We start from the raw sequence: 72,089 nt of genomic DNA, 5'->3' as shown, positions 1-72,089 counted from the left end.
TTTATGGAATTTTTGTGTCTGAGTCCACATGTGTTTCTGTGCTGTTTCTTAGGTTCTTTTTTCCATTTGTTTGTTTTATCCACTTCTGCTTGGTTTTTATCTTATTTTATTAATTTTTAGATGTCTGTTTTCTAATGAGAGAAAGGAAGGATGTGGATTTCAGTGAGTCAGGAGATGGGGAGGAGGTGAGAGGATTTGGAGAAGGGGAAATTAATTAATTAAGAATTTAAAAAGATAAGCCATTCATAGTTAGCCTGTACTAGGCACTTGTGGCATATTCCTTTAATCTTAACATTCAGGAGGTAGAGGCAGGGAATCTCTGAGTTCGAGACCAGCCTGGTCTACAGAGCAAGTTCCAAAGCAGCCAGGGCAATGCAGAGAAACCTTGCCTCAAATAAACAAGAAAGTTAGCCAATCACTAGGAACAGTGGTCTACACCTGTCATCCCAGGTACCAGTGAGGCTGAGGCAGGAGGACCAAATTCCAAAGCCTGCCTAGCTTATGAAGTAAGTCCAAACCTAGCCTGGGCAACTCAGAGAAACTCTGCCCCAAACTGAAAATTGCTATAAAGAACTGGAAATGTAGATCAACAAGAAGAGTGACTGTCTATCCTCGGGAAGGTGCTGGGTTCAATTGTCAAATCATAAATAAAATTTGTCAAAAAATATAAATAAATAAATAGATAGATAGATAGATAGATAGATAGATAGATAGATAGATAGATAGATAGATAGATACATACATACATACATACATACATACATACATACATACATACATACAGGGCTGGAGAGATGGCTCAGTTGTTAGGAGCACTGCCTGCTCTTCCGAGGTCCTAAGTTCAATTCCCAGCAACCACATGGTGGCTCACAACCATCTGGAAAGGGATCTGATGCCCTCTTCTGGTGTGTCTGAAGAGAGTGACAGTGTCCTCACATACATAAAATAGTGACTACATCTTTAAAAATAAATCAAAAGAAAGAAACAAGAATTTTGAAAGTTATAAAGGTCTAAGGGACCTCATCAAAGGGGAACATGTTCATTCTGGAAATATCCAAGGACGGATAGGAAAGGGAGAAAACTCCAATTTAAAAACTAATGGCTAAGAAGATGCTATCTAGCATTTAAAGCAGTTCTGGTTAGTTTTATATTTAAAATCATATTTTATTTGTTTGTATATGGGGGGCATGTGCAGAAGTCAAAGAACAACCTGTAGGAGTTAGTTATCTCCTCCCAGGATGTGATTGCTGGGTATTAAACCAGGTGGTCAGGCTTCTTAGGAAGCCCCTTTACCTGCTGAGACATTGCTGGACCATGATTGTTAGTTTTTCATGATTGACTAAATACAATGTAGAATTAACTGGGAATCAAGTCATAGTGAAAGATCATCTAGATTTAAGCTGGTATAAGGGAATGTTGATGGGAGATTATCGTAACTATTTGCCTACTGTGGGAGGCACCATTCCCTAGGCAGGCCATCTTGAAACTGTGTAAGAGTGGGAAATGTGAACTGAGCACTCACATGGGTGTACACACTACACTTTGTTACTGATTATAGATGTAATAGGATCAACCTTCTCAGTATCTTGCTGCTGCGACTTTCCTGCTTCAAGGTACTGGAATCTGGAACTGTGTACTAAAATAAGCCTTTGCTCCCTGAATTACTATCAGGGTATTTTATCACAGTAACTTGAAAAGAAAATAAGAAAAAAATTTGAGAGAAATTCTGACATGCAGGAACTTGGGTGAATCAGGAGAATGTCTGCTGAATGAGACAATGACAGAGGCCAAGTTCTAGCAGTCCTGTATGATTCATTAATATGGAATATATAATATAAACAATCACCCAAGTACAGAGCTGGAGGGTACAAGGTAAGAGGTTGCTGTTGAAACAGAATAACTCTTCGGTTTCGTAAGATGGCTGATTCACAGTGCGTTATGCTTGCAATAGTCTTACAGAGGGCAGGATTAAGCTTAATTTCCCTATTGTCACAAAATAATGAAAAGAAATGAGAGCAAACACGTGAACTTTGAGTTCTCATCAACAATCATACTTAAACTACCCTTGACTCTTCACAGAAAGGCTCTTTCCTCCAACATGGGAAAGCCCAGAACATAATCAAGAGTGGAATTAGACTATAATTTGGTAACCCTTTTCAGAATCCTGGGAATTTTTAAAGCATTGAATAGATTTATTACACAGAACTTAAAAATGATTTCTGTCATAGTCGCCGTAGCATGTCCATTGAGCTGGTTCACAAGGTCATCGACGAGAGGTCGTCTGCTCCTCTCTGAAACACATACTGCTGGAGGCTGGGGATACCCACAACCTGCTTCCTGCCTCTGCAAGCCACTGTGAACCCTGACTGGCTGTCCCCGATCCCGGGCTCCATGCTGTACTTACACAATAGCTGCAGAATCGCGTTTAAGAAGCAAGCACGGGCTAATGCCGTTACGAGAGAGGAGCGGTGTGGATATGAATATCTATCCTGTAAATGTGCACAGCTGGAACTCAACCTGAAGAGATCCTTTATTTCCAAAATAAAGGAGGACTTTTCTTTATCGCGAAGTGTCTATTAAAGTTATGGCCAAGTATAAGAATGAGCAAGCTAGAGTATGTCATTTCCCTCTTACATGTATATGGTTACAATAACACAGAATAAATATCCTATGGACCAAATATATATATATATGTATATGTGTATATATATGTATATATATATACACACACACACATACACACACATACACACACACATACACACATACACACACAGACACACACACACATACACACACATACACACACACACATACACACACACATACACACACATACACACACACATACACACACATACACACACACATACACACACATACACACACATACACACACATACACACACACATACACACACACACATACACACACACACACACACACACACATTCAATGTGATGTGATAGGGCAAAATTTTCAATGTGTTATCATTTAAATAGGATAACAAACGTTTTCTTCTCCAAAGGCAAACTAGTAAGACCTTATAACTTAAATGTCCACAGCTTGCAGCTAATACCATATCTCGTTTTTTATTAATGGTTCTAGCTAATCTTTAAGGGCTGATTTTTCTGCCTGAACCATAGTAAAGAACTTAAAACATATACCAAGTTTTTCCAACCCAGTGGTAAACATGTGGTGATTATTAAGTAGAGTGTTCTTAAAATGTTTACTTTTGAACGATTACAGATACACAGGATTTGCAGGGGTGGCTCAGATAGGGCCCTTATGTCTCTCAGCTTAGCTCCCTCCTTCAGTGATTATAGTTCAATATCAAAAGAAGGAAACTGGCATGGGTATCCCACAGATTCACAAAAGTCACCCACATATGAAACTAATATGTTACCACAAAGATTTTCCTGTAGCTGCTGTGTTGTGACCCACGTCTGCTTCCTTGCCCTAGCAGTCTTAGTTCTGGCAAACTCCAGCATCGATATAGCCTTGTCATCTTGAGAACCTCATGTAAATGCAGTCTTGCCCTCAGAGATGCACTTTCAATATGCTCGATGTCGAATAAGACGTGTGTATTAGTAACCTGCTCCCTTCCATTGGGAAGCACATGCCATGGGTCTATTAGTCAGGTTTCTAATAAACACCAGACATAACCTAGAGAGAAATGGTTCATTTTTCCAGGTAGTTTCAAACACTTTAGTCTGTGAGTAACTGGTCCTGCCACCTTGGGCCTGTGGCTAAACAATACAACACACCAAGAAGCACATGATAAAACTATTCCTAAAACTCTCCTTCACTTCCCAAGAGAGCCAACCTAGTGGGGGTTAAGCCCTTTAACACATGAGCCTTTGGGGGAACATTTAAATGTTAAACTATGGCAATATACTGAACACAAGTTGTTTATATAGTCACCTATTTTTTAAGACAGTTTATTTGGGGTCTACAAACAGTCCTGAAAAGCTCTAGAGGAGGCCTATTATTTCCGTTCTCTGAAACAAATGCTGGGAAGAAGATTTCTTGATCATCTAGTGTATTTGTTATCTTAAGAACCAGCCATGCCTCCGTCCACCGTGTCCCCTATGTTCCTACAAGTAATGTACAAGAGACCTGGTTTCAGGGCACCCCCCCCCCGTCAGTATTTGTTATTTCAGTATCTATTATTTGCTTCTTTTTCTGTTACATATTGAGGTTGCGATTGTTGTGATTAATTTGTTTTTCAAGGGGAAGGAAGGAAGATGCCAAACTCCACGGTGAGCTGAGGTGAAGTAGCTTACATTGAAATCACACAGATCAACCTACCAATCAATCAATCAATCAATCATCAAGGATAAGTCTGGCTCTCTTGAAGCCTGGCCAGAGCACTGGCCTAAGCTAAACTTGGCCAAGATCACCCACCACGAAGCCACTTTTATAAACTCATGTGATTTACTAGATATAGTATGCACAGTACAGAGTGTCCACTGTTTTATGCTCGTTAGGCTAGCAGAGTTGCAGCTCACTGCTGGTGCTCACTGTGGGGCAAGCATAGCACACCGTGTACAAGTAGCCCCAGAGGAATTAAAAGTAAGCTTTCAAATGAAGGTAACTAGTTTGGGCATGGCCCGTAAAACAAAAAAACAAATCTTTACCTCAGAAGTTTAACACAGCGGGAAAGCATTTGTCTCCACACGTGAGGTTGATCAATTCATGCATCTCGAGTGGGGACCCCCTGGAGTGGTGCAGCTTTTCTGTTATTTTGTTTGCCTGGCACATGGTAGACAGTCTGCATGGTAGCTGAAAGGCTCCTTTCAGCTAAACTGCTAATCTATCTGTAAGGGTCGTGTACAGGCAACTGAGGAAAGCCGGAAGTAGAAGAGATGCTCTCCCCCAGGGAAGTGACAAACAGTGAGCCCTGAAAACATACAAGTACCAGTATATAGACTGAAGTGGTTATATTTAGGAAGATGTATTATACATATATACATAAGATTAACAGTAAAAAGAAGGCCATGGATTTGAAGGAGGGTGAGAAGGGGTGTAAGGGAGGTTTGGAGGGAGGAAAGGGAAGGGAGAAATGGTATAACTATATTATAATCTCAAAAAAGGTTAAAAATGATAAGAGAGTCATTCGTACTGTTTCTTTATTGTCCTTTACAGCAGGGTTACTTATTTAGTTTTTGAGTCATATTTGTCTTCCTTTTCAGCCTTACTGGTACCTTGCCAATTTTTATTTATCTTTATTTTAAAAATGGATTTTTATGGCATTGATTTTCTGTGGCCTGTGTTTTCAGCCTCATTGATTTCTCCCCTTGTCTTCATTATCTGTTTTCTTCTGCCGGTGGAGACCGCCATGCATTCTGCGGTCATGCCCGTAACTAGCTGGGAAAGGAAAACCAATTGTGTTGGACTATCTCAGTCTTTTCTGCTTTCTTTAAACTACGGCTGACCTGAGGCTCTGTTGTTTGCCTTTGCCAACTCAAGAATTTACAGCCACACGTGTCTCTCGTGATGTGACTCTTGAACAATACCACTTGTTCTTATATAATTTCATTTAGTTTCTTTCTGTCAAATGTATTTTGAAATTTCCCTCTAAAGTTTCTCCTTAGGTTACACTTTATTGCGTGCACCCGTGCATACGTGCACAGGCGAACACACATACATCAGCTTCTGTGTGCACATGTGTGCATGCTCGCCTGTGTGTGTGTGTGTGTGTGTGTGTGTGTGTGTGTGTGTGTTATCCACATGTAGGGGTTTCCTATAATCTCCCCCTTGTTTCTTTTTTGTTATTGGGGCTGTTGTTTGTTTGTTTGTTTGTTTGTTTTAGTCTTGCTCAGTAGCTCAGGATAACCTCAAACTTGCAGCGATACCCCTCTCCTCTGGAGCTGCCGGGGTTACAGGCTGAGACCCCAAAGCCTCCCACTGATGTTCAACTTGTTCTCTCAGTGATAGAGAGATGGGTGCTGCAGTTTTTTTTTTTTTTGTTTTTTTTTTTTTATGGAAACTGTAGCTCTGCCTTTCAGGTCTATCAGTGACTGCTGTGGGTCTCCTGGTATGCCTTACGACGTGTTCATTTGGCATGAATCTTCTTGGTGTGTCGATTTCTTTTTACCCTTGCCTAATGTTTCCCGTCTCCGGTAATTTTCTTCCCCTGACATCCAGTCGATGTAACATCAATGCAGCCTTTCCGGCTTCCTTTCAGGTTAAGTCTTTTGTGTGACTTGTAACTCCAGGCCTTTGCTCTCAGCTTCTCATAAGCAGATAGTTGGGTACTTGTGTATCTCCAATGTCTGTTATCGATGTGGAAGTTACTGAGATTTGTAGTACTATTAATATTAGTAAAGCCCCAAACTGCTAGCTTGTCTCGCGTCTTCCATTTCTTCTCGCCGTTACTGCTTTCCCCTGTATCCCAGGGGTAACTAGAGCATCGTCTAGAGTTTTCATTGATAATTTTGTTTGGCATTCTTATTACTGTCTCCCCCACACCCTCTTTTATCTCACCCCATACCCCAATCCCAAACACTAATCGTTTCATTGAATCAGTAATGATTTGCCACAGGCCTTTAAACAGCTGTCTTAATGGGCACTCTAAGGGTTTTGTAGATCATTACACAATGTCACATGGTTCAGATTTACTACTGTTGACATTTTACCAGCTGAATGAATTATGGGAATTCTGCCTTCTTTATGTCCTTTTTTATTCCACTGGTATAAACACTGTCTCCTTTACACTTATATTACATTGACAAGCAGTGCAGTTCTGTAGTTTGGGCTTTTCCAGTCCAGCACAACAGAAAGATCAAAATGCTGGTTTTATCTGCCCTCATGCACTGTTGTTCCAAAATTCCTCATTACTCCTTTTCTATTCACAGGACTTTCTTTGATATTTTTCCAGGTTAGCCTACCAATGTCAAAGGTGCTCAGTTGTCCCTCGTTAAATTTCAGTTGTTTTTCCTGTGAAGCTGGAGACTTTAGACGGTAGGCAAGTGGCCCACCACTGAGCTTCATCCCTGCTGTTCTCCACTTAAAAGGTCCTGATGGTCATTACATTGCTTAAGGATCATTTTGGACATACAGAATTCTGATAGGTAGCATCAGCCTGATTGTAACATTGTGTTACTTCTGCGAGTATGTCATGATTTCTTAACACAAATCTGCCGTTGTTCAACTTGTCCTTTCCGGTGTAGATACCAGAGAACATCTGTCAGTCATTGTCTTTGTGCTAAAGACATGGCTCAGTGGTGGACAGTGCCTGCTGCTCTTCTGCAAGACGGGAGTTCCGGTCTCACATGCCTGAGACAGCTCACACGCATGTGCAACTCTGGCTCTAGGGAATTCAATGTCCTCTTCTAGCCTCTGCAGAACATGCGTGCACATGCATATACAGGCTACATACATAAAATATTTGAAAGATTATGTTGTTTGATTGACTTTGATAACCATGTATGCTGCTGTAAATTTCACTTATTGTTTGAGGTTTCCTCAGTTTTGTGACTATGTCAGTATACACCATTGCCAAATCTGTTCAATTTACAGTGTTAAAAGTTTGCCTTAGTTCTGATTTGGGGAACAGGGTCTCCCTGGTAGTCGAGACTGGCTTCAAACTCAGTCTTCTACTCCACCCTCCTGACAGCTGGATTGGTCATATGCCTCAACAACCAGTTCGAGACTCTATCTTAGTAGTAACATTTGATTAAAGCGAGAATCATTTACTTTTTGTTTTCTGAGGCCTAACACTATCAGCTGCAATTACCAAGAATACAGTAAAAACATGGCTGTTCTGTCTACAAGTTGACCACAAGCCATTAGTCTTAAAAGCAATCACAAAATACAATTGCTCTCTTCTGTAAATTGGCCTCACATTGTAGGGAAGACAAACACTTACTTTGTTAGCTATTAGCCATGGTACTTTCATGAAGATGGGAATCAAATATAACATGTAATCTACTAATCTAGTGCCTTGCTTAAATAACGTATCTTTTCCTGGGATTATTAAATTCATCAATCTGCCCTATTTGAGATCTCTTTTTATAACATTAGACATTTTCATAGAGGTTTTTTCCAAATATTTAGTTTTTTAAAACCCAAATCATTTTGCAACCATTTTTTGCTGAATCAGTCTAAATTGGTAACAAGAAGCTGAAAGGAAATTACCCAGGAAAACAAGCAAACTAATCTGCATACCAGTTTCATTTTAAATGCTCTATAAAAAACACAAATCATGGTCATAGCTGTAATTTAAACTTTCAAAACATATTTTAGTGTTTTGAAAATTGCTTTCTGGCTGACTTTCAATTTAATGTTAAAACAGACTCAGCTAAGACTTTTTCGTGTGTTGGGCTTGAGGACAATACTTTATTTAACAAAACCTAAGTTTTGGTTAACGCACACACAGGAATAAAAACCAGTGGTTTCTCTGGCCTGGACACCACCTTTAAACTTTAAAAAAAAAAAAAAAAAAAAAAAAAAAAAAAAAAAAAAAAAAAACTGGGTAGCAGTGTCACAGGCCTTTAATTCCAGCACTCAGAATGCAGAGGCAGATGGCTCTCTATGGGTTTGAGGATAGCCTGGTATACTAAGGAGTTCCAGGACAGCCAGAGAAATCCTGTCTCAAAAAAGAAAGAATGCAGAAAGAGAAAGACGAAAAAGAGAAAGGGAAGACTTGCGCCCAAGCGGTGGCTTAGTGGCCAGGACTGCTCACTGTTCCCGGGGAGATTAGAACTCAGTCTTCAGCACCCACACAGACAGCTCACCACTCCCTGACCTCCAGCTCCAAGAAATCCTATGGCCTCTTCTGGCCCCCACAGGCCCCACACGAACACACAACATACAAAAGGAAAGAACTCTTTTCAAAATGAAAAACTTGAAAATACATTTCCTAATACTTAAAGCTTTAACCCACAGGGTACATTTTATTTAGCTTAATTGTACATTAAATCTTTACGCAACATGGATATTTCTCCGGTGTTCCTATATTAATGCTTTTGTGCTATTTACATAATACAGAAAGTCAGGGGTAAGAATCTAAACACACATGTAAAAGAAACACAACCTTAAAAAATATAATCAATGGTCCTTGACTTACATAGAACTAAACGTTTGTGCTTAAATATCTCTTTTAAAAGGTAGAAAGGATAAGCAGCTATTCTTTTTGCAGCATTAAATAGCATTATCATTAATTGTATATGCAAGAAATGTAGTATCTTCATGATTATCAAATAAACTTTAGAAAAATAATTTGCGATAATGTTCTGAAATAAAATTATATAAGTAATTCTTCTTGAAAATCCCTTAAACACGACAGACAAAATATATATTTTATATATATGCAATTATATATGTGAATATATGCAATATATATGCAATTTAATCATCACACACACACACACACACACACACACACACACACACACACACCTACTACACAATGAATCAGAAGATACACAACTCCAAGGAGCTGGCCAGTTCATCCACGCAGCTGCAAAAGCAGAATGTTCTTCGACGGCTTCTCTTATGTCCTGTGCATTGAAATCCCGAATGCCAGCAAAACCTGTCATCCAAAGACACTTAAAAGTCATAAAACTTTAAGCTGAGCAAATGATGTCATTATAGGTACTTCGCCGTGGTGGCTCGCACCTGATGTTTACTGAAAACACTGATTTCTCTGCATTACCTGCAGTCAGCTATTTCCATGAGAGTTCATTTTTGTCAGTCGCTCCAGCTCGCTGCCGCATTGGGATAGCACCCACAGAGCAGCCAGCTCCTCCCCCCAGGCTAAATGTGAGACCAGAGACCCCGCTTTCCACGTGTCAGTGAAGTTAAATACAGCGTCTCCTTTCATTTTCAGTGTGTGGATCATAAATGTTATAGTCATTCTCACTACTGACAAATCAAGCCAGAAAAAAAAAAAAAAAAACTTCCTAAATTATGTGTTGATTCCCCAGCACTGGCGTGAGGACACAGGAACGGTGAGGCGTGGGTCTCCCCAACTACAGTAAGATTATGGATCTTGTGCTATGACTGACCACCTAAAAGAATCAAACTAAAAGGAAAAGGATAATGGGTAATATTCTCATTTCCTAGGAAGTATCCGTTTAGCAGTTCAGAGCAGCTGAACAAGGTAGGTCACGTCAGCTGGGGCTGAATGTGGATTTCAGTTCTGACCATGTGCATCAGGGCAGCATGGACAGTTTTAATGTCTTTAAGCCAGTTTGTACATTGATAAAAAAGAGAGAACTGTCTTTATGACCTGAGATAAACCGAGAATTAAACAAAACATGTCAAAGCATGTTTTACAATGAGTGCCTAGCAAGTGCCACATTCAATGAGTAAATTCCTCATCGTTAATGGGGAACTTGATTGATTAGCAGAACGTGTCACTGACCATCTAGATTCAGAACAAATAAAAAAGGGGCACATGATTTCAGTTTTCTATGACAGACTAAGTACCTAAATATGTACAACTTAAAATTCCAAAGAAATCAAGTCTTATTTTCACCCACTCAGTAAAAATTTTTCTCAGAGATTACCACAAGCAGGCACTGTGCCATTCGATTAATACTGAAACACATACTTGAACTCACTCAAGAGCTGAACCACTGAAAAGGAATTCCCTAATTTTTTGTGTAAATTTACTCAATTAGAAAGATTCATTTTGAGGAGGAGGAGGAGGGGATAGGGTGCTTATGGACAGGAAACCAGGAAAGGGAACGACATTTGAAATGTAAATAAATATCCAATAAAAAGAAAAAAAAAGCAAGATTCATTTTCGGGGCTGGAGAGATGGCTCAGTGGTTGAGAGCATTGGCTGCTCCTCTGGGGGGCGGGGGTCCTGGGTTCAATTCTCAGTGACCACATGGTGGCTCACGGCCATCTGTGACGGGATCCGATGCCTTCTTCTAGTGTGTCTGAAGACAGCAACAATGTACTCACATACATAAAATAAATAAGTAATCTTTAAAAAAAAAAGATGCACTTTCATATGGGGGGAAGTTTAGTAGCAAATAATTTGGGGGGAAAATTAAGTGCCTTAAAGATGAGGGCCAGAAGCACATAGGTAGAAATGACAGGGTATCTTCTTCTTTTGATCAATTTGATAAGAAGTATGTTCAGGATGATCAAAATTTAGTAAAACTTTTTGTAACATGCTGCTTTTAATGTTAAATTCTGAAGTAAATTCTGAGGTACTATACAAGACTTGGGGAGATAGAAAGATATGTTACTGACACAAATGCCAGATCTCAACTGTCCCATACAAAGAAATATAATCTCTAAAATCCTGTAGAATTAGAGCCTATTTGTTACCTTATTAAATAAAGGTAAAAATTAGGTTTATGCGTGACTGACTTTAAAGGTAATAGGAACGAAAACCCACCAGAATACGTGTGATGTACCCGGTACAACACCTGAAGGACTTACACAACCTGTTTTTCTATATTTTATTTGCAACTTTAATCGTCATCATTAAAATTAGTTTTCTAAAAATAAGTATAAGTGATTCTTAGAAATTTAAACTCCACACCACTCCAAATACACATTACACGACACTTATAACACAGAACCAAAAGTCAGAATCAAGGAAGGAGACGAACCACAAAGAAACATGGAGTTATGTGAGCACATGAGCTGCTACCTGCCCCACTGAGAAAGATAATTTCCTCTAAGCCCTAACACGCTGAAGGTACCCTTGAGTGAGCAGGATGGGGAAAGCCTCGGAGACAGATTCTAGGCTACTTCAAGACACTGGAAGGCGACCAGTGACGAGGTGAAGTGCAGTTCTAAGAAATGGCAAAAAGAAGCTGGGCTTGGCCTGCCCTGACCATCAATGTGAATCCTTGTGTTTAAGGAAAAATGACCGAGAAGCACCATGAAAAATGGAGAAATGCACGAGGCCAAGGCAGGGAAACCTACACCACACTCTTACAGCTGGAGAAGGCGAGGTGAGACAGGCTCTGAGGATTAATGAAAGATTAAGAGTCAGAGAAACAGGTATCCCTGGCCAACAAAACAAGGAAGAAAAAGGCTTAAACAATTTTAGGTTTGAGCCGGAAGGACTAGCTAGCTAGGGATAAGCAGATGGCCAAAGGGAACATATTTTCATGTAAACCAAATTGAAGATTATTGTAGCATCATTAAGTCTAAACATTATGCTGAAATCCCATCTATTGGAAAGATTAACAGAATCTCCCAGATGTCTACTTTATTAACTCAGGAGTTTTCCTGCTTCAGCCTTTAATTTACATTTGGTCCTTAGATAATTCTCTCTTCATTTCCATGAAGCTAGTTAATAGATGTTCCCAGAAGTGCTCCAGAGAGACTCTGAAGGGTTAAAAATGATCTTCAATATTTGAGAATGTTTTCTACTTCAAGTTACTGAGATAACTTATCTTCTTTAGAGTAATAAACAGCACACATGCCCATTAACACTTCAGTGTCTTACAGAAGTGTTACAGATGATTCTACCTCTGGGTAACAGATTTTTTTCTGAGGAAAATGATTTCAACTTAAATAGTGGTGGCAAAGGGAAAAGATGAATCCTTCAAGAAAAGTTACTTCTTTGGGTTCTGCTCATGTATCCAACCACAGTTACGCTGTCTTGAGTGGACTACTCCTTGGATTCAAAATGTTTACGCTATTTATACTGGTGGCCATGAGATCATCAAGATGGGCATGTCAAATTAGCCTTGAATGAAGGCAAAGCAAATGTGTGGCTGATGCAACTAAAGGGGGAAACGGTGCTAACTACCACCAGCAGGTATGTTGTTCAATAAAAATCCACACATGCAGTTATCATAATCTTATGAGAAAATACTGAATTTTGTTTCAACAGAACTGTAAGCAGCTGTCCTAACTATTTCCTATGTATTATTCTTGCTAATAAATATTGGTAAACATTAGGTGAGCAAGGTGTCAACATAATTTTCCCCACCAGAAATCTTACACTTTTCATAGCTAATGCAAAAGGTATACATACATTTCTATAGTTTCCATTTTTAAACCAGTGGACTCTTTTTACATCTAATCAATGAATCACCAAGAACCATGGATTTTTTTTTTACTATCACCCCAAGTTGGTCTCCCTTTGCAGCCCTGTTTCTCCCTGAGGCAGTGTGTCACAAAACCCAGCAGCACACGGGACACCTTATCCAACCATCCAAGGCACTCACTACATTTTCTTTCATTTATAGCCACTGACAGTTTTCCATGTCTATTACGAGCTGAACTGACTTTGTTCTCCTGAGTTCATAAAATATCTCAGATACGTTTTTGAAGTTAAGTCTAAGGCATTTCCAGCAACCTAAAAACAGTACAATGGTACTCATGCATATTAGCCAAGGGAATTATTACCAGAAAACACCAATAATGCATTTTTACACACTTAGCCAGTTAAGGTACCAGAAAACGATGGCAAATGAAGGTAGCCAGAAACCATGAATCACAGAGACATGCAGGGAGCGGTACTGTGCTGTGACCACATGGATCTGAAGACTAATGACGTCCAAACAAGGACAATGTCCTACTTAAGGCTGAGAAGCACTTTGGCTTGGGGTAGAGAGAGTACTAAGGACAGCAATAAAGATGAGAAGCTCTGGTGTTGTATGACCACAGCACAAGCATTTGATTTAACTCCCTTAGTTTGCAGCATTATTTATGGACCAAAAGCACATCTTTGTGTCAAGACTGCAGTGTGACCCCCGATATTGAAAGCACAGTTTCCACTTCCCAGGGATAACACACTCAACACAGGATACACTTCACATGAGAACTGTTACAAATACTTCTATAGGTAATGGGTACGGTTGAGGCAAACACTTTTAACACAACTGGCAAACACTTTCTCTTTAATAAATTCTTTGGTAATAAACAGATCTTTAGCAATATTTACTTTGTGGGTTATTAACTGATTTTGCTGGTGTCTGCCCTGTCCCCCTGATCTCCCAGAGAGGGTAAACTTTATTATCTAGGTTACAGCTCACAGAACACAGCTGAAACAATGTACCTTGCTTTAATGAAAAGCAATTACACAATGAAAATACATCTTTAGGTAGGAGATGGTCTATATTGTTTACGAAACTACTCCTGGGCACAGTGAGGGCATCTTTGTCTTCGGAAAAATCTAAAACTCGGATGTTCTCCAATGAATGCTGAAATTCAAACTCCAGTGCTGTACGTCTTCCCAAGGCAAAATGTTCTTTTTGGATTCACTGATCCCCAGAGTCCTGAGTTAAAGAAAGCAAAATGAAAGAGTTAATGCCATGGTAATCTACTATAACTCACTATCACTGCAGCAAAGCAGAGGAGGCCTGCCAACTATGGGCAAAGCAAGTTCAAACAATGACGAACTAAGACAATTACAAATCAATTAAGGACATTAAGCTCTGGTGGGTGACGTCATCGCATCAACTATAGGGACATGTGTGGAAATAAAATAGAAAAATACACTTTGAGATGGGAATTTAAAAATTACATGAAACTTTTGAAGAAAACTAGCCCAAGGGAGAAAATGTATATTTATATAAAGATCCTGAAGCAACACTGGGTATGATGGTTCAAGCACGTCATCTCTGTATTCAGGAGGCTGGGACAGGGGCTGGAGAGATGGCTCAGTGGTTAAGGGCACTGACTGCTCTTCCAGAGGTCCTGAGTTCAATTCTCAGCAACCAGATGGTGGCTCACAACCATCTATAATGTTGAGACAGGATTATTAACATCTATTTTCTGGTAGAAAAGGATACTATTATTTTTTTAAAGATTTATTTATTTATTTTATGTCTATGAATACACTGTAGCTGCCTTCATGAATACCAAAAGAGGGCATTGGATCCCATTACAGATGGTTGTGAGCCATCACGTGTATGCTGGGAATTGAACTTGGGACCCCTAGAAGAACAGTTAGAGCTCTTAACTGCTGAGCCATCTCTCTAGCCCCAGATATCACTATTTTTGTATTAGTCTATATTTTCTCCTAAAACTGTGCAAATAAATTTATTCAAGCACACAATGAACTGGGCCTTTTATGAATCTGAAAAAAGTAAGGTTTAATCTATTAAAAATCACCTTTTACTATCCTGTAGAAGTAATTTACTTACCGTTTTTCTGTACCGGGGGACATTGTTTTCTATTCCATTGCTATCATCTGATTTCCTGTGTCAAAAAAAAAAAAAAAAAAAAAAAAAAAAAAGAAAAGGAAACACCAGATGTTCACAATGCATAAAATTAAGGCAGGGTAGTAAGCACATCACAGCTGAACTTTAAGTCTTAAATCTTCCTAATTTCTTAAAGTAATAAAAAGTGTGACAGCCATCCATGTAGGTAAGGATAATTATACTATGCCCTGTAATGTCAGTTCTTCTGCCTCACCCCCACCATGCCCAGCGTCTCTGACCACTCCTGCGTAGTCACTAGGGCCAGGGGGCTGCATCCGAACTGCTATGACAGTGGACTACCAGTCCCATGCAATTTAATTTTTACTTCCACAGCTTGCCCTACTTACTGCTTCTCTCCAGCATCTTGAGAAGCAATATCAACAGGACTCAAACTATAACAGAAAGAGTGAGGTTGCCTTTTATTTTAAATTTGGAATCCGATACATCATGTGGTCCATCCCTAATTTCATTACAGCCATCACTGAAAATGTCTTTTAGGTATAAATTAGCAAGGGTATTTTAAGCTCAATTAGATCAATCCTTGCTGTGATTCATTTTAGATACTCTAGAATTTAGTTAGGAACTAATTTTTTATCACAGGAAACATTTTCATGTTATATATCTGTATATTTGTCAGTCACTATGTGTTTTGGTATGCATTGTCCTTTTTAATTTCTTGTTAAAAAGGACTTAAAAATAAAAATACAATATCAAAACCAATAGAATGTTGTAGGTTGCTATGTAGGTGTTAGGAATTAAACACATGCCATCTGGAAGAGCATCAAATGTTCTTAACCACTGAGCCATCCCTCTACCCTCAAGAATATTATCATCTTATGCCAAGAAGTGGTTGCTGACAGGAGCCTGATACAGCTATCTTCTTGGAGGCTCTGTCAGAGCCTGACAATTACAGAAGCAAATGCTCACAGTCAACCATTGGACCAAGCACAGGGTCCCTAATGAAGGAGTTAGAGAAAGGACTGAAGGAGCTGCAGGGGTTTGCAACCCATAGGAAAAACAATATCAACCACCCAGACCCCCCCAGAGCTCCCAGGGACTAAACCACCAACCAATGAGTACACATGGAGGGACCCATGGCTCCAGCTGCATATGTAGCAGAGGATGGCCTTGTTGGTCATCAGTGGGAAGAGAATCCCTTGGTTCTGTGAAATCTGGATGCCCCAGTGTAGGAGAATGTCAGGGTGTGGAGGAGTGGGAGGAGTCATTGGGGAGCACCCTCATAGAAGCAGGGGTGAGGAGGATGGGATAGGGGGTTTCCAGAGGGGAAACAAGGAAAGGGGATAAGATTTGAAATGTAAATAAATAAAATACCCAATAAAAAAAAGAAATCTTTACAAAAAAAATACACTGCAATAGATAATTGCTACATCTAGTAAAAATTAGAATTAGATTAACTAGACCATACAAAAAGGTTTTCATCAGTGATCAAAAACACAACCAAGGTAAAGAACCACTTAAGAATTAATACTCATTTCTGATTATTGTGCACAAAAGTCTGTCCTAACCACTTATACACAGAACTTAACAAGTGTATATAGTAGTAGCACTATGAAAACATTTGCACAAACAAAACCAGAAGTACAAAACCAGAAGTGATGAGGGTGGATTCTGATTACCAATTTCATCGCACGGATGTATACAGAAAACAGCATGCATATCAGCATCCTCTTTTGTTTTGTTTCCAACTGTGAACATTTTACTTAATTTCATATTTATCTGCATTTTACAAAAGTGAAAAAAATAAAAAAACAATACTTACAACTGTTCGATTTGTTCAAATTCTTTCCCATCATCTGTACGACAACAAACAGAAAAGATATGGCCATTAAGGACTCCGTGCTACTTTTCCAGGTTCAGTTCAACCTCCTCCTAACAACACTTTCCCAGGGAAAGACCAGACGCTCCTTCAGTAGCTATGGCTTCCTCTGCTCCCTCTTAACAGGATGCCAGACCTTACCTCAATCTCTGGTCAAGAGCTGTTCGGCACCCTAGGATTTTTTTTTCTCAAAACTGTGATGTCATTGAAGTTTTCTTTTAAAGAATTATTTATTTTATGTATATGTGTATACTGTCACTGTCTTCAGACAAATCAGAAAAAGACATCAGACCCCATTACAGAGGGTTGAGAGCCACCATGTGGTTGCTGGGAATTGAACTCAGGACCTCTGGAAGAGCAGTCAGTGCTCTAAATGTATGAGACATCTCTCCACCCTGCCACTGAAATTTTTTTTTTTAAAAAAACTGTATAAAAATCAAAAAATAAATATAGAATAAGGGACAATTTTTCTCAAGGTTCCTCATCCAATAGCCCAGCACATAAGGGTTTCAAACAACAGGAAAGAACCCTGACTTCTGTAGGAATCTAGAAGGTTGATGAAGTCGTTTTTAAATAGAGATGGAGACACAGCTTAGTCATAAAGCACTTGTTGTAGAAGAACGAGGCTCGATGATCACTACCCAGACCCCTCATGAAAAGCCAGATGTGCTAATGCACATTTGTAATGTCAATGCGGGGACAGGGAAACAAGAGGGCACATGGAACTCAGAGGCCTGCCACTCCGGCCTAATGGGTTAGGAAAGGCCGTCTGCCAAAATAAAGTAGACAGCGTTCCTAAAAATGACACTCAAGTTTGCGCTCTGACCTCCAATACACACGCATACACAAGCACTGACACACACACACGCAATCACCCTGACACAAATGGTCAAAATAAATTATTTAAGTTAAAAAAAAAAAACCCAACCATTTGACACCATTGATACTAAGCAACCAGGGCTGTTTGTTTGTTTTATTTTGTTTTTTTTTTTTATCTAAATCCCCATGTCAACACACATTCCCTCACTGGTGTTTAGTGGCAGCAAGAGAAGAAAGATGATTTTAACTATGACACTCTTCGAGAAGAACATCACCACGACTGTTACAACCACAAATACTGGTCCAAGTAGGAAACACGTTACAAACCATTTTTAGTTACTTTGAGTGTATGCGTGCATGTGTCTGTGTCTGTGCACGTCAACCTGTGTCAATGCAGGTATTGCAGGATCAATGCTTAGGCACGGAGGTCACAGCCTGACTTCAGGTGTCTGTCCGTCCTTGACTTCCACCTTGACAGGATCTTCCTGCTCTTTTCTGCTACTGTGTATGTGAGGCTGGCTAGCCTAAAATTCCAGAGATCTGCCTTCACCTCTGTCCTTTACCTAGGAGCGCTGAGACTATAGAGGCTCGCACTATAAACTCTGGAGACTTCAGTGCAGGTTCTTAGACTTCTTAAACCAATGCTTCTACCCAGCCATCTTTCCAGCTTCTCCCCAGAACTTGTAGTGTGCAGAGCATAATATGCATCATAATTAAGTGATTATCGTACCTGGGTCATTCTTTTTCTTCTGCGTGTACACTTCACAAAGCAGGATGATGGCCACTAAGAGGATGACTTCAGCAATTATGGCAAGGAATGGCTTGAGAGGCACCATGAAACTCAGCACAACCAGCTTAATGTGTTCCTCACTCTCCCCTAACGGGAAGGCTGCCCGGCACCAGTAGGATCCTCCATCTTCCTCCAAAAGGTGCTTTACCTTGAGCTTTGTTTCGTTAGCATAGGAACCATTTATATCAAACTTATCATTCACGTGAACATCGATGGGAACCTAAGGCAAAGAGACATTAAACCCCTTACATAATGCAAAAAGAGATACGTGTCCCATGTGATCTTATTCTGAGCAAGGCTGAAAAGATGGAGACAAGGAAACCACTTACCAGAAAGGGGCATATGAAAATGTATGAGACATTCTATAAAACAGAGCTTTAACGTCACCGGGGCGTTGGTATTCCAGCAGCAAGCAAAGGGGGGAAAGTCTATTCAGCTAGACAAGTGTATGTCTAGGTCACCATTAGTAACTATTAGGTGAGAATTCAAGGCAGAAAATCAGGTCCAGTCATCTTGGGTTTTCATTCTCATGTATGACTAGCTCTCCACAAAGACAGACAGGTACAAAAGGAACAATGCTCCTCTAAAGACAGTGTTCTGGCCATTCCTCTGAAGATTAATCTAGCCTGACAGCACTAGTTCCCTACACTGACGGCCAGGAGCAGCTCCAGTGGCCAGCTCTCTGTGATGTCTTAGACCCCAGTTCCCCCCTTTCATGCCCCAGTTTCTTCCTCTCCCAGGTAGACTAGCTTCTGAGATCTACTGGGTTTTCCTCAGGCTCACACACTCACACTTAGAAGCCGTTATACTTAGTCTATTTAAATTAAATTTTATTCTCAGGACACTTGATGCCTTTACTCCTCAATCACTGGCCTGAGATGTTCAATTAAGTGCTAATCTGCACATAAATGTTCTCAGAGGTTATCCAAGGAAGAATTCTCTGCACATGTATTTGGGAAGAGGAATAAAGATCGTTGCCCATCTCTATGTAGACAGGCAGCATGGACTGATAATAGGACAAAAACCACCATATGAATCAGAGACAATAAATCAGCAGACTGAAGTTTAAGAAAAAGTTCAGAGCTAATTCTGACACCGATGATGACTTTCATTTTGAAATGGTACTTGAATTAAAATGTTGACCTGCGACCCCTTCCCTGGCCCTGTCTCATCCAGGCTCAATGCCAAAGTAAGAGGATAATGATTCCTACAGAAAAGCACAAGGATGCCCAGAAGGACATTCTATGACGTTAATATAAGTTGACTCAGGCTCCAGTTTGTCTGCTATCACGTCTGCATGAATTTATTAGGCTATGTATTCCAAAGACCACAGCTGATGCTTGGTTTTACATTTATATGTCATTTCCAGCTACCTGCCCTAATCAGCCATAAGACAAAAGGCAGAGGACTCCTTGTTTAAACTGCCTCCAGCCATTTTCCTGGAGCTTTAAAGTATTATCATTATCACAGAAGCAGACATGCTCCTTCCCCGGCCTTTCTTCCAAAGCATCCAGTTTCTTTCAGACGAAATTAACACCTCATTACAAGATCTGTTGCTTCATGTGCTCCATATAGAATTACAGATTTTCTTCAATGGGATTTTAATTTGAATACTCATTAGCACCAAGGAATGATAAGAGTACCCCTAGAATACCATGTCCCAAGTTTCAAGCTCTTTGAGGCAATCTGAGTGAGGAAGTGGATAATTTATTCACTGGACACTCTTGTTTTCTTCCCAACAGCTCTATAAGGTCAATTGTCTTAGATGTATAAAGCTTTGAAATGCACCATCCCACTCCTTCCCCCAATGCCTAAAGCACCCCATAGGGCCAATGACCCAAAAAAACCCAAGACCTAAGTTTAAGTGACCAAATTTACCTTTGTTTTTTTTGTTTTGTTTTTGTTTTTGTTTGTTTTTTTGTTTGTTCGTTTGTTTTGTTTTTTTTTGCTCAAATGGTTGTCAAATGGTGAAACGTGTCGGATATTTCAGGAGACAAGCTGGAAAGGGAGTCTGGCATTTTGTTTTTTGTGTCCCTAGTTACTGGCAAAAAGTGAGGCTTTTTTATTAAACTTATTTCTAGCCTTGTCAACTACAAATACTTTGGCTGTGCCTTGTTACAGAGTCTGAGGTATCATCAAACTCTCTATACATGGTTTGAAAACACAACGATCATCCCGCTTCACCTTCCCACAGGTCTTGGATTACAGGCATCTGTCCCTACACCAGGCAACGAGTCTCTCCTTTGTTTATTTCTAATTTTGTTTTGTAGCAGAGCCTTGCTATTCAGCCTTGGTTAGTCTGGTTTTAAATGGTCCCGTTTCTTTGGTCCAGGTTAAACACAAAGCAATCTTCCTGTCTCAGTTTCCTCAGTACTGGGATTACATGCACAAGCCATCATGCCTATCCTGAAAATAAATTTTAATTATATTTCGACGAATTTTCTTTTAAAGAATAAATTGCAAAATCTAAAAAAAAAAAAAAAAAGAGTTGAATATGGCCCAATAAAGCATTAAAAGTGTCTTCACACATATAATATAGTACCCTGAGAACACCCAATGACAATTCCATTTATTACCTTGGTCACTTGGTAATTACCAGTTATAATAGAAATATTAGTTTTCCTAGGAATTTTAAGCCAGTTATAATCTTATTTATGAACTAAAAGTTTTCTTGTTTTGTTTTCTTCAAATCAGAGAAAGATCTTTTGTGTTTACATGTGTGTATACCTGTGTGAGTGGGTGTGTGAGCATGCTTTTATGTGTGGTGTATGTGGAAGCCACAGATAAGCATCCAGTGCCTTCCACAATTGCACTGCACTTGGTTTTTGGGAGAGTCTCTCATTAAATCTTGATTTCACTAGCAATACTCGACTGTGAGGCCAGCAAGCCTCTGGGATCATCCTGATCATCCTGTCTCCCACCTCTCTAACACTTGGATTACTAGTGTGCCTCACTTTCTATATGGGTACAGGGGATCCAAACTCTGGTCCTCCAGCTTGAAGGGCAAGCACTTTCACCAACTGAATCGTCTTCCTAGCCCCAGGAAATACCATCTTACCTGTGCAGTTCCATTACTCATGTACCAAGTCCAATTTAAAGGAAGACAATTTTGACATTCACACTTCAGCACAGTAGAATCCCCCACGTAAGTGATCAAAGGCTTGTTTTTCCCATGAACTTTGGGTACTAAGAAAAAAATTAGGAAAAAAATGTGTATTATTGAAATGGTTTAAGCAAAAGAAATGTACTAGACTTGCAGACATTTCCCCACTTCTTTTCTCCCTAATGTATTGTTCTCTTTGCGCAATTCTGACTATACATAAAATAAAACCAACTTGTAGTCTTTAGGAGACATCAGCAGTAGTGGTTAATAGTCCTGGATGGATGACTGCAATAGACAACTGGAAGGGAAGCCTCCAGTGATTAAAACTCTAACCATTCCACGTTTGCAACAAACTATTAACTATTAAATTGTTGAGCAAAAAAAAAAAAAAAGTGTCCTCCTCTTAAGGCTGTTCTTTCTTCCCACTGACTGAGATACTGGAAGTTTCTTCAGAGCTTTACCCTTACGAGGCATGAATAAAAAGGCAACATTTTCAGGCGAGAAAACAGTCTTAATTGGTGCAGATTTGTAAAGAGCCAGCAGAGTCAAAAAAGGTGGTGACACAAAGGGACAAAGGAAAGTAGAGGGGGAACAGGGATGTGGCTCCATGGAGAGTGCAGGCCCAGGGTGCAGAGCCCTGCACTGTCAAGGGAAAATTAGAGCACAGAAAACGAGAGAGCTAAAAAGAGTTACAGCATGATTTCAAAAGAACATACACTGACGCTAACTATGGTAAGTCTCTTAGTCAGGAAAGTTTGAAGTATACACAATTAGTAACAATGATGAGGAACCCAAAGTCGGAAAAATGAAAATTTAAATACCTGAACAGTCTGCTTAGAGAAACTCTAACACATCAACAGAAGTACTCACTGGAAAGCCACAAGGCAAAATTTGCCCTGTCTGGAGATGGATCAATAATGATACCTTTGTTTTCTTTCTTTTTTCTAATTTTACTAATTTAAAGATTTTTTAAAAATTTGTATGTTCTGCTTACTAAGTTAACAAGCAAAGGAAAATAGATAAAAACTACTGTAGTATCTAAAGGTTATATTATGGGGTCAAAATTTACTTTCAAGTGCAGAGATTAAGAAGATTTTCTACTTCTACAGCAAGGACGGACTCTAGATAAAATATGTGCTGTCCAGGGGTTCTTGAATTTTCTACTGAGCCTATTCATGATGCATGAATTGTAAAGATGGGAATCAGAAAAAATAAAACAGTAACTATTGGAAAAGAAATTATACTGTTAATAACCAAAAAAGGACCAAAACTAGGGTTTCTTTGGTGGCTTCTGTCCTTAGGTGAGCATGGCCCCAGTGTCAGAGATAGAAAAAGGTTCTATCTGTAACTGTTTAAAGTGAAGCCAAGTCACTGGGCTTGATCTACTTATACAGATCATCCTTGTTCTCTTCAGGATGATCAATGGCGTGTGGTGGGGCCCTGTCATCAGGAAAGAGAGGCACAGGAGACGAGGACACCACTAACTCAGACATAAATACTTCACTAATTAAATGATGACAGATGGGGCAATCTCTACATCAGTGGCTGTGATACGTTGAAAGTGTCTTCCACAGTCTCTGACCTTTGAATACGTGGTCCCTGTTGGTGACTGTTTAGGGAGGTTTAGGGTGTGGCCTTGCTCAACACAGTGTTCAGCGGATTTTGACAGCATAAAAACGTGTGGCCCTTGAGTTTGATTTTCCTGCCTCCGGCTTGAGTTTTAAGATGTGAGCGCACAGCTTCTGCTCGGGCCACCATACTTCCCTTCTATGATGGACTCTTAAACCTCTGGAGCCGTCAGCCCAAATAAACTCTTTGCTCTCTAAGTTGCCTTGGGGATAGTGCTTTAACTCCAGTGGCAGAAAGTAACCTGAGATGCTGGTTCTCATACTCTGTAACCACAGATGCATGGTTTGATTAAACTAGTCATTACAGACAGTTTTAAAGAAACCAAGGATATGAACCACCAATCAGGCAGCACAGTCGAGACAGGCACTTTGTGACATCACTAGGGGACATGATTAGAGGTGAGCATATATGAATAGATTAAGGTGCTTGGATTCCGATCATCCCACCCAGAAGAAACTGGTAGGCCAACCCTACAGGAAGAGCTTAGCATTCCTTTTCCTAACTCACACGCCAAACTGACTGACACCTGCTAAGCAGAAGTTCCTAAGGATTATCTCTAAGATCAGGTCTAAGTGTTGGAAGGAGTCAGCACCTTTCTAACAATGCCGTGCACATAAGAGTTCCAGCCGGGGTTTTACCGGAAGTCCCACACCCGCGGATCCCGGCCCGCAGCAGCTCTCTGCTCCCAGACCCCATGAGAGAGAGAGAGACCCAACCGCCTGGTCAGGTGGGCACTCCTGAGGCGACAGAGCGGAAGAGACCACCAACACTGCTCACCCCTGCCCACATCCCTGGCCCAAGAGGAAACTGTATAAGGCCTCTGGGCTCCCGTGGGGGAGGGCCCAGGAGCGGCAAGACCCCTGCCTGAGACACCGCCAGAACCTGAGGGAAACAGACCGGATAAACAGTTCTCTGCACCCAAATCCCGTGGGAGGGAGAGCTGAACCTTCAGAGAGGCAGACAAGCCTGGGAAACCAGAAGAGACTGCTCTCTGTACATACATCTCGGACGCCAGAGGAAAACACCAAAGGCCATCTGGAACCCTGGTGCACTGAAGCTCCCGGAAGAGGCGGCACAGGTCTTCCTGGTTGCTGTCCCTGCAGAGAGCCCCTGGGCAGCACCCCACGAGCGAACTTGAGCCTCGGGACCACAGGTAAGACCAACTTTTCTGCTGCAAGAAAGCTGCCTGGTGAACTCAAGACACAGGCCCACAGGAACAGCTGAAGACCTGTAGAGAAGAAAAACTACACGCCCGAAAGCAGAACACTCTGTCCCCATAACTGACTGAAAGAGAGGGAAACAGGTCTATAGCACTCCTGACACACAGGCTTATAGGACAGTCTAGCCACTGTCAGAAATAGCAGAACAAAGTAACACTAGAGATAATCTGATGGCGAGAGGCAAGCACAGGAACCCAAGCAACAGAAACCAAGACTACATGGCGCCATCGGAGCCCAATTCTCCCATCAAAACAAACATGGAATATCCAAACACACCAGAAAAGCAAGATCTAGTTTCAAAATCATTTTTGATCATAATGCGGGAGGACTTCAAGAAAGACGTGAAGAACTCCCTTAGAGAACAAGTAGAAGCCTACAGAGACGAATCGCAAATATGCCTGAAAGAATTCCAGGAAAACATAAATAAAGAAGTAGAAGCCCATACAGAGGAGACGAAAAAATCCCTGAAAGAATTCCAGGAAAACACAATCAAACAGTTGAAGGAATTAAAAATGGAAATAGAAGCAATCAAGAAAGAACACATGGAAACAACCCTGGATATAGAAAACCAAAAGAAGAGACAAGGAGCTGTAGATACAAGCTTCACCAACAGAATACAAGACATGGAAGAGAGAATCTCAGGAGCAGAAGTTTCCATAGAAATCATTGACTCAACTGTCAAAGATAATATAAAGCGGAAAAAGCTTCTGGTCCAAAACATACAGTAAATCCAGGACTCAATGAGAAGATCAAACCTAAGGATAATAGGTATAGAAGAGAGTGAAGACTCCCAGCTCAAAGGACCAGTAAATATCTTCAACAAAATCATAGAAGAAAACTTCCCTAACCTAAAAAAAGAGATACCCATAGACATACAAGAAGCCTACAGAACTCCAAATAGATTGGACCAGAAAAGAAACACCTCCTGTCACATAATAGTCAAAACACCAAACGCACAAAATAAAGAAAGAATATTAAAAGCAGTAAGGGAAAAAGGTCAAGTAATATATAAAGGCAGACCTATCAGAATCACACCAGACTTCTCGCCAGAAACTATGAAGGCCAGAAGATCCTGGACTGATGTCATACAGACCCTAAGAGAACACAAATGCCAGCCCAGGTTACTGTATCCAGCAAAACTCTCAATTAACATTGATGGAGAAACCAAGATATTCCATGACAAAACCAAATTTACACAATATCGTTCTACAAATCCAGCACTACAAAGGATAATAAATGGTAAAGCCCAACATAAGGAGGCAAGCTATACCCTAGAAGAAGCAAGAAACTAATCGTCTTGGCAACAAAACAAAGAGAATGAAAGCACACAAACATAACCTCACTTCCAAATATGAATATAATGGGAAGCAATAATCACTATTCCTTAATATCTCTCAATATCAATGGCCTCAACTCCCCAATAAAAAGACATAGATTAACAAACTGGATACGCAACGAGGACCCTGCATTCTGCTGCCTACAGGAAACACACCTCAGAGACAAAGACAGACACTACCTCAGAGTGAAAGGCTGGAAAACAACTTTCCAAGCAAATGGTCAGAAGAAGCAAGCTGGAGTAGCCATTCTAATATCAAATAAAATCAATTTCCAACTAAAAGTCATCAAAAAAGATAAGGAAGGACACTTCATATTCATCAAAGGAAAAATCCACCAAGATGAACTCTCAATCCTAAATATCTATGCCCCAAATACAAGGGCACCTACATACGTAAAAGAAACCTTACTAAAGCTCAAAACACACATTGCACCTCACACAATAATAGTGGGAGATTTCAACACCCCACTCTCATCAATGGACAGATCATGGAAACAGAAATTAAACAGTGATGTCGACAGACTAAGAGAAGTCATGAGCCAAATGGACTTAACGGATATTTATAGAACATTCTATCCTAAAGCAAAAGGATATACCTTGTTCTCAGCTCCTCATGGTACTTTCTCCAAAATTGACCATATAATTGGTCAAAAGCGGGCCTCAACAGGTACAGAAAGATAGAAATAATCCCATGCGTGCTATCGGACCACCACGGCCTAAAACTGGTCTTCAATAACAATAAGGGAAGAATGCCCACATATACGTGGAAATTGAACAATGCTCTACTCAATGATAACCTGGTCAAGGAAGAAATAAAGAAAGAAATTAAAAACTTTTTAGAATTTAATGAAAATGAAAGTACAACATACCCAAACTTATGGGACACAATGAAAGCTGTGCTAAGAGGAAAACTCATAGAGCTGAGTGCCTGCAGAAAGAAACAGGAAAGAGCATATGTCAGCAGCTTGACAGCACACCTAAAAGCTCTAGAACAAAAAGAAGCAAATACACCCAGGAGGAGTAGAAGGCAGGAAATAATCAAACTCAGAGCAGAAATCAACCAAGTAGAAACAAAAAGGACCATAGAAAGAATCAACAGAACCAAAAGTTGGTTCTTTGAGAAAATCAACAAGATAGATAAACCCTTAGCCAGACTAACGAGAGGACACAGAGAGTGCGTCCAAATTAACAAAATCAGAAATGAAAAGGGAGACATAACAACAGATACAGAGGAAATTCAAAAAATCATCAGATCTTACTATAAAAACCTATATTCAAGAAAACTTGAAAATCTTCAGGAAATGGACAATTTCCTAGACAGATACCAGGTATCGAAGTTAAATCAGGAACAGATAAACCACTTAAACAACCCCATAACTCCTAAGGAAATAGAAGCAGTCATTAAAGTTCTCCCAACCAAAAAGAGCCCAGGTCCAGACGGGTTTAGTGCAGAATTCTATCAAACCTTCATAGAAGACCTCATACCAATATTATCCAAACTATTCCACAAAATTGAAACAGATGGAGCCCTACCGAATTCCTTCTACGAAGCCACAATTACTCTTATACATAAACCACACAAAGACACAACAAAGAAAGAGAACTTCAGACCAATTTCCCTTATGAATATCGATGCAAAAATACTCAATAAAATTCTGGCAAACCGAATTCAAGAGCACATCAAAACAATCATCCACCATGATCAAGTAGGCTTCATCCCAGGCATGCAGGGATGGTTTAATATACGGAAAACCATCAACGTGATCCATCATATAAACAAACTGAAAGAACAGAACAACATGATCATTTCATTAGATGCTGAGAAAGCATTTGACAAAATTCAACACCCCTTCATGATAAAAGTCCTGGAAAGAATAGGAATTCAAGGCCCATACCTAAACATAGTAAAAGCCATATACAGCAAACCAGTTGCTAACATTAAACTAAATGGAGAGAAACTTGAAGCAATCCCACTAAAATCAGGGACTAGACAAGGCTGCACACTCTCTCTGTACTTATTCAATATAGTTCTTGAAGTTCTAGCCAGAGCAATCAGACAACAAAAGGAGATCAAGGGGATACAGATCAGAAAAGAAGAGGTCAAAATATCACTATTTGCAGACGACATGATAGTATATTTAAGTGATCCCAAAAGTTCCACCAGAGAACTACTAAAGCTGATAAACAACTTCAGCAAAGTGGCTGGGTATAAAATTAACTCAAATAAATCAGTAGCCTTCCTCTACACAAAAGAGAAACAAGCCGAGAAAGAAATTAGGGAAACGACACCCTTCATAATAGACCCAAATAATATAAAGTACCTCGGGGTGACTTTAACCAAGCAAGAAAAAGATCTGTACAATAAGAACTTCAAGACACTGAGGAAAGAAATTGAAGACCTCAGACGATGGAAAGATCTCCCATGCTCATGGATTGACAGGATTAATATAGTAAAAATGGCCATTTTACCAAAAGCAATCTACAGATTCAATGCAATCCCCATCAAAATACCAATCCAATTCTTCAAAGAGTTAGACAGAACAATTTGCAAATTCATCTGGAATAACAAAAAACCCAGGATAGCTAAAGCTATCCTCAACAATAAAAGGACTTCAGGGGGAATCACTATCCCTGAACTCAAGCAGTATTACAGAACAATAGTGATAAAAACTGCATGGTATTAGTACAGAGACAGACAGATAGACCAATGGAATAGAATTGAAGACCCAGAAATGAACCCACACACCTATGGTCACTTGATTTTTGACAGAGGAGCCAAAACCATCCAATGGAAAAAAGATAGCATTTTCAGCAAATGGTGCTGGTTCAACTGGAGGACAACATGTAGAAGAATGCAGATCGATCCATCCTTATCACCCTGTACAAAGCTTAAGTCCAAGTGGATCAAGGACCTACACATCAAACCAGACACACTCAAACTAATAGAAGAAAAACTAGGGAAGCATCTGGAACACATGGGCACTGGAAAAAATTTGCTGAACAAAACACCAATGGCTTATGCTCTAAGATCAAGAATCGACAAATGGGATCTCATAAAACTGCAAAGCTTCTGTAAGGCAAAGGACACTGTGGTTAGGACAAAACGGCAACCAACAGATTGGGAAAAGATCTTTACCAATCGTACAACAGATAGAGGCCTTATATCCAAAATATACAAAGAACTCAAGAAGTTAGACCACAGGGAAACAAATAACCCTATTAAAAAATGGGGTTCAGAGCTAAACAAAGAATTCACAGCTGAGGAATGCCGAATGGCTGAGAAACACCTAAAGAAATGTTCAACATCTTTAGTCATAAGGGAAATGCAAATCAAAACAACCCTGAGATTTCACCTCACACCAGTGAGAATGGCTAAGATCAAAAACTCAGGTGACAGCAGATGCTGGCGAGGACGTGGAGAAAGAGGAACACTCCTCCATTGTTGGTGGGATTGCAGACTGGTACAACCATTCTGGAAATCAGTCTGGAGGTTCCTCAGAAAATTGGACATGGAACTGCCTGAAGATCCAGCTATACCTCTCTTGGGCATATACCCAAAAGATGCCTCAACATATAAAAGAGACACGTGCTCCACTATGTTCATCGCAGCCTTATTTATTATAGCCAGAAATTGGAAAGAACCCAGATCCCCTTCAACAGAGGAATGGATACAGAAAATGTGGTACATCTACACAATGGAATATTACTCAGCTATCAAAAACAACGAGTTTATGAAATTCGTAGGCAAATGGTTGGAACTGGAAAATATCATCCTGAGTGAGCTAACCCAATCACAGAAAGACATACATGGTATGCACTCATTGATAAGTGGCTATTAGCCCAAATGCTTCAATTACCCTAGATCCCTAGAACAAACGAAACTCAAGACGGATGATCAAAATGTGAATGCTTCACTCCTTCTTTAAATGAGGAAAAAGAATACCCTTGGCAGGGAAGGGAGAGGCAAAGATTAAAACAGAGACTGAAGGAACACCCATTCAGAGCCTGCCCCACATGTGGCCCATACATATACAGCCATCCAAGTAGACAAGATGGATGAAGCAAAGAAGTGCAGACCGACAGGAGCTGGATGTAGATCGCTCCTGAGAGACACAGCCAGAATACAGCAAATACAGAGGCGAATGCCAGCAGCAAACCACTGAACTGAGAATAGGTCCCCCGTTGAAGGAATCAGAGAAAGAACTGGAAGAGCTTGAAGGTGCTCGAGACCCCAAAAGTACAACAATGTCAAGCAACCAGAGCTTCCAGGGACTAAGCCACTACCTAAAGACTATACATGGACTGACCCTGGACTCTGACCCCATAGGTAGCAATGAATATCCTAGTAAGAGCACCAGTGGAAGGGGAAGCCCTGGGTCCTGCTAAGACTGAACCCCCAGTGAGCTAGACTATGGGGGGAGGGCGGCAATGGGGGGAGGGTTGGGAGGGGAACACCCATAAGGAAGGGGAGGGGGGAGTGGGATGTTTGTCCGGAAACGGGATAGGGAATAACACTCAAAATGTATATAAGAAATACTCAAGTTAATAAAAAAAAAAAAAAAAAAAAAGAGTTCCAGCCGGGGAACAAATATTTGGCACATATGACAGCCATGCTACCTATAAGTATCTTATGGGTAGGGCATTATACTTCTGCTATGTTCTCGTAAAGGGTTACACGAGAGTTCAACAAATGGAAAGTGCTTGGTACATGATAACTGTCACAACGGTTCCAACTTTTATTGGGATGATGCCCCGATATAGCTCCCTTAATCATGATTCCCCGTAATTAATGGCTGTGCCCTTTATACGTCGTGCAATTAGCCACCTTCATGAGAAAATTATTGTCCACTGTGGTTTTTAGGTCAGCTAGCTAGCCTTTGGGAGCAGAGGAGAAATGAGTTCTACAGAGGGAAGTGAGGGAGGACTGTACTTCACGTATGTACATCTTAGAACTGTGTAGACGTCTGAAATCACTCACGAACCGTCAACCGAGTTCCTGTATGATTCACCCAGACCATCTGGAAAGGGAGACGCTGAGGAGAGGATGAATAAAGTGTCGAGACAGAAGGGAAAGAAGAAGCATGAAGAAACATTAGCTGCAGACTCTAGAGACCCTAGTCCATCCAAATGCCATACTGTAGACAACTCTTCCTAGAAGCCGTGAGGCTTCTACCGTGCAGACCACACAGCCGAGCACTGGCTAACATTAGGCATGTGTGCAGTCGTTCAGAAGTTTTAACAATCTAAACCGGGCTGCCCGGCTAGGTCCTTACGAATGATTAGAAACAGCTGTCTTAAAAGATCAGAACAACCTTCCTTCTAGACCTCCTATGTGGAAGAGAAAGGATACTCACTCGAAGGCTAAGAATAAAAAGGAAACACCTCGCTTACAGCATATAGTTTACAATGAGAAAATACAGAAGAAAAGCAGACAATAATTTGATTAAAAAAAAAAAACAAGAGCTAAAACTTTAGGAAAACAATTTTAATCTAAATGGATTTCGGTGGAAAGGGCATGTGGGAGAGACATCTCCCACATAGGTCGCTACTTCTATATGCTTAGTCCCACATCCTCTGAATACTGAAATCACCTCGGGACTCACTTATAATCCAGATGGCTCTGATATGGAGGAAACTAACTGTTCTGAGAAAATGGGAAGCAATTCCCAGATCCAAGGGAAAGAGCAGACCATCTGTCTTGCTACTAATATAACGAGTATATTTTAAGTTATTGAGGAAAAGAAAATGATTAAACGTCAAAATGGTAAAGGCTCATCTAGGCAGGATCCCAGAACATTTTATTCTGATTTGTTTTTGCTTAGGGCAGGGTCAATTTCCTCACTAAAAATTGGTGGTGGGAGCTGCCTCGGGCTGGACAACGGTCCGTGGACCGAGGTCTCTGCTAGACTCTATGTAAATCCCTTTCATTCACTCAGCACTCCTGTTGGAGCCCTAGAGAGCAGAACTGACACTGACAGTACTCGCTAGTATTGTAGTACACTGGCTGGCTGGTCTGTTTTCTAGAACTGGAAATTTAGAGAAATAAACAATGCCATCTCTATTGATCCTGTTTCCCCACTACTCAGATGACTGGTCATCTTCTTCTCAGAGTCATCAGCACTGCTGAGTTCAGGTGGTAGAGAATAGATTAGTCCACTTTGATCAATCAGTAAGCCGTAAGTGCCCACGCTGTCACACTTCCTGAGATTCGATAGATAGGCTTATATTCCTAGCTAGCCAACAGTCATGTTATCTGGTTCCTCTTTATGCATGTTTCCCTATCTGTGGTTTTGTTGTGAGGAGGGGAGACTGGAGAGCGGGGGACTGAGCTACTCTCGGATATCCTGACAAAGCACCCTCATGCTGCACCACGCCACCATCTCACCAGACTTCTTCACAAAGCACGAAGCAGTAGGTGAGGCTCTATTATGGTAGCACCATGTTTGACGGCTGATGGTTCACTCTAGGGCATAGAGGGCTCCCCTTATTTTGGAAGAGGTGCCAAATAGAGACCTACAAATCAAGCACAGATGAGAACTTGCCTCACCTTTTTCTGAAGCCACAAGGTGCCCTCCAAACCTGAAATGGAGCTGAGCCACACTTCTCAAGGACCATTTGGAAAAGCAGAAAGAGAAGGTTCTTTTAGACCCCTGGTTCATGAACTTCTTGAGGCAGCCTCAGCTCACCATTAGGTTAACAGTGTTCTGAAGGGCAAATTCTGAAGCCCAGCATTGGTCAGGGTCAGGTTTTGTTATCCTGAGATCTTTATCTTTTAGATACTCTATTTTTCAAAGCTGGCACATACTTCTGTTAAGGTTTCTATTGAGGTGATGAAACACCATGACTTAAAATAACTTGGGGAAGGAAGGGTTTATTTCAGCTTACAACTCTCAGGTCACACCTCATCACTAAGAGAAATCAGGACAAGAACTCAGGGCAGGAAAAGAGCTAGAGGAAGGATCTGTTGCCAAGGCCATGGAGGGGTGCTGCTTACTGACTAGTTTCCTCTGCCTGCTTTCTAAACAGCACCCAGGACCAACAACCCAGAGTTAACACCACCTACAGTGAAGTGGGCCCTTCCACGCCAACCAACATCAAGAAATTGCATCACTACAGACCAATCTGGTGGGGGCACTTTCTCATGTGAGGTTCTTTCTTTCAAAGTAACTCTACCTTCTGTCAAACTGACACAAAACTAGCCAGCAGAGTATGCTTCCTTCTCAAAGTAGGTCACGCTTTGGCCGGAAATCATGTGTTGAAATTCGACCAAAAGATTGACACGTATCCACAAACTGAGAAGCAGAAGCAGAAAAAGTCAAGTTTGGACAGAGAGTGGAGAAACAGGATGTTGAGGTTTAGTCATTTGCTATCTATTGTTAATAGTGAGTGTGCCCCCCTCACCCGAGACCTGGTTGTTCTGGGGAACTCGAGTCTGCCAGAGTCATCCATTGGAAAGTAGATTTTAACAGCATAGAGGGTAGGCAGCTGCCCAGCTTTTGTACTATTTAAGGATTATTGTAAATATAAAGGTTGTATGCGTTTCCTTTTTTTTAATCTGGGAACTAAATTGTCCAACATGGGTAGAAACCCTAGGCTGTGGTTAATTTCTACAACAACAGGAGAAACTATTTCTCAGTAAAGCTTTGTGAAGGAGATGCCCAGGACACAGAACAGGCAGCGAGAAGGGCTAATCAATCAAGTATTCTGTAAGAGCTGGATAAGAAGCCATGGCTGTGACCTTAAACTGGTTCATCTGAATGCTGGGATCAGGCTACAGTCCACATAAGTAACATCGGGTGACAACCCGGAAACGGAGAAGCTCATAGATTGAAAACAAAACCTCTTTCCTATTATTCTCTTATGCGTCTCAACGGTTAGTCAAGCAGAAATTGAGAACTTGGTTAAACAAGATGCTTTCTCTAAAAGTGCCCAGCTTCCCATCACCTCTACTTGGCTCAGTGTAATGACCAATAGCCTTATGGACTTGAATTATACATATATTGAGTTAGGGACTCACTGGGTAGTTCTGGCTGGCCTAGGTTTCAATATATAAACTGGAATGGCTTAAAGAGATCTACATGCCTCTGCCTCCAGAGTGATGAGATTTCCAACAAAGGGGAGGGAAAACCTGTCAAGACCATATCCAGAGGTTGTCAGGCACAGCCCCTGATTGGGGGGTGGGGCCACCCACCCATCTACAAAGTTTTAAACCAGACTGGCTCCTATCTAAAGGAAAGGCCATTCAGAGACGATCCCACTTGGGGATCCATTCCACAAGCAGGCACCAAACCCAGACACTATTGTGGATGCCAAGTAGTGCTTGATGACAGGGGCCTGATAAAGTTGTCTCCTGAGAGGCTCTGCCAGAGCCTGACCAGTACAGAGGCAGAAGCTCACAGCCAACCATTGAACTGAGAAGAGGGTGCAGAATGGAGGAGTCAGAGAAAGGGCTGAAAGAGCTGATAGGGTTAGCAACCCCACCGGAAGAACAACAATATCAACCAACCAGAACCCCCCCCCCCAGCTCCCAGGGACTAAACCACCAACTAAAGAATATACTGGACAGACCCATGGCTCCAGCTGCATATGTAGCAGAGGATGGCCTTGTCTGGCATCAATGGGAGGAAAGGCTCTTGGTCCTATGAAGGCTTGATGCCCCAGTGTAGGGGAATGCCAGGGAGGTGAGGTAAGAGTGGGTGAGTGGGTAGGTGAGTACCTTCACAGAGGCAGAGGTAGGGGGTTGGAATAGGGGGTTTGCAGAGGGGAAACTGGAAAAGGGGATAACATTTAGAATGTAAATAAATAAAATATCCAATAAAAATAAATAAAGACATGAATCTACCACTTCTGACCTAGTAATTCTTTTTAACTATATGAGAATCATAGTTTGTTTTGGGCCACTACTCACATCTAGAAACATGTATGGATACAAGGGCAGGGCAATAGTATTCTAATGCACCAACTTAGTGTTTTAAAACTTTGAATAAAGTGGGGCACATGGGAAGGGGCCTCAGGGCTGGAGGGTGGAATTTCTAACCCACGGTAGCATCTGGAAATCCTGGATTGAGTCTACTTAGTGAAAGCAACAGTTTCCCAAAAGTTCCAAAAATAAAGCTCTGTGCTTGTACCTTCACAGGCTCAAACTGGCCCAAAGTCATGCTCACTTCAAGGGTAACTAGTGGAAGCAAAGGCAGCTAAGGCAAGTGTGGGTGACGATTAGGTCACTTCCGTCTCATTAGGAAAACTCTCAGGGAAGACAGATGACTGACCCAGGGCCAGGCTCAATACATGCTCTATTACCAAAATCTCAGCATTAAATTTTTGCATTTTCTATGATGAGATTTGTTTTTCGAAACAGGGTATCTCTGTGTAGTCCTGACTGTCCTAGAACTTGTACTGTAGACCAGGTTGGCCTCGAGCTCAGAGATCCACCTGCCTCTGCCTCCTGAGTGCTGGGATTAAAGGTGTATACTACCACTACTTAGCATATCATGAGATTTTTGATATTAATAAATTTTACAGAAGTTCTTTCTTTCTTTCCTTTTTCTTTCCTTCCTTCTTTCTATCTTCCTTCTTTCCTTCTCTCTCTTTCTTTCTCCCTTTCTTTCTTCCTTCCTTCCTTCCTTCTCTCTCTCTCTATCTATCTCTATCTCTATCTCTCTCTCTCTCTCTCTTTCTTTCTTTCTTCCTTTGTTCATACTATCTGACAGACCACTAAGAAACACTCGTGCCAGCGTTTGCGGGTGGCACATGATTCTCAACATATTAGCGTCTGTCCCGCTCTCCTGCTCTGGCTGGCATCACTGGCACACAGGGTCAGCAGAAGATATGTTGTTCCATACTCATCAGCACCATGTGACAGTAACACATCACCTCCCCTAAGGACAGAAGCAGTGTAAATTGTCCCGAGGTCTTACGCTCATGAGCTGGGCTTGCCTCATGCAGTTTACAGAAAAGTAAAACACAGTGGAGAAGACGGAGAATAGTCTCAAGAAAGAGCATGAAACTTAGCTTTTTAATCCATATTAATTTGTAGTACTGATAAAGATCATTCTCCCTAAGCAAAACCATGAGCAAGCCATGTAGATATTTGCAAAAATATACAGTTACATAAGCCTAACAGACTTAATGAAGTAACAACTATGAAATAAACGGTTGTACAGATGCCTTTAAAGTCTACTCAAATAAAATTATTTCTCCAAGCAATAATCAATTATAAATTGATTTAAATTGCTGAAGTATTATTTTTAGCACAGACTCTCCAGAAGAAACCCAGGTTATTAATTTTATAAGTATCTTCAGGATATAGCGCATACTTAAAAGTTACATTAACGTTAAGTGGGCATTAAAAACGAATGAGTTGAATGAAACCGCTTCAAGCAAATTTTAAAAGTAACGGATTTTCGCAGCCCTGAGAGATAGGATTAAACGAATGACGGAGGTAAAGACGGCGGCACGTGCTCATCATCACTTGGGAAGCTAATGCAGGAGGGCAAACATTAGTCCTGGTTTCGTTAAGATCGAGAACAGTCTGGGCTAAATGGGACCTTGTCTCAGAAGTCGATAGATAGATAGATAGATAGATAGATAGATAGATAGATAGATAGATAGATAGATAGATAGATAGATAGATAGATAAATAGATAGATAGATAGACAGACAGACAGACGGACATTTCCTGGCTGGGAGGTAAGAGGTCCTGGGAGGAACCTCTAATTGCCATGCTAAACACACCTATTTTTAAACTGCTCTCTTCTAGATTTCTACATTTATACCCACTGTTGCTCTCACCCTTGATAGAGAGGCTTCTTCTTCTTCTTCTTTTTTTTTTTTTAATGCAAAGTGGTTAATGCAGACATCATCACTGAGCAAAGACTGAAAATAAGTGACTTGTGTTTTCCACTCTCTGTGTTTCTACATCAACTTCTCCAGGGCTCTTGGAATATCCCCATAGGAGGGTGGGAAGAATGTAAAAGGCAGAGAGTGGGAGGGAATGCTGTAACATGCTGCTTTCTACCATGGCAATATGTATGTACTCACAAAATCACAGAAGTACAAGACTGGGCCCACCGACCTTCCACCAGGGATGGGATACACAGAGGATTACACTGTACACATAGAACATTATACTCTAGGGTTGCTGTTACTGTTGCTTGTTTGTTTTGTCTTTTTATTGCTGTTTTTGTTTGGGTTTTGTTGTTCTCTCCCATCTCCCATGTACTCTCATGCTAGGCCCCTTCTATCAACGCTCACACCATTTCTTCTACTCCGATACTATAAATATTCCACTCCCCTCTTGTTTTGTCCCACCTCTTCAGTTAGACTCCAGTCAGAGAGAAATTCAACACTGTTTATCATAAGAACCACAGAATACAGAGCAAATACCTCACCGTGATCAAAACAATATATAGGGGAAGCCTTTATTATTCTTAAGCTTCTCACTATTCTAAATGGGATAACTCAAAAGCATCCCACTAATGAGACAAAGATGTCCATTCCCACTCCATATAGAACTGAAAGCCTTATCTAGAGAGAAAAAAAAAACAAGAGAAAGAAATGAAGGAGATACAAGTTGGGGAGAGTTGGGGGAGGACCCTGTAGAGTCCATTAGAAAACTCTTAGTTCTGAACGAAAGAGCAGACACACACACACACACACACACACACACACACACACACACACACACAATCAATACAGAAAATTAGTAGCTTTTCATATGCCAATAAGAAATCAACAAAACAATCTCACTGACAATAGCCTTAAACAATGAAAGCAACCGAACAAAAACTAGAAATAAGCCAAGGTGGTAGAGGCCTTTACACTGAAGAAAAAAAATAGGAAGACACTAAAGGAGGAAACGGAAGAATATCCTAGGTGATGGGAGACATCCTCGTGTTCATGGACCAGCAGTGTGGCTTCCTGAGCAAAATAGTGTACAGATCCAACACAATTCTTATCTTATTTCCAATGCCACTCTTTACAAAGCCGGAAAAGACAACCCTAAAATACATAGTGAAGGTATCTATGGTTTCGGTCATTGTTCATTAGAAGGAAAAGAGAGAAGTGGGAGGGGGAGGAAGGTGGAGGAAACAGGAAGGGAAAGGAAGAATGGAGGAAAGAAATGAAGGAAGAAGGAAGGGGAGGAGGAAAATATTCCATGACTATTGTTGCACAAGTTAAATCGGATAAAAAGAAACTAAACAAAGAGCACACACAACGTCAGCAAGTATGACCCCAGTTCCTGCAACTGTAAAGACCAAAGTGAATAGCTACACGGATATATTATAATTTCCATGTTGAAATGATTGGAAAAAAAAAAGTCAGAAGTCTTGAGTGTGAGTGTACAGGGGACCTGGTGAGGGACAAGGGTGTAGAACCCCACGGTGAGGAAGCAGACCATTCTGCTGTGGATGAGTCCTCAGCACAGCATCTGTGTGTCGTCAGAAGCTTCTCAGGCTTCGGAACGGTCAGATCACTGACTGGTAAATCAGTATGAAGCAAAGCCCAAGCAATCACTATGCCAACAGACTCCATTTACCAGACCCCTGCAAGCTGTGGTTCACTAATCTACCACAAAATGTTGGAATTTTCATGAAAGCGGTTATCTAACTCAAATAATTCGCCTTTATTAGGACACTGAGACCTTGTAATGTTTTGCTTAATGATGAGGAACATATTCTAATTGTTTGTTTCCATGAAGAAGAGTGCGATGTCATAACTGGGTTTCTATAAAAATTGTAAAAAAAAAAAAGAAGAAGAAGAAGAAAAGGCTACTGAATGGCATTTCCATCACCAATGAACTGACATAACACGGAGGAGAAGCATCCCCACGGCCAGTGGAAGGGTAAGTGGAGAAGAGGTGAGAGAAAACGAATCAAGAACTTCCATGAAAACTTTTTCTTAACAAGACTTCAATTCATTCCCAAAACCATGGGCCCTGACACAGAATGGATTCTATTCAAGAGATTGGAACATGCAACTCGAATTATCTGCTCATCAGAAATAACAAAACCAAAACCAAAGTGAGCAAAACCACCATGGGCATGCTTCCAAACAAAGACCTTCTCAACAGCACCATGTTTTGTGGCTCTGAAGACCAGACGGCGGTCAAGTTGTATAAACAGAAGGCATCAACAGGGATGTACTCAATGGAAGTGTCTTCTTTATAAACAAAGCAATTTATGAAGGTCCAAAAAGGTTTATTAAATGTGATAAAATGTTTGGATTGCTATAGAGTATGGTTTAAGCCATGGTTATAAGAGGTCAACTGTTTAAAAATAAAAAGCTACAAGTTAAATATAATAAACTGTGAAATTAAAAAGGTTTTGTTTGGTTGATTGGTTGGTTTGACTTTTCAAGACAGGGCTTCTCTGTGTAGCCCTGGCTGTCCTGTCAGTAGCTCTGTGGACCAGGCTGTCCCCAAAGTGGAGATCTGCCTGCCTCAGTCTCCCAAGTGCTGGGATTAAAGGCATGTACCACCACCACATGGTTATTAGAAACACTTTTAAATTAAATTTAGCAGTGCCTAAGTGTGCTGTGTTTAAAACTCTACACTAGTACACAGTAATCAGGCTTCAGAGTCATTCACCTCGCCACTGCCAGTCCAGCAAATTTATCCATGAGAAGTGTGTCTTTTGTGTTCCATGTGCCCATTACTCCAGTGCAGACCTCCTGGGTATGGTTCTTGCCTCAGAGCAGCAGTGTCTGACATACACCACAGTCTGTGGGGGGCTAGGGTATGAAGGCTTATAAAGAATACTGAAGGTGAAATTCCCCAACGATGTAGTTCACAAGTTGCGTCTCTGTCACTGAAAGACGCATAACTGTGTTTCGAAATGCTCATACTTAATGACACAAAGTGCAGGTAGCACTGTGCATCACAGAGGTATGAGACTTTTATGGTCCTCTGACTAGTCTGGGAAGGGAGGAACTCACAATCTACAAGACTGTTCTCAAAACTAGAAGTTTAGAGGGCTAAATTAATAAAGAATTTAAGGCATGTATAGGCTTTATGAAAACCTTGGCAGCTGGCCTTTGAACTAAATTTTGTATTTTAAACTAAGAGATAAAAGAAAAATGGAAGAAAGAAAAGGGGAGGGAAAAGGCAAGAGTATGTTCAAGGGACTTGGAAGTCAAGGAAAAGCAAATGATTTTCTGTCATCTGATCTACATTTATTTTTTTACAATAATTACTTACAACCCTAAGGACATGAGAAATCTCAGAACATAATGAAGTTATAAATACTCACCTCTGATATTAAAGGTTCCTCTGAGCTCTTCTCCAAGGAAACAAGAGTATTTTCCCATTTGTTTGCTATTAAAAACGGTGAACCTAGAGATAGAGTTATAAATTCAAGCTTATTTCCCAAAATACTTAATAAAAATGAAGACAGCCATTGATCAAAATTTTAAAACAGAAATAATTTCGTAAACATGAAAATTAGAATATTATAAGAACATTTAAATGATTGCAAAAAAAAAATGCTATGAGTGGAAAGATGTGCAGTTAAACTGGCTGTGGCTGGCGGTCTGTGCCCTTATATACAAACCTGTATTGACTGTATAAGGTGTCCCCCATTTTAGTTGTATTGAAACCATCAGTAGTCTCAAGGAGCGCGTCATCTTTCTTCCAAGTCACATTCATTGACATCACATCCTCAGTTGCCGTGAACGTGCATTCGAGTTCCAGGTGAGAAGGTCTTTCCAAAGTTATGTTTTGTTCTGATACTCTGGTCTGTTCTGCTCAACACAAAAGAACAAGGAATTATGTTATGAACATTATGTTTGTAGGCAAATTCACTACATAAATATACACACACATATACACACGCATATATTTACACACATATATTTATGTACATATTATGTATACACATATTTATATGCATACACACATACACATATATACACACACATTACTTTTATAAACAACATGTATCCAAACCATTTCAATGTTTAACAGTGCTCTACTTAGATTCTTATTGTTAAAGTTTTTTTATATATTTTATGTATACAAGTACACTATACCTGTCTTCAGACACACCACAAGAGGACCTCTGGAAGAGCATTCAGTGCTCTTAACCTCTGAGCCATCTCTCCAGCTCAGATGATGTGACTCTTATACAAAAATAAGGACCATAAAAAGACTGCCAGGAAATGACACTGATAAACACCTTCATCAATGTAGCAGGATGCAAAATTAAAACAAACAAACAAATCAGTAGTCTTTCTATATAATGACAATAAACGCACTTGGAAAAACCTTTGGTGAAACAATATCATTAACATTAACCTACAAGTGAACAAAGAGAAACACTCCTCCATTGTTGGTGATATTGCAGACTGGTACAACCATTCTGGAAATCAGTCTGGAGGTTCCTCAGAAAATTGGACATTGAACTACCTGAGGACCCAGCTATACCTCTGTGGGGCATATACCCAAAAGATGCCCCAACATATAACAAAGACACGTGCTCCACTATGTTCATAGCAGCCTTATTTATAATAGCCAGAAGCTGGAAAGAACACAGATGCCCTTCGACAGAGGAATGGATACAGAAAATGTGGTACATTTACACAATGGAGTACTACTCAGCTATCAAAAACAATGACTTTTTGAAATTCATAGGCAAATGGATGGAACTGGAAAATATCATGCTGAGTGAGGTAACCCAATCACAGAAAAACACACATGGTATGCACTCATTGGTAAGTGGCTATTAGCCAAATTACCCAAGATGCACAGAACACATGAAACTCAAGAAGGATGATCAAAATGTGAATGCTTCACTCCTTCTTTAAAAGGGGAACAAGAATACCCTTGGGAGGGAATAGGGAGGCAAAGTTTAGAACAGAAGCAGAAGGAACACCCATTCAAAGCCTGCCCCACATGTGGCTCATACATATACAGCCACCAAACTAGATAAGATGGATGAAGCAAAGAAGTGCAGGCTGACAGGAACTGGATATAGATCTCTCCTGAGAGACACAGCAGGAATACGGCAAATACAGTGGCGAATGCCATCATTAAACCACTGAACTGAGAACGGGACCCCCGTTGAAGGAATCAGAGAAAGGACTGAAGGAGCTTGAAGGGGCTCGAGACCCCATATGTACAACAATGCTAAGCAACCAGAGCTTCCAGGGACTAAGCCACTACCTAAAGACTATACATGGACTGACCCTGGACTCTGACCTCATAGGTAGCAATGAATATCCTAGTAAGAGCACCAGTGGAAGGGGAAGCCCTGGGTCCTGCTAAGACTGAACCCCCAGTGAATGTGATTGTTGGGGGGAGGGCGGTAATGGGGGGAGGTTTGGGAGGGGAACACCCATATAGAAGGGGAAGGAGAGGGGTTAGAAGGATGTTGGCCTGGAAACCAGGAAAGGGAATAACAATTGAAATGTAAATAAGAAATACCCAAGTTAATAAAGATGAAAAAAAAAACATTAACCTACAAAAACTTTAAAATATCTTGGAATAAATCCAACCTAGGAAGCAAACAACTTTAATACAATGAAAATTTGAAGTCACTGAAGAAAGAAATTAAAGAACATGCCAGAAAATAGAAAGACTTCTCACACTTGTGGTTTAGTAGGATGAATACTGTGGAAATGGCTGCCCTACCAAAAACAGTCTACAGATTCAATGCCATCCCCATCAAAAGTCAAATGCCATTATTCACAGAAACTGGAAAAAAAGCTTAAATTTTATAGGGAAATTCAAAAGACCCAGGATATTCAACAGTTCTGTGGTTTTATGAAGAGTGAGAGTGATGGTTCAATCCTCACGTCTTGCTATAACTGCCAAATCTATGCTTACTGAGCAGAGTTAAATCCGAGCTTCAGTCTGGCCCTGCCAGTGTGCAGTGCAGCATTTGGAGTGTACACCTCAGTAGCTCTTCCTCTGTCTCATTCAGCTATTAAGAATTAGAGGAGACAGATATGACAGCCTTAGGCCTTTGTGACTTGCAAGAAAACTTTCCTTCAGCTTTGCTTATAAAGGAAAGTAAGGAAGGGGGAACCACAGTGAAGAACACTAAGTATCTGAGGTAAGGGCTGGAGAGATGGCTCAGCGGTTAAGAGCAATGACTGCTCTTCCAGAAGTTCGGAGTTCAATTCCCAGCAAATGCATGGTCGCTCACAACCATCTGTAATGGGCATCTGATGCCCTTTCTGGTGTGTCTGAAGACAGCTAGAATATACTCTTATACATTAAATAATAAATAAATAAATAAATAAATAAATAAATAAATAAATAATAAATAAACAGAATCACATCATCTGCAAAAAAGACACTTTTAACTTCTTCGTTCCTTTTTATATCTCTTATCTCTTTCACTTGACATCCATATGTACACACACACATAGACAACACACACAGCAAAGACTATTTTGATACAGGGGGAGTGGATATCCTTGTTTTATTCCTGATTTTGGTAGAAATGATTTTTTTCCTTGTTTCCTCCACTTAGGAGGATGCTGGTCAATGTCAGGAGTAAGTTACCTCTATTGGGTTGCTGGCCAGGAAGATCACATAGACCTTAAAGTGGCATACTATTGCCATTGTCCTTGGTTATGCTCCAGAACTTGACAGTAAAAGCCTATTGCTAAAGGCATCATAAATTTGAATAATGTGGGGGGGGGGGGGCGATCAAGCTGGGATTGACCTGGAATTTTTACCCTAATGGCTAACTTCCATGGTGCTAAAGATGCTATGCAAGTTATTGGAGGAGGGAAGAAATCAATCTGGTCTAGCTGTGGTGGCTGCTAGCTAAAATTACAAGCAGCCTGGCAAGATATATCAAGCAGTACAACAGTGCACAAATGCTACGGGAGTAACCATGACAAGATTTAAGGGCCATTCTTCCAAATGAAACTATTACTTGGGGCCATTATCAGGTCCAAGAACCTGTCCTGTGTCCAAACAAGTTATGGGCTTTAGGTGAGACCTTACCTACTACTATTGCTCTGCCAAGGAGACACGGCATTAAGTGGCTTCCTATGAATTCTCATTATACTCACGGTGGCATGAATGATAACTGTTCCACATAGTCTCAGGGATTTAAACATTTGGTCTCCACTTGGTAGTGCTGTTTGGACAGGTGCAGCTTTGCTGGAGTAAATATGTTAGGAAAGGTGGGCTTTGTGACTACGTCACTGTGCCCTAGGAGTATAAACTTTATCCTTGATCCCATTCCAAACGTCCCTGTTTCCTGACTACAAAGAGGTGGCCAAAATATTCTACTATGATGTTCTGCCCGGCTGATCCATCAACAATGGAGCCGGAGAACCATGCACTGAAACCTCCCAGGCCTAAGGCAAAGTAACTCCTGCCTCCTTTACATTGTTGCCCCAAGATATTTATCAGAGAAACAAAACTCTAATATACTAATAAGAATATGGATATATAAATAGAAATATATACTCTGGAAGTAGTCCAGAATAGTAACAAAATACAAAACATTTTGATTGAAAAGTATTTAAGTTTTGATTTAGCTGTACAAAAGGTCATTTCCCCCTTCCCATAAATGGCCTTTCTCTCCCTCTCCTGCAATTAAAATGCTAAACATATAAATGTAGAGAAAACTGTGTTAAGCAAAATGTCAAGCACAAGAATTTAAACCCAAACAGCTTATTTGTGTGAGATGAAAGAGGAAAGCTGATTCATACCAGAACAGAGTATAATAGTATTCTAGTTTGCTTTGATAAAGCTTCCTGACCAAAAGCAACTCAGAAGAGGAGGCTTCATTTGGCTTGTACTACATTCAACATCAAAGGAAGCCAAGGAAAGACCCAGACAGTAACTGAGGCAAAACCATGGAGAATGCTGCTTACCGGCTCACATTCTCTGGCTTGCTCAGCTGTTTTTTCCCATTTACATCACCCATTATCAATGATCAATGAAGAAAATGCCCCACAGATACATCCCCAGGCCAATCCAAAGGAGATCATTTCTCCACTGAGTTTTCCTCCTCCCTGGTGACTCTAGTTTATGTCAAGTTGACAAAAATTCAGTAGTGTTATCAGGCTAGGAGGAGAGGGCAAAGGACAATTAATGGGTATGGGGTGTGGTTAGATATTTTAATGCTCCAAAGACCAGGATAATAAGCACAAGATACAATGAACTGTGCACCTCAAAACAGCTAGTGGAGTTTGATGACACCAAAACATGACACTTTGGAAGTGATGGATTTGTAGATGACTTGACTTCCCTGTACTGTAAAAAGGTCTCTTAAAGGGCCATATTGTATTGAACATCTAGAGCAGTTGACTTTGGATGATTAGAACCTCATGTATCCATCTGCACAGACAGAGTTATTCAAAGTCAAAGCTATTCAGGACTATCTTTAGTTCTCCAGTAACCATTTACTGTCCACCATTGCATTTGGCCTAACATCTCTGTCACTTCTAAATAAAAATCTGCCATGTACAGCGACTTGACCCATTGCCAACCTCTACCACCTTGGTGGCTAAGAATACAATAATATTTGCCCACCTTGCTCTGATAGTAGTTCCCAGGTAATGACTATGCTGATGTACATGGCTTTCTTTTGTGATTATAGAAATTTACATAACTTCTTCCACTAAGGAACACTTCATTTAGGGTAACTCGAATCTGTGTTCTGAGCCACCACGGTCCCTCATAAGTGCCTCAAAAGCAAAGTATTCCCTTTAAAGCAGAGTTGTGTGTGTGTGTGTTTTTTTTAATTGACAATATATACACACAAAAATATTTCACTGGATCGTCTTGAGGTTGTATTATTATTTCAACTTATGTTTCTACTTTTACAAAAGATTATATATAATTCCTAACTGTTCCTCTGTCACTTTTTTCCAATGGCTACTATAATAATAATTAAACCAACCTTTCTTTATCCATCTGTCCTTTGTTGGTTTAATTCCAGGGGCCTCAGAAAGCAAAGATCTCCCTACCCATAAATCTGGCTACAAAGAAGAGATAAATCAGACTCTTGACTAGTCCAGTTCATCCGGAGTCTAACTGATAAGTCAAGACCTCTGATGAAGACAAGTTGGATTTATTGGTAGGAAAGTGCCCCAGTAGTGTAGCCAGGCAGCATGTGGAACTCAGACATCTATCTGCCAGCAGGATGCTCTAGTGAAAATATCAAATAAACAAATAAAAGTGTGTCTTATTTCCAACTATGCCACTGACTAGCCAAATCAAAGGTGGGAAGGGTACTTTCTCCTTATTGATCCTTAGCAAATCAATAAGAAGGAAATTAAACACCTACTAAAGACCAGTCCAGGCATTCTGCATCAACCACTACTGCCCTGTCAGACACAGATCAGGACTACTCATGGAACAAGGGCACCCACCTGTCCATCACCCAATTCAACACCTAAGAGGAAGCTGGAGGGGGAGTGGAAAGGTCCTGAAATAGATTATGTCTGATTTCCTGTTGCTGAAAATACAGACAGAAAGAGCTTGTTAAAACTGCATCCCAAGAAAGCAATCAACAAACTCAAGACTGCTGAGAAATTCGACAAGATAAAGAATCTGCTACATTCCTTCAGATAAGTTAAAAATGGGAGAAGCAGTATGTTTCAGAAATGTTGATATGAAAAATACTTTAAAACATGAATAAATGTCTTTAAAAAAAAGTAAAAAGCTAAATATTGTGTGAGTTCCAGAACAGCTAGCCAATGCTACACAGAGAAACTAGGTCTCAAAAACAAACAAGCAAAAGCAACCAAAAAAAAAAAAAGCAAGATATCATATTTGGGATATAATAATTTACTGTACTTGGGAACTAAAACAATATAGAAAAAGTAGGTCGCTTCTATACAAATATCAGAACAACGGTTGTTACTCTGAAGAGGTACGGGAGGTGCTACATTTAGGAGACGGTACTCTAATCTATAAACTCATTTCCCAAGACTTCTAGTTCATTCTTAAGGACTGCAGAGGCAAAATATAAGAAAAATGGACAGAATTTAGGTGAGCACATACATTATGACATTGTGACATGATACATCTGAACTTTACAAAGGGCTTTCTTAAGCAGTACAGGCCCAGAGCTTGCAAAGGAAGAAATGTAGCTAGCTAGTGAACTGCTCTGTGAGAAGACACAAGAAGTAACTGCTATTTAACTGTGAATTTGCGCAACTGAACTTACATCCCTCCCTGGCACTGAGATACCTTAACAGAAGTCAAATTATATGAGAGGAAACTGAGTAAAACTGAAGGACTTCTTACATCTGCATATCTGCTGAGAAGCCACCTACATACCAGAACCACAGTAATGGCAGTGAGAGGCTATTTCAAGGTCAACTATATTTAGTCTTGAGATTATTTTTTTCTACACACTTTTCTCGCATTTAGCCCTGGGTAGTCTTAAAATTGAGTTCTCTTGGTAAAAATTTACCTTAGTCAACTTTTTCAAAACTTAAGCTATTCTGGTTGTCTTTTCCCCCCATATTCCCAATTTCAATAGCCAACATACCACACAAAATGTCCTTTCATACATTAGAAAGTAACCTAGTGTCAGCAAGATAGCTCAGCAAATCAAGGGGCTTAGCACCAACTGTGACATCCAAGTTCTACCTCCAGAACGCACATGAAGAGATGTGAAGAGAAGGAGATGGAGACTCCGAAAACTGTCCTCTGACCTCCACACGTGCACATACATATACTCTGGAATTAATTAATTTTTAAAGAGGTTTGATAGCCAAATTGAATAAATTCACGATGCTATTTTCAAAGGTCATCTTTTTTATTTTTAGTATTTATGTGCCATTGTTTCGCCCGCATGTCTATATGTGTAGCGTGCGTGTGCCTGGTACCCTCTGAAGCCAGAAGAGTGTGTTGGGTTTCCTGGAACTGGAGTTACAGAAGGCTGTAAGCTGCCATCTGGGTGCTGGGGACCGAACCAATCAGAAGCCTCACAAAGACCAGCAACTGCTCTTAAGTGCTGAGCCATCTCTCAGTCCCCCAAAGCTCACATTTAATCTATCTGTTGGCTACAAGACATCAGATATTGCCAAGGTCTTTCATTCTTTGAAATCCCCTTTGCTTCTCTCTTTCATTCTCAGTAAACCCCACCATGCCAGGCACACCAATCCTTCTACTGCCCCTTCCGTATTCCTGCTTTGGGGGATTTGCTTTCTGGTGTCTTCCCTTTACCTCTCAGTTTGACCCTCCTGCGCTGAATCCAATGATTAGCCTCTAATGCCCTTAAAACACTGTTTGAAAAGCAAGAGTACTACTCAAAACCTCATTCTTGGCCACTGACCCACATGTTCTCTGAGCATCTAAACCTGGATATCCGAAGGAACTTCAGACACAGTCTGTCCTAGGCTGGTCCAATGGCTTCTGCCTTTCCTTGGGCATTAACTAACTCAAATCAGTAGCAGTCCATTAATTCTCCCTCTGAAATGGCTACCAAATTCGCCCCATTTTCTCCAACCTTCTTCCTCACAGCCTTTAGTTATCTTTCACCTGGACTGGAAGGACATGATTTCCTCACTTCTCTTGAAAGTTACTCTTCTTCCACTTAAAAGAAACCACTGTAATTATAGCGAGGCTGTGTCTTTAACAGCAGACCTCAGGTTGTCCAGCTGCCCTGCTGTCTGAATGCTCAATCAGGATCATGAACCTGATGGAATCAGTGATCGCTGGGAGACGGACCTCCACACGAGTTTGTAGGGGAGCTTCTGACATGTTTCACTGATGTGACAAGAGCCACCCCGAATGTGCATGATTCTCTGGGCTCAGGGGCAAGGCTGAATAAGGAGAAAGCAAACTGTGCCCAGTTGTGGTGTCTACTTCTGACTACAGGCACAACATGATCAGCTGCATCAGCATCCCAGTGCCTCACCCTCTCCACCATTAGTGTAACCTCAAATTGTGAGCCAAAATAAGGTCTTCCTCAAGTTGCTTTTGTTGGAGACTTTGTTACAGCAGATGAACAAAAACAAAAACAATACCAAAAACAACAACAAAAACAATTAATTTAACAGCTTTTATTTCTGAAGCAAAGGATCTCTGTAATGGACAGTCGTCGTTGTTGTTTTGATTTTTGTTTGGGTTAGCGCATGAGTGCGTGGGTGGGTGTGCGCATGTTGTGGCAGAGATCCAATCCAGGTCCTGGTGTATGTTAGGCTGCTAGGCAAAGCTTCCACCATCAACTATATCCTGAGCACCCCAGTCTCCTTGCCTCATACCGTTATACATCAAAATGGGCTGATACACAGGAAGTCTGTATAGGAAGCACTAATGCCCTGCAGAGCAGTGCTCGATAAGCATGTTCTTGCTGAGTGTGGAAGGTGATAAAAGCCCACGGGCAGCGTTAGGACTTGGATGTTGACTGCACGGTCTGCAGCATTTCACCTTCACAGCAGTGTTTATGAGGGAGGCAGTCACCCTACTTCACAGATAAGGTACAGGGGAGACTCTCAACCAAGGTGACTGAGATACAGGCACAGCCCTGAGCTTCAAATGGAAGTGTCCCCTCGCCAACAACACATACAAACTCTGAAAGATCTAAAGTTCTTGCCTGGGTCCTGCCAATACTGAACGCCCAGTGAACATGATTGTTGGGGGGAGGGCGGCAATGGGGGGAGGATGGGGAGGGGAACACCCATAAAGGAGGGGATGGGGGAGGGGGATGTTTGCCCGGAAACCGGGAAAGGGAATAACACTCGAAATGTATATAAGAAATACTCAAGTTAATTAAAAAAAAAAAAAAAAAAAAAAAAGCATCGACATCTTCACCTCCCAACTGTTCAAAGTCAGGACTTGATGTGAAATAACAGAAGTCAGAGGAAACCTAAAAGTATAGCTGCTTACTAAAGGGAGCAAAAAACAATAGCTAACTGTCAGATGAACACATTTATTTAAAGCATTCATATGCTCAACTAAATGCTCTCCCATGGTGCAAACCATAGCATAGCCTTTCTCCGCCACAGTCTTTCACAGGCCACCAATTATTTCATGTTATATCATGTTTTCCATAACATTTTTGCAGCACTCTTTACTTCTTGTCAAGGAATCACAGCATTAAAACTACGTAGAAAACTCTATCCCTCCCCTGAAAATCTTTTGTGGTTAACCAAGAAACGGACTGCAAGCTCAAGAAACAACATTTCAAACTTCCCTCATATTGCACAAGGACAAAACATCTCTGTTGTCTTGTTACTCAACACCCATGACATCTATGGCTCTAAGTGTGTAGAAATGTACTTGGCTTCTGAAACACATTAAAAATTCTGTGATTCCAGAACTTTGGAGGCTGAGACAGGAGGATCCCAATTTTAAAACCAGCCTGGACTACATCCCAATGTAATAATTTATAGCTGTCTAAATACATAAGTTCTTGGTAGAATCTTTTGGCAACTTGCCATCTTAAGAGGAATGGGAGGTACACCTACTCTGACCTGTGTTATCTTCAACAATGTAACTGGAAATTTCTAGATACTGTTTTCAAATGTGCTTTGAAAAGTCCAATGAATTGAAGCATTCTCTTCTGGAGGAAGTAAGGCAGCTCATAAAACTTCAGAAGCCACCAAAAGGTAGAAAGTTCTAGAAACTCAGAACTTGAGAAGATTCATAATCCTGTCCCTGAAGTTATAAATGTGATAAGTCCTACTGGGTATGTGTGACTACCTTCATGGACATTTTTTTGTAAGTATGGGAGACAGCTCCAGGAGTGGTCGCCTGCACTAAGCTGGGCTTTATGAGTCATACAGCTGCCTTTGAGACAGTCACACATAAGTAAATCTCACCCATGCTCCTGTACCTATCCCCAAAACACAGTGATTTGCCAAGCCAGACTTAGGCATAAATAGAAAATACAGAGCCTCAATACTAAGACATTTTCACTCCATAAATCAGTGAGGTCTGTGTTACCTCCTCTATTTTGAATAAAATACCCGGAAATCTTACAGAAAGTCCAAAGATCACACTAGCATATAGCCGATACCTCACTCAGTAAAGGAAAGCTATCCGTCCTACTCTTAGCATGCTCCTGGCTCATGATGGGGCACATCAGGAGACAGAGGAAGACAGATCTCTGCATGTTCAAGGCCAGCCTGGTCTACACAGTGAGTTCCAGGACAGCCAAGGCTACATAGAGAAACTCTGTCTTGAAAAAAATAAATAAATAAAACAAAAGCAAAAAACAAAAACACAAAACAAAAAAAAAACCACACATTGCACTGAGTCATAATTTAATCTTTCCGAAATTAAGCCATGCATTGATACGAAGACTGATGACTATTATTTCATGGAGTTCAATTATTTATTGGACTCAGTAATATAAAAAAAAATCCACATGTTATTCAATCTTCTACTGCTGTGACATAAATTACCTGAGATCATGAACTTCAGGAAAAAAAGTTCACTCTGATTCACACATTCAGGTTACAGTCCAAGAGTTGAGGCCACAGAGACACAGAGACAGAGAGGCAAGGGTCTAGTGTCTCTTTCAAGGACATGTCCCTGGTTACATAACCTCCCCAGCTAAAAGCTCCTTCTTTCAAAGCTTCTACCCTTCTTAGCTAGAAAACATGCCTATAGCTTAGGGGCCTTCAAGGTTTATTCCAGATGAATCTCACTACAGCAAAACCTTCCCTCTGGAAACCCTTATGACCCATAAACCTTGTGATCAAATCCATTGGTTTGTTTTTCACATGGGCATCTTTAAAAAAAAAGGAAAACACAGGTCAGTAAGGATAGCGTCTACACAGTGAAGGCAAAGTCAGCTTTACCAAAATAGCACACATAGGCTAGGCCATGCTAGGTGGTGAGGTATGCCGGAAGTCACAAGGCACTCGCAAGAGAAATCGGAAATCAAGGTTGTCTTGAGCTTGCTTGCAAAGAGGAGGGAGAAGCTGTATCACAGTGATTATTCTTTGTCCAGGGAGAAAGACTGCAGAGAGGAGAGGAGCTGTGGCAAGCTTTCTGGGAGAGAAAGTATGGCAGGGACAAAGTCTGTAACCTAACAACAGGTGACCATCCAAGGCTCAGAACAGCACACCCAGTCCCTACACTCAGGGCACTTGGGCCAGTCCCATTATTTCTCTTGTAACTAAAAGTATGATTTTATAACTCTCCTTCTCTTCATTTACAAAGCAAGAACCTCCATACCACGAACTTATCTCCAAATTCAGATCAACTTCAACCTTCTCTACCGTGAAGGGACATTTCAAGTGTGCACACTGTCTTAGATTGCCTTCTAGTGCTGCGATAAACACCAAGACCAAGTACAACGTGAGAAGGGGAGAGTCCTGCTCAGTCTGTCCTGAAGGTAAGTCAGAGCAGGCACTGGAGGCAGGAACTGAAGCAGAGACCATGGAGGAGTGCTGCTTACTGGCTTGCTCCCCTGGGCTGCCTCAGCCTGCTTTTTTACAGTACCCAGAAACTCCCAGTTGTCCTCTGACCTCTGCATGGACTCTGTGGTACTCTCTGTGCACATTTATGCATGCACACACATATTAATAAATGTAAAATATTTTTTAATTTAAGTGTACTTTTACAGACACTCTGCTGTGCTTGCAGACAGGAGCCTAGCGTCACTGTCTTCTTAGAGGTTTCACCCAGCAGCTGATGGAGACAGATGCAGAGACTTACAGCTAAGTGTTAGGCAGAACTCAGGGATTCTTGTGGAAAAGTAGGCGGAAGAATTGAGGGAGCCAGAGGGGTCAAAGACACAAGATTTACAAAGTCGTCAACTAACCCCGGCCCTGGGAGACTCACAGAGACTGAACCACCAACCAAAGAGCATGCATGGGCTGGACCTAGGCCCTCTACACATATATAGCACAATGTCGATTTGTCTTCATGTGTGTCCCCTAACAGTTGGAGTGGTGGCTGACTCTGACCCTGTTGCCTGCCATCTTTCCCCTAGATGGGCTATCTTGTCTGGCCTAAGTGGGAGAGTATGTGCCTGGTTGTGCTGTGACTTTATGTGCTAGGCTAGGCTGGTACCCATGGGGGACTTCCTCTTCTCTGGGAAAGAAAGGGGGATCGGGGCATATGAAGTTGGGACTGGGAAGGCAGGAGGGAGGGCAGCTGGGATCAGGATGTAAAGTGACTCCACAAACAAACAAATATTTTTAAGTGAAGGGTAAAAAGTATAAAGGTAATGGGTGACTCACACAACAAAATCTGACGACAGAAATTACTAGGTAGGGATAGAGCCTAAGTCTGAAAAATATCTGCTGTACAAGTATGTAGACCTGACCTCAAATTCCTACCATCCACCTAAAATACATGCTTATAAATCCCAAGGCTCTTCCAGTGGACCAGGTTCAATTCCCATATGGTACCCGAACTGTCTGCAAACCTGGTTCCAGGGAATGCAGTGCCCTCTTCTGGCCTCCACAGACATTAGACATGCAGGCAAACCATAAAATATATATATTTTTGGTCATATCTCATTGGCACCGATTTTTAAAAAAATAGCGAAATCAGTAAAAGATATTAATAAACAAATATACTTGGACATGAAGAAAAGTATGTTTAAATTCAAAATGCTAATTAAAACGGCACTTCAGCCCTAACACTCACAAAAAACAAAGTTCAAAGAGTCTGATCATATCTCAGATTAGAGAAGACAGAGAGAAACTAGCTCAAACGTAGGTGTGGGAATGGACAAGCTATGTGAGTACTCCTGCAGGAAAACTTCACGGTATCTACCAAAAGTGCCCATAATTTCTGAGTAATTGTGCTTCATGGTATTCTTCAGGGAAAGCGCCCAGAGCTACGCCCATGGAGTTATATTCAGGGTGTTTATTGTTTATTGTTCATAATTTATAACCGAAAAGGGTGTGCAGGCAAGCTCATTAAGAGAAAATACCCTAGATGACTGGCCCATTTCTGCTGCTCATACAAGTGAAGACACAAGCTAGCAGCATGTATGTATTAAGCTGAGAGCACCGAGAACTGATGCTGAAAGACAGAAAGCATGTTCCTCTCAGCCCCTCTCTCACGTCTACAAAATGTTTGTGTAGCGCGAGTCCCTGATGGCTTGGCCTACTGCTCCTAAGAGGGGTGTATCAGAGGTGCTTTGAAGCTCATTGATATATTATGGTAATATCTTCGGCAGTCTCTGCACAGCCAGGGGAGGGGGTTCAGCCTTCCCGCTGTGTTCTTCATTGCTTTTCTGTGGGAGAGGCACTGCAAGGGTTGCTTTCTGTGTTACTTCACAGCTTGGTAGTGCCCCAAGACTCTCCAAGGTCTATAAATAATCTAGGGACTTTGTGGGGAGCTTTGGAGGACCTCTTTATATTTTATTCTTTTTAATTGACAGAGATAGGAGCCCTGAGATTTTAACACTGTATGGAGCTAACGTGAAGAAGTCAACTTCTCCTCCCGTTGGTTTGTCAGCTTGATGTTCTTTCCCTTAGGTCAAACCTTCCACTGTGTGTCCACCCAGGAAGGATCAGCTTTCTGGGACTCCTAGTTACTACTCCTGCCTTGCGTGTGGTCACAGCTGTGTCCCGTAGGACTCTAAAACCTAAAACATCATGCCCTGAACACAAGGACACATCCCCTACTGGGAAGGCAAAGGCAGGCAGATCTGAATTCGAGGCTTATCCTGGCTTACAGAGCAAGTTCTAGAGGTAGCCAGGGCTATACAGAGAAACCCTGACTCAAAAAAAACCCATCAAAATAAACAAACACCAAAAAAGACATGGGACTTAATCTGTGGTCCTCAGATCACTAGAAGCCCCACAATGGGATTAAGTAGCTCTTGACAAAAGAAGTCAAGCCGTCAGCCTGCTCGAACACAGCTCTCCCTACCTCCAGATTCAAGACAGAATGATGCTTCCTCCCACATGGCTTCTCCATCTCTCACAGACACTGACTAGAGACCGGAAATTATTTGGGCTTTGAACTTCTAAAAACTTTGAGTAAATCAACCTCCTCTTCAAGAGTAGATGGCTTCAGGTACTCTACCTTAGTGACAAGACACTAAGACACAGAGCTCCTCTGTTCTATGCAACACAAAGAAGACAAATTTATCCCCCAAGAACACATGACCTCGCATCTTCAGCATAAAGGTCTAAGATGCCATTACACAGCCGACAGTGCCATACACAGACTTTCACAGAGCTCTCTAGTCAACAATGCTAATATTTCTGCTACTGAGACCCTGGTTGGAAGGCAAGGGCTGCCTGCTGCTTCTGTCTTGTCTGGTGCTCTAGTGGACTGTGTCCTGTTTCCTCTTTCACTCCTTGTGAATGTCGATGCTCACTGACAGTTTTCTTCTTTGTACATGACCAGTTTTTATATAATGCTTGACAACTAGATCCTAAAAATATCACTAACTGCTTCAGGCCACTAAAGCATTCTAGGATCTTTCTTCCCTGTGGCAAGCAATCCAGGAGACTGGCAAGAAGGCTAGGAGAACAGTTTCACAGGAATACACACACACACACACACACACCAGTCCATTTGCTCAACCTCCTGACCCTACAACCTGAGAGGTCTGGCCTGCCTGTGGCTAGGCAACAAGGTTGCATTTCATCATCTCCAGTGACATTACCAAACCTTAGGGCAGCTAAATTAGCATAGTGCTCCTCCAGCTTCTGTTTCCTCCTTCCCTTCTGGGGACCTTGCCAGGTCAGCTGCTCACACCTCGGCTGGTAAACACAGTATGGGTTGGGCCAGCAATGCAAACCCTCATCTGTGCGTCACCAGGCTGATGAAGAAAGTGGCCCGCTGATCTCGTTGTTTAAACCACAACATTGACACACTAACAACAGTACAATTTGCAGAAGAGAAAACACTGGACGTAACAATATAGAAACATTCTAATTACAGTAATAGAAGCAAGGACTACCAAATAGTCCAGTATCAAAAGATCCGTTTAAAAAACCCCATGATAGCAGAGAGAGGGAAAGATGTTTTTCTCTCTTTAGGACCATCAATGACACAGCCACGAACTCACTATTCAGGAAATACAGTCTCTAAACTTAACCTAGTTAGGGTTAAAGCATTTAATCTGACCTTATTTCCATAGATTTTGAATGTCACTTCAAAGCCACTCTATCATTCACCTTAGTAACAAGCAGAGTTGTTCTAGTGACACTGCTAAAAGAAATGAATAATTTGGCCTTAAGAAGTTTTTTTGGCCTAGCACAGACCCTGGCGCCAGAATGCCTGGGTTCAAAAAGCCAGTTCCCACTTGGGATTGGTCAGTTCCCTCATTATCTGTATGTGTCTCTGTTTTCAACTACAAACTGAAATAATAACAGTGTTCACCTCAAAGAATGGAGGCTAAATCCTATTAAGAAAAAAAAAAAGAAAAGATGTAAGGCACACAGTCAACACCACGACTTTCTCAAGCAAATGAAAAAAAAATTATGTTTTTAAAAAAGTAATCCTGTTGTTCTTGTTCTATCTTTAAACCAAATGCCACGTCTGTCCATTCTCCCAGGCACAAGGCCACGTTTCCCTTTCTCATTAAGTACATTTATAGAGTGCAGCCAAAGTTGGCATTGTGACCCAGGATTTGTAGCTAATGTATTATGCTTGACTCTCTCTACAAAAAAAAAAAAAAAAAAAAAAAAAAAAAAAAAAAAAAACATTAAGCCAATAGAAATATCAATTTCTAAAGTGGCCAGAGGGGAAAAAAGAAAGCAAAAGAAGCTACGAGAGGGAGATGCCGTGAGTATTATTGACAAGGGTGATGTTGAAATAATTATTGGCAAAATGTATCCTTCATGGAAAAACGCAAACTCCAGCCATTAGGCCCATAACCTCTAATGCCATCGCTACGGAGATGTGGCAAGTGAGATTGAAGATCATTTTCATGAGATAGTTCTTTAAAAAGCGTGCTGGAAGTGAGATGCCTGTGGTTCAAATTTAAATTCTATGTACCAATACATGTAGCTCCCAGCATGAGAGCAGTAAGGCCGCAGGAGATGCACCCACAGCTCAGAGACTGAGCTTGCCAAAATTAGTGTCAGATCTCTGTTTCTCTTAAGTAAACATCGATTTAGACCTTTATAAAAGCTTTACTTCATAAGGACTGCAGCAACTGAAGAAAAGCTCCCAACCCCAACTCTTCAAGTGTCTCCGTGCAAACAAGGCTTTCTTTTATGGGGAAGACAGGCAGTCTAGCAGGATCTTTAAGAGGGAAGATGGACAAACAGCTAAGTACACAGAATGATATGCACAAATCGAGGCAGTAAATAACGGGCAGCCATGAACAACGGTTCTTTCAGTGAGAGCAGGAATCTGGTTTCAGTTGAGCCATGAGAATAAAGAGTAGCTAAGAGTTAAGCCTCCTGTAGGTTATGTAAATACCCAGCATGGTTTTAGTTAATAAGGTATTTCTTGTTGTACCCTTGAGCATTAATCCTTAATTTCCAGGCACCAGACTCTGCTGAGTGAGACTTATGTCCTGAAATCCACTCTGTGAGACTGGCCAAAGAATTCTCCCCTGGATCCTTCTCAAACAAGAGGTTCATCTCACAGAGGCAATCAACAGCTAGAATATGTGTGCATGTGTGCACACACAGAGCAAATAACAACACAAGAATACAGATTTGATTTTTACAAGAATAAATCCCAAATGCTGTAATATGAACATCTCGGGATAACAAAGAGCTGCACAAAGTTTTCAACAATGTCTATCCAAACACACAAACAAACAAAGAACAAAACAAAAACCTCTTCACACACTGTCATTGGCTTGGAAAATCTGCCCCGTACACTGTTTGTCTAGCCACATGAAACAAAGAGTAGAGAAACAGTTCAAAAGACTGGGGAAATAGTCAAAAACTGCATATGACATTTTAAAAAGAGTAAAATACTAGTTCCTAATGTAATAAACAGGTTGAAAGAGCTTAGACTCTAACTGTGCTGTTGTAATGTTTTTTTGTTTTGTTTTGTTTTTTACCAGAACAGTCTGCTTTTATTAATTTAAAAATTCTACAATCATTTCGCCTATTGAAAACCCAAGCTGGGAAAAGACCAAAGCCATGACTTATTTTCACACCTTTTAAAACTTATTTTGGCATTTAGAGACATGACCCACTTACCTGTCAGTGAGATATTATAGGTCTCCAAGGACAGATTTGCGTACTTAGCCATCATTTCCTCTCGAACAGGTAGACTTGTAAACGCTGAGTCTGTAAGACAAATTGTGTGTGGTTACATTTTAGATACCCTCACCAAGACTAGGTGACTACTTGAAAAATGGCTTAGGGCTGGCCAGGTAGCTGGCATAGTGGATACAGGTGCGTGCTACGTAGCCTAATGGCCAGAGTTTGAATGGGTGTTGTGTGTTGTATTAGCGTGTTATGTGTGTGCTTGTGTATGTGTGTATATCTATCTTTTAGCATAGATATATAGCATATATATGCATATATATACATATATAGCATACATAACACACATATGATAAAGGGGTCTAGTCAACATTCTTTTCCCAATAAAAATTATTCATTCCCATTCTTGGGTACAGCACATGAGGGGTAAGTTCAAGCAACTCACCACTCAGTGCTCCTTAGGAAGGAAAAAATGAGTAGGAAAGCAAATCATGTGACAGCCATGTGACTGTGAATGTTGCCAAGCATGTATCCCCTTATTCGGAAGTCCTCCTTTCCTAGCTTGCTGGCCACTGTCTGATTTCTCGTCACGTAGCCTATCACTGAAACAGGGAGCCCTTTTCGGAGGGGCAACCTCACTCAGTCTGATGATCATTATTATGATTCACACGGCCCGTCAGAAAAGAGTGACAACAACTGAAAAGGGGGGGAGGGACTTTGTGACATTCTTAATCTGACCCCACTTAACCAAGTAAGGATAAAAGCACCTGGTATACAGTGTGTGCTGACAAGGAGTAGGAGGTGGGGTAAGTGGATCCCTAAGAGCTAACAATTGGACAAGCAGCTGTTTGGGTCACAGTTGATTGAGAGTCACTAAAACATCAGAGAGGCGCTTATGCCTGGTATTAATGGTCCCAAGCCTGTGTCTTTCACACGTTACCACGGGCTCTACCGACTGTAAAACCAACTCTGGAAAGGGAATGAGATCAGAGTCAGGAGATCGGGGCTGGCGTGATTTCCCTTTTTATTTCCAGGGTCCAACTATGAAAGAACCTATCCGGGATCTACATTAGAAAAAGGGAGGCAAAGGGGAATCTAATGCTGAAGCTGGATAAAAACCTTAGCTCACGAAAGCTGAAAAAAAAAATAAGAGATTGAAAAAGAGCAGGCCACCTGACACAAGAGAATCTGGAGAGTTCCAGAACATACTAGCTGTTTCAGCCACTTCTAACTACCAGTTCATATATTTAAAAACAAACAAACAAACAAACAAACAAACAAAAAAACCCTGATAATACCTGAGTGCTAATGCCACATCTTCATTAAACCATCAATCTTTTGATTTTTCAAGAAAGGGTTTCTCTGTGTAGCTTTGGCTGTCCTAGAACTTGATCTGTAGACCAGGCTGGCCTTAAACTCAAGAACTCAGCCTGCATCTACCTCCTGAGTGCTGGGCTTACAAAAGAGTGCACCGCCTTTGCCAGCTCAAGCATGGATCTTTATCAGGTGCTACCTATGGCTGAGCATGCAAAAGAATTCCTTTAAGAAGCAGGATGAACAGACGCTGCTGTATAAAAGCAGAGGAGGAGACGCCTGAAGAGTAAAAGTGAGTTCTGTTTGAGCGTTTTCTGTAATCAGAGAAGTGAGCCTGGAGACCTCTCTGCTTCTATGAGGATAGCTGGCAGCCAGGGGGTGATTTAGCAAGCATGTGTGTGCAGCAGAAATTGGCAGAGGGGGACTCCAATAGATGTGGTCTGGATGTGTCCCTGAGAGGATCAGGCTGAGTCACGAAAAAGAAAAATAAAATGGAGAGGTAAGACGTGCATGTCCCAAGCCAAGCTGGGCCAGTGGCTTGTGACCTGAACTATCAGAATGGGGTCGATACAGCTCAGTGCTTTGATGGCAATGTCTTTACCGTAAATATCAATTCTTGGGGGGAGGGGGGAGGGGATTGGAAGAAGTCACATAAATATTTGGAGATGGTACCAAGTTTAAAACACGCATTCTTCCACGTATTACAATCACCCTCTTCTTAATCATTTCTGGACATTTTCCACCTGGCTTTCTCTTACAGGCAGTGGCAAGACACCAACATAAAAGAATAACAACTACTGGCTGTTCCAGAGATTAGAGGGTTTTTTCTTCTTCCCTCAGCAGGAGAGATGGTGCATGAAGATACTGCCTCAGAGAACTAGTGATGGCCTGTTTTTTACCTATGGTTACATGAAGTGAAAAATGTTTCCCATGTGGGTGTTTTTCACATATTACCTATTAAAATAGATCTTGCTAGGATAGAAGGGCTTACAACCTTCTATTATGCTGGTAACACTATCAAATGAACTAAGGGCTGTAGTCCTTCTAAAAATATTGAGTTTTCATCCACTGGACTTTGTGTTTTGTTTAAAAGAAGCAAACTATGAAGGGTGGTAGGCAGAAGAAATGCTAGAAAACAGTGAAATGTCTTAAGATTTGTTTTTATTTAAGGAGGAAATAAATTCATTCAAGTTCATCTTATGGGCTGGAGAGACGGCTCAGTGGTTAAGAGCACTGACTGCTCTTCCAGAGGTCCTGAGTTCAAATCCCGGCAACCACACGGTGGCTTACAACCATCTGTAATGAAATCTGATGCCCTCTTCGGGTGTGTCATATATGATGAATAAATAAATCTTTAAAATCTTTAAAAATAAGTTTCATCCCCTACAAAAATAACAATTTTCTCTAAATATGATGATTACAGGCCTGGTGATTCAGGACTGTGATCAGTGCAGTTATTGATGAAGCTGAGGCAGGAGAATTGCAAATTCAAGTCCTGCCTGGGCAAATACTTGGTTGGAGGCAGTGAAGAATAGGATATATGTCAGTAGTAGGACACTTCTGAGCATGTGTAAAATAGGCTGTTTAGCCCCCATACTTAGAAAAAAGGAGAATATTTTCCCAATATCTCTTCATTGTGTCTTCTCTAGATTTTTTTTTTTGATTTTTTTTTTTATTAACTTGAGTATTTCTTATATACATTTCGAGTGTTATTCCCTTTCCCGGTTTCCGGGCAAACATCCCCCTCCCCCTCCCCTTCCTTATGGGTGTTCCCCTCCCAACCCTCCCCCCATTGCCGCCCTCCCCCCCATAGTCTAGTTCACTGGGGGTTCAGTCTTAGCAGGACCCAGGGCTTTAGATTTTTTTTAAATGTATTTCTATGTATGTGTGCCTTTTTGAATATGTGTGTATCACATGCACTCAGGAGTCTCTGGAGACCGGTATAGCATGAGCTCCCACTGAGATTATAGGTGGTCATGAGCAGCCAGATGGATGATGGGAAGAAAGCTGATTCCTCTGCAAGAACCGTGCATTTCTCTTAACTGCAGAGCTAGCTCTCTGGGTCCTCTTCATTACATTTTCACGTTTTAGATTTAATACTTTTTGTATAAAATGAAATAGCTCAGTGGCAGAGCATTTGTCTAGCATTTCTGTATTCAAGCCACAGTACCACAAAAAGGAAGTGGTGATTTTTTTTTCTTTTCTTTTTTTTTTTTTCAGAGCTGGGGACTGAACCCATGGCCTTGCGCTTGCTAGGCAAGCACTCTACCACTGAGCTAAATCCCCAACCCCTGGAAGTGGCGATTTAGTATTATGTCCCACCTATATACTTGATTACTATTATCAAGTATACACTCTTTAGATTATTTTTAATAGATCCTCATTTTAACATCCTAGCATACAGTACTATTAATAGGCAATTATAAAACAAAAAGCACTACTACTTAGAAACACACTAGTGATAAATCTTAAGTATGACGGTATATTTCTTCATGGAAGCAATATTATAATGTAACCTTAGGACTGCATGTTGTAACTTACTACATCTTTAGAACAGAGTATTACCAGGTAAAACCCCTATTCATGAACAATGTGTTTGGAATTACATTTCCGGGTTCTAGGTATCAAGCCTTCCTATCCCCTATTATGCATTGTGGACATTATATTCCAGAGTTTGTTGAGAAAATAAAAACAAGAAAGAGCTGTAATGAACTGTTCCGATGGTATCATTTAAAAGTCAAGATGAATAGGCTTCCGGACAGGTAACAAGTATATTTCAGATAATATGAGAATTACCAGACAAGAAGGCCATTAAGAGATGATAAAAAGGGATGGAGAGATGGCTCAGTGGTTAAGAGCACTGACTGCTCTTCCAGAGGTCCTGAGTTCAATTCCCAGCAGCCACATGGTGGCTCATGACCATCTGTAATGAGATCTGATGCCCTCTTCTGGTGTGTCTGAAGACAGCTACAGTATACTTACATATAAAAAAATAAATCTTTAAAAACAAAAAAAAAAGAGATGATAAAAAAAGAAAGTTTAATGACAAGCAAAATGTGAACTTTTATATAATCTCCTAACACATTCCCCAATAACGGCCCTACAGCCAAGCATTATCCAGACCAAAATTTAAATATGGAAGACAGAGAACTCTTGGCTTTGAGGAGACAGAGCTTCCACCCCTTCTTAATTCAGTGTGCTGCTTTTCCTAACCTGCACACAAGCCTGTGACCCCCTGGCCCGCTCTACACAGTTTACACACAAATAACTGAAAGCACAGATACTCAGATACTAAGTCAGTCTTCACGGGTGACTAGCAGCCTCCCTGCCTGTACAGGAAAGCAGCTATGGCTTGCTCCTTGCCCCTAGATAATATGGCAAAGGCTCTCTGAGCACTGAGATCCATCAAAATCCCATTTCAGGTTCTTGACTTGTGTAACTGAAAGACTAAAAAAGGGTTTGTGCCTGAACGTGATGGCGTATGCTTGTAATCTCGGCACTTGGCTACCGGGAATTCAATTTCATCCTTGGCTGCCAGTGAGTCTGAGGCTAACCACAGATATGTTTCCCCCACTCCCAAAAAAAAACAAAAGCAGAGGAGACTCTGTCTTGGGTTGAGATGGATACATTAGTTATGCGAACGTAACTCAGTAACTTAGAAAACAGGGGGAAAATATCCCTTAAAATGAAGAGTACCATCTGTGAAGAAGTCCATCCTTCTTGTAACATCACAGAAATATTGTCACGCCTGAATGATCATGGCACCTCAAGGGGTTTACTTTTAATAAACTGTTGTAAAGGACTTTTCTCTTTTCCTTCTATGTTAGTGTATGTGTGCAGAGTTGTTGAATCACAAGTTTGTCCTTGTTATTGTGAAATATAAGAAGCCAAAAGGAATTAAGACAGACAGACAGACAGACAGACACACACACACACACACACACAGAGAGAGAGAGAGAGAGAGAGAGAGAGAGAGAGAGAGAGAGATCAGCCAGTCTCATTATACATCTATTTCTGTTTAAGGATACAAGGATACATTCTTTATAAAATAGTACCAGGAGTTGAAGGGACACCCAACAGCTAAGATCACTTACTGCTCCTGCAGAGGGCCTGGGCTCAGGTCCTCGCACCCATACCAAGGCTTAAAGCCACCTGTAAGTTGAGTTCCAAGGAATACCATGTACTCTTCATCTCTACCAGCACCTAATGGTCTATATATTCACACACAGGTGCATGCACACATACACATAAATTTTTTTACTTTTAAAAAAAGGTACCAAACACACATGTGATCAATGCTCAACTATTGTTTTAATGGACTCCCTGTGGTAAAACAAGCTTTCTCCGAAAAAGCAGAGTTAATGTTTTTCTTCAAACAATCTCAGGTTTATAGGAAATGTCAAGAACTGACATTTCCCGCCGATCTATGTGAGAGGTACGTTGCTGACAAGATAAATCAGCCCTCTCTATGGCATTACTGAGTCTTTCCTGCAAAGGAAACATCCCACGGCATCCCAGGCTTCACTGAACTCAGGAAGCAGGCATTTCTGCCCTGCCAGCTCATGTCACCCTCCTGCTAAGTCTCTCTCCAGTGTGCATTTCTACAGACGGGCTGGGTCAGAGTAAGGTTACTCTTCTTCAGAATTTATAAGGTTTTTCTAGGAAATTCCTTTGCAACTACAAAGTGCTTTGAGCTTCAGGAAATGGTCCCTTAGTTTAATTAATATTTATCCGTCTGGACTCAAGAATTCCAATATTGTTTAACAATGTCATCATTAAGATAGAACTCAGGAGATTAATATGAAAGGATCATAAGTGCAGGGCCAGCCCAGGCTACACAACAAGACCCTCCTGGCTCAACACCACCATCACCTGTTACTAAGATTTACTTGGATGCTGTTTCCCCAGATCTGTCCTAAAGTTGGTTCCTGACTCTTTCAGACACGACTCATCATCCTTCAAGTACTTCATTGTGCTTTCTGGCACAGGATGTCCCGGGTCTACTCACTTCTCCACCCCAGCTCTGAAAAAAGCCATTTCTCCAACATTATTAAAAATAGTGCTTGAAGCCAACATCTAGGCATTAAGTACACTTACTGTTTAGAAACCAGTGGAAAGAGCCACCAGTATGTGCATGTACACTCAAACACACACACACACACACCATACTTACCACATGAAACGCACACATGTATACTATGCATATCATACTATATATATATTATACCATACCATATATTATATACTATATACTATACTATATATTATATATTATACATGTATTTGTATGTATGTGACACAGATAAAGCGACAGAGATTTATAGTCATAATTCACACTGAAAACGTCAAAGTTTTTCCTTCCCTGCTCATCCTCTGGTCTTTATTTTCCTCTTCCCTAATGGAAACCCTGCATCTTGCTTTCCTTGACAGATTTCCTTTAACTGCTTTAACTGAAGAGCCAACTTCCTCTTTTAAAGTCAGAGAAAATGACTCTAACTCATCAGGCTACCTGCTACATAGCACATGGGCTGTGCTGTGACCAACTCCTGTGTGTATAAATGACATCCCATTATGAGCTGCCACATCTGTCCCCACACAGCAGCACTCTGCACTCACTCAGGCTTGACCTTCTGTACTGGTCTGCCCTGAAGCATGGGTTAGATATTACCTGTCTTCATTCTCCTGTGTAGAAGTCCTTGTCACCTTGCTCAGCTCTGAGCCCACAGGCGAGCTGATCTTCCCCGAATCTCAATTTGTCCTTTTTGGGGGGAGTCATCCTCACTAGGATGTGTACCTCTAGCTCTACCCACCAGGTAAGAGTCCCTCCTGCTTCTGTTCTATTACTACAGGGCCACTCAGGAAAATACGAAGAGAAGGAGCTAGGGTAGGGTGATGGAGTGCCAGGATAAAAAGTAAGTTGAACCTATTCTTAACAAAAGCTTATGTAATTTTAATTATGACCAGATTTTTAAACATCAGAAATATCCCAATTAAAGATGGGCTTATAATAAATCTCTTCATTTAACCAGTTTAAATACTTTTAGAGACAAAAACCGCTAGCGTTTTCTACAAACAGAATGCCAGGAGCTGTTGGCATGTAGGACTCATTCCAACAACTATTTACTACTAGGCAATATAGGATCTAGTAGGGAAGAGAATTAATCAATGAAGCATAAAGGGTTTCAAAAAACAAATCATCTCGGTTTGCTCCACTTTTACGATAATACTAAAAATGATGTCAAAATATTCCTGATTACCTGTTCCTTTTACAAAGATATTTTTAGATCTCTTATTTAATTGAAAAACTCGGGCTGCTGAAATGGCTCAGCGGGTTAAGGCACCCAATTGCAAGCTTTAGGACCTGAGTTCAATTCCCAGAACCCACAAGGTAGAAGAGAAATGAGTTTCAAATTGTCCTCTGATGATCACTTGTGCCTTGCTGGATCCATGCATGAGCACACATGTATGTATATACACAAAATAAAGAAAACAACAAAAATATTAAGAAAGAACATTGAAGAAACCAGTCACTCACTCCCCTGGGCCTTACCCTTGACCTCATTCCAGGACTCCAAAAAATGCATGTTTGCATCACAGATACAGATTCACAGAAGTAGGTGTGTTCTAAATTCTAGAGTTATCCCAGAGAGAACTGTGTTTGAGGGAACGGGCTGTGGAGAAAGACTAACTTTAAACTTTCTGCTCTACTACTAAACTAACTACTGGGGCAAATGCTTAACTGAATTCCCTTTTCAACTTCCTCTTTTGAAGTCAGGGAAAATAAAATCTAATTCATCAGGCTACACATTGCATAGTCCAGTGCCTGGTGCACGCCTCCTATAGCACATTAGCACAGTATCTTAAATTATTGATATGGGCCCCCAGATCTTTTAGCAGAACATCTATTTCTTAGCAGTTCAAAGTCTAAATACAAAAACATCCAGTAAACCTTGCTGTATATCTTTAGCAAAGAGTATACTGAATCTCATTTAAATACTGAATCTAGAAAGAGTTGTAGCGGCCTCACTTTATTTATTTACCCATTCATCTATCCATCTATTTATTTATTTTTATGTCTTGAGTGTTTTGCCTACATCTATTTCAATTCCTCAAAGCGGCCAGAAGGGGGCATTAAAAAAGGATCCCCTGGTACTGCAGTTACAGATGGTTGTGAGCTGCCAAATCGGTGCTGGGAATTCAGATGCCTTTCACATTTTGTAACTTTCACCTGAGCTGATCTCCTGAGGAAGTCCCACCATGTTCCCCGACACTCATTTATTTACAGCTTCGTCTGTTTCCTCGTTTTTTGACACTCATTTATTTACAGCTTCGTCTGTTTCCTCGTTTCTTCCCTTTAGAAGCAACGGGTGTACATTAACTCCAACCTGACGTCAGCAGAGTATCTAACAATACATCCTGTGGGTCCTCTCATGTGATTTTAGCCTGCTTTGACTCACACAGAGAATTTTCAAAAGTACTAAGGCCCAGGCTGACTTCGATGCTAAATGAATCACTTGTTTCTAGGGCAAGACCTGGATATCAGTCTTTTTAAACCTCTCCAAGAATTTCCTACCACCACCAAGTGGAGAGGCAAAACTTCTAGGACTAACCCAAAATACACTGAATCTCAAAACAATGGTGTAGGCTAAAGTTGTAGCTCCATGGTGGAGTTGCTTTTGTGCACGTAGGCCCAGGCTCACAGAACTGAGGAAGACAAAAGGGGAGGGAAGTGCAGAGGGAAGACAGAAGGAGGGAGAAAGGGAGAGGGGGAAGGGGAGGAGCAAGGAGAGGAAAGGGAAGGGGAAAGGAAAAAGCAGGTTAGAAAAAGAGGCTATACTTTTCAGAAGCAAGTGGTAAACACAAGAGGACAGAAGAATGAGGTACGCCTAGGAAGGGCACAGGGGGAGGGAGTCCTGTCCTAAATTCTTATGATGGAAAACAAATGTGTAACAAGAAAATCCAGAGACTAGAAGAATCCACGTTAACAGTGTGTGTGTGTGTGTGTGTGTGTGTGTGTGTGTGTGTGTGTGTGTGTTTGTGTGTGTCTGATTATTTTCGTTTATACTATGTTCAACCAATCTACATGCTATAAACTCATGGAAATAATTTATAGTAGCTCAAAACCTTGTGTGGAATATATCTGGATTTAGTTCCCAATGGGCCAGTCTTTCAACTGTTTTGAGAAGTTAGCGGTGAGTTAGATGGGAGCGAACCCTCGGTAGCCACAGGGACTTGCACTGAAAAGCATTGGATCGCTTGCAACAGAGAAAGGATAAACAGGTGAGCTGGGATGGCAAAATAGAGCCTGACCCGGTCATGTTTTTCACGGAAATCCTTCTGTCCACATACCTTAAAGACGCATGCAACCCAACACCCTCAAAAAATGTTTTTATAAAGATCGTGGTGTAAAGACGACACACACGTATCACTTTCTTATCTGGATTTCCTTGAGTTGGCCGGCTGTCGCGATTTTTACCCTCTGCTCTAAAAAACATCCTCAAAGTCAACACCTGCCAGGAGGAAAGGTGATACGAGAGCCTCCCTGTGGCCTCTAGTGAAGGGAGCTGGCCTCAGGGAATGTGGACTCAACCGTGCCACACTAGCAGAGTCCCCCACCCCACCCCACCCCCAGTATCCCTTGCACGAACCCACGCACTCTATTAGCTCACTTCGTAGGAAAAATCCGACACTGCCCCAGTACCAGCTCCCTGGATCAAACTGGGCTTTACTGGGATGGAATCACCCCTAGAACCGGCGGATGCGGAGCCACCCGGGCTCCCACGTTTCCTCCTAGGGTAACCTGCGCCCAGCCAATGAAAGGCCACCTCGGCTCCGCTCCGTAGCCGCCTGCGCCTGCATCCCCGCGGCCCCTAGGCGAGCCGTAAGGGATGTCGTCCGGCTGGAGGATCGCCGCCACTGCGCCTCTTCCGGTGTACCCCCAGCACCCTTCCCGGGCCAGCCCCTGAACCCCAGGCACCTGCGGGATCGCCCACAGCCCGATCCGGGCGCGTCGCCGCCAGAAGATATAGAAGGAGGAGCGAGCAACCAGGCGCCACAAGCGCCCTCAAGCCAGTGTGCGAGCGCATGGCGCGGGCGGGTCGGTCCAGGAGGTCGTTACTGCACCCTCAGCCTGCTGCGATCGGTCTCCGTTTGTCCCTATGCACACTTGCTGGTAACCGGGCGCCCACTGCCAGTACCCGGGACAGGACGCGCGAGAAAAAGCAGAGTGGGAGGGGCCCGGCGGCCCTGGCCTCCACCCCCGAGACGCTCCCAGCGCACCCAAGGCCGGCCCAGCGTTGCGCCAACCCTCCATCAATTATGCAGCCCGCAGCCCGCTGCCCGGGCGCCCGGATGTGCTGTGCAACCCCGGCGCCGAATCCTCTCCGCCCCCACCCTCTCCACTTGCCCAGATTGGGGAGGGAGGGAGGGAGCTAGCTCAGCAAGCCAGCCAGGTGTGTCGAGCCCATCACGTCCTGCGCGGGATGCAACTCCCTACAGAGTGTTCTTTCCATCCGTTGGATGGGTTCGCGTATTTACTTTGGTGAGACAGGCGAAAAGGACCGGATAGTTCTGCCCCTGTACATCTTTGGATGGACAAAGGTTTCATTTTACCAGACCGAAGGTGCTATCCAGTGGCCCTGAGCCCGGTACTTAACGTTTCTTGGAGCTTTCTATCAGCCATGCATACCCTCCCCCCAATCTCTGAAGGTTTGACCAGCTCCCTCCGGATTTAGGTTTTCGAGTCCCAAGGCCCTGCAATGTGTCTCCCTTTGTTTCCTTGCCTCAACAGCTTTCCTGGCGCCAAAGAGCTCAAGAAACAAAAACTAAGTTAAGGGGATACTGTGTAAGCTGAAGGAGGCCAATCATCTTGGTCAAACATTGTGGAATACAATGTTATCTCTTATCCACGAGGGCCCGGAGGTTGGAATTTCTTACCGTCCTAGCAAATAAATTGAGATAGTTAAAAAACAATTGTTTTCCTATTCAGCCGCAAAGAATTCTATGTTAAAACTCCTGAGCCTTAAGGCGCCGGCAGTCAGCCCCCTATTTAGTAGCCCTTTGTCCTTTAGGGACCTCCACCCAGGTAAAACTGCCGGAAGGAATTAAAGAATGAGACAGTGTGAAGGAGCACTGATGGAGTTTACTATATAAAAAAAAAAAAGGTGTTTTTTTTTTTTTTCTTCTCAAAGTAGATTTAAATCTGAGGACTAAAACAATAAGACACAACCAAGACCAGGTGTGTGGGTTTCTCCTGGTGTGTTTTAACAGTAACCAAAGAGACCATTTTGGTAGCTCTCAAGTTACAACTGAAAGGACTGCTAAGAACCGCCCCCACACACCTTTACCCCCCCCCCTTTTTTTTTGATAAGTGATTGGGTGGCTCCAGTGGCGCCTTGTGTGGAATTACAATCTGATTAAGATCAAAAACACCGGCTGCAAGCGTCCTACCGGACAGTGAAGACATTCCTTTTGTTGTAAATGGGGTTTCAGGTGAGATCCCTGGAAAACTGCAGGTTTATACGTGGAAAAGAAGAAAGGTTGCTTTATTTACACTGAGACCTGAAAAGCGACACATTGTGATCTTTACATTGTTGTTTGAGGGCTACGTGAAAACGATATTGTCTCTGTGTGACACAGCAAATATTAACGGTAATGGAATGCTTGTGGTCTCCTAGCAAGATGCTTCCTCAGACTCCAGGCGAAGGGCTCATTTTCCTTCCATGCGTCTCCCTAGTTTTCTCTGTCATCCTGCTTTGTGGGATATTACCACACAATAAAGATTTCCGGGCTGTAGGGAGGGCAGTCTGTTTTGGAGGTTTTTTGTTTGGTGTGTTTTAGACCTAACCTAACTGCGTTGCTGAGGCTAGCCTGGGCTCAGGCCTTTCCTCTACCTCAGCCTCCCCGAGTGCCATACCACAGCATGGCAACCACGGCAAATACGTTTTATGTATGTGGGAGAGGGGGTTGCCTGCATGTAGGCCTGTATCACATGTGTGCCTGGTGCCCATGGAAGACAGAGTAGGGCGATGGATCCCCTAGAACATGAGTTGCAGATGGTTTCAACCATCACATGGATGCAAGATCAAACTCCTACCTCTCTGGAAAAGTAGTTCTTAATGGCTGAAGTGTCACTACAATGTCATGACCTCTTCCTCTTTAAAAGTGAGGTTTGAGAATTATAAATTCAAATCAAATGAAAACAGAAATAAAAAAGATTCCCCAAAAAGGACAGATACTTCTTACAGAAAAAAAAAAACTTAACTTATTGTCTAAACTACTGAAAAGAGAACAATGCTTACTCCAGGGAGCCACTGCTAACTTTTAATTGGTATGTATATATGATATATTCATGTTCCTAGGTTCATATTACATGAAAAAAATGTCAGGAAAAAATATGGCTTCTGGACTGGTGGTGATGACATATGCCTTTAATCCCAGCACTTTAGAGGCAGAGGCAGGTGGATCTCTGTGAGTTCAAGTCACCTGGTCCTATATAGCTAGTTCCAGGACAGACAGAGCTACAGGGAGAAACTCTCTCAGAAACAATCAAAAAGAATAGAGCTTCTGTAAGCTGGTCTTGAAAGAACAAAAATGAAACAAGTCGTATAAAATGTCTCCTGAGTGCCAGATGCTGTGTTCCAAAGCAACTGCACATAAAGTAAGAAACACACAGTAACTCGGTCATTTGTCTGTGGGCTGCAAACCCACAGACTCTTCCGGTTTTCAGAGTTACAGTTAGAGCATGGGCTCTGGTGACCCCAGCAAGGTAAGCCAGCGTCCTGCCCTCAATAGGTCGTTTAAACTGAAAAACAGAAAGGATCTTCAGTCAATGGTGTCACACTGGGAAGAGGAGCAAAGAGATCCACTGATCACCCATGTCCGCTCTGTCTGTCTTCAACATCCTGGCTGAGGTGTAGGGTTAACTGGAAAGCAGGAGGTGTGCATAATTAAGTAGCCCTTTTAAGGGGTGCTCACACCAATCCTGTCTCCCTCTTCTGTAAAGTGGTCTGACAAGGTGTCTAAACGGAGTAAAATCTCTTTCCAGAAGACAGATTTCTTCTAGCTTAAGGATCCCAGAAAAACTCCAATTACTCATTGACCCATCATTTCCACAGCCCATGGGAGGGACACCCACGTATTCCTTCCTGAAAGGACAATTATATTTGCAGTCAGAAAATGTATTTTTATAATGATTAAACCCCTCTCGGTAAAGTCAAGTGAGGGCTTGAGGCTTATTCTTCACAGTGTGAACTTCCCAGGGTCCCTGGGGTGGGCTAACTAAACACAAATTTCCTGAGCAAGGGCTTGCTAATTCACACAGGTGCCGCTGCCCCGCAGTCACTTCCCTACACCTGGGGAGCCTTTAATTGCAAGCCTTTCTTAGAAGGGACCTCAACTGACCTTTCTCAATTAGTCTTAAAAGATTTGTCTCAAATTCACCCGCCTGCAAATGAGCTGACCCTCATTAAAGAAGAAGTGTCATTTCAGTGGAATCTGCCTGTTTATCAGCTGGCACCAGTGACTGGGCAAACCCAAGATTATTCCTCGGGTCCTTTTTGCCCATTTATCAACTGGCAGCAGTGACTTGCCACGCCCAAGGTTAATTCCTTCGGTCCTATTTCTTTGCGCAAAAGAAGTCGAGAAAGAAATATAATTCTTGTTTTGCTAAGAACTTGGAGACTCTCTTTCACCTCTGTTACACTTTTATATTTAGATATATTTTGTATGATCTGGCCTTATCTCTGTTATGCTTTAAAAATAGAATTGGTATGTTTTAAAGCCATCATCTAATGGAATAATTCCCCTGTATAGCATTTCTGGCCTTTTTATATAGAATTGTCCTTTCCTTCCCTAATAAGTGAAATGTGGCCTCAAATGCT

At 41.4% G+C, this 72,089-nt stretch overlaps 1 protein-coding gene across 1 annotated transcript; it reads right to left on the bottom strand.

Moving 5' to 3' along the window:
* Positions 1–13,813: 13,813 nt before the first annotated feature.
* Positions 13,814–68,384, bottom strand: Emb (embigin). Its single transcript, NM_053719.1, is given in 9 exon segments — positions 13,814–14,208; positions 15,079–15,133; positions 16,916–16,949; positions 18,522–18,801; positions 21,640–21,767; positions 40,119–40,201; positions 40,419–40,608; positions 57,886–57,975; positions 68,186–68,384. Coding segments are annotated over 9 exon segments (987 nt in total). The 5' UTR covers positions 68,295–68,384; the 3' UTR covers positions 13,814–14,190.
* Between the last annotated feature and the right edge of the window lie 3,705 nt (positions 68,385–72,089).

Source organism: Rattus norvegicus, chromosome 2, assembly GCF_021556685.1.
Source record: "Rattus norvegicus strain SHRSP/BbbUtx chromosome 2, alternate assembly SHRSP_T2T, whole genome shotgun sequence".
NCBI classification, from domain to species: Eukaryota; Metazoa; Chordata; class Mammalia; order Rodentia; family Muridae; genus Rattus; species Rattus norvegicus.
Note: the sequence above shows the minus strand (reverse complement) of the source record. Positions and strands in the feature narration are given on the sequence as shown.